Raw genomic sequence first — 72,089 nt, 5'->3', positions numbered from 1 at the left:
TGGGGCGGAGGGGCGAAGGGGGGCGGGCAGGGAGTTGTTTTTGCAGGGCTGGCTGCAAAAGATTCTGGAGGCCCATGGGGGAGCCAGTGGCTCTCCACCCCTTCCTTTCCCTATGCCCCACCATCAGTACACTGAAATCCTCAGCCTGGTGCTGATTCATCCATATCTCCTTCATACTGGGGTCTGAGGTCCAAGAACAATTACGGCTGGAAACATGACCTCCAAGAAAGCCTAGGTTTCTTCAGCATTATTTTATATAATTTTCTTTCTTTATTTTTGACTGTGCTGGGTCTTTGTTGCCACTCGGGCTTCTCCTTGCAGTGGCTTCTTCTGCTGTGGAGCACGGGCTTTAGCATATTGGGGCTCAATAGTTGCAGCTCCCGCGCTCTAGAGCACAGGCTCAGTAGTTGCGGCGCATGGGTTTTGTTGCTCCGCAGCATGTGGGATCTTCCTGGATCAGGGATCAAACCAGTGCTTCCTGCATTAGGCAGGAGGATTCTTTACCACTGAGCCACCAGGGAAGACTTCTTCAGCGTTATTGAAGGGAATGGCCATGTCCAAAAGTTTTCCCCTAACCCTTAGGGTTACCGAACCAAACTTGGATCCACTCTCTGGCACAGTAAAGCCCATCTACTGACACCCGGTTGTAGGGAAAGAAAGCGCACCATCTGTCTCAGGGCTTCCAGCGAGGAGCCTAGGCAGTACTTAAGGGTCAAAAGACCCAACTCTCTGACGGCTTTCGAGGAAGGTTTTTAAAGATGAGAGAGAGGGTTGCTGGGTATGTGATCAGCTGGTGGACATTCTTCTGATGGATTGGTGATGAGATAATCAAAAGTCAACATCATCAACCACCTGGTTCCTCCTGGTCTGGGGCCTATGTGCTTGTGGCCAGCAGACAGTTAACTTCTTCCATCTGGTGGGGGTTTCGGTCTCTGCAAAACAGCTGAAACGGTTTGGCTCAGAATATTATCTCTAGCCTTTGAGGAGGAACTAAAGGTCCCTGACTTTGTTTAAGGGCTAAACTATCAGTATTTTGTCCTGCTTGACTGTTGTCTTTCTGCATTTTCTCACAACTCTGACTACATTCTTTGGAACCCAGGGAAGGGCTAGAAGGCTAAAGTTTTCCTACAGACAAGAGGCAGGTGGAGGACATGGGTCAGGGGAGGTGTCTGTCCTGGGAAGGCCCCCATAGGGTCCTGCTTGGTTACTTTACCAAACAGTGTCCCTCAAACTCTCCAACTTTAAGGAAGCCAGCATCCAAGAGGGTTAGGCTCCTCATCAAAAAAGTCCATTGTCATACTGAGTCAGTGAGCTTTTGCTACAAACCAACCAACCAACCACAAAGCTTGGTGCCTTAAGGCAGTGGTCCTTAGCCTTTATGGTATGAGGGATGGGTTTCATGTAAAATAATTTTTTCATGGACCAGGGGGTGGAGAGGTGGTTTCAGGATGATTCAAGTGCATTACATTTATTGTGCACTTTATTTCTATTATTATTACATCAGCTCCACCTCAGATCATCTGGCATGAGATCCCGGAGGTTGGGGACCCCTACCTTAAAGTACCAACTCTGGATTTAGCAGACTGGCAATCTGGGCTAAGTCCCACTGATGCACTTGGCTCATGCCCACGTCTGTGACATCAACTGCCAGGTTGGCTGGGGACAGGCTGGTCTGAGATAGCCTCAGCTAGTTAGATTGTATTTCTTCCGTGCGGTCTCACATCTCCCAAGGCTAGCCTGGGTTTGTTCACAGGGAGGTAGCTGAGTTGCAAAAGAGTAAGCTGAAACAGCAAAAAAATGCTCACAGCCTTTTGAGATAGGCCTGGACCAGGAATAACACTTTGTATTCAATTGGTCAGAGCAAGTCCCAAGGCCAGCTCAGGTTCAAGGGCTGCAGTTCTTGATAGGAGCAGCTACTCTGCATTGAAAAGGGATGCAAGTACAAAGAAGATAATAATGGCAGCCATTTTTTTCTTTTTCTAAAATTTTTTTAATTGAGGTAACATTCTTTTGTATAAGTTTCATGTGTACAACATTATATTTCTATTTCAGCTTGCAGGATCTTAGTTGCCCTATCAGGGACTGAACCTGGGCCCTTGACAGTGAAAGCGAGGAGTCGTAACCACTGGACCACCAGGGAATTCCCATATTTCTACTTCTTTATACACTAGAACATGCTCACCACCAAAAATTTAGTTTTCATCCATCAACATACAGTTGATCCCCTTTACCCAACTTGTCCCCCTTCCTCTAGTAATATTGGGGGACTGAGGGAACAAAAAGTGCCCATGAAACTGAGAAGTCATCTTGAGACCAAAAGATTAGGCAAGCAGCTCCATATAATCAAGTTGGCAGCTGCACTTTGCACCAGTGAGGGGCATTGGGACAATTTTATAGTTAATCTAGGGTAGGGGTACAGATACTTGAAAACAGGCCGTGCATTCCTAAATTAAGATTTACGAATGGGTAAGCTAGTCATGCAGAGAAGGCAATGGCACCCCACTCTTGCCTGGAAAATCCCATGGGCGGAGGAGCCTGGTAGGCTGCAGTCCATGGGGTTGCTAAGAGTCAGACACGACTGAGCAACTTCACTTTCACTTTTCACTTTCATGCATTGAAGAAGGAAATGGCAACCCACACCAGTGTTCTTGCCTGGACGGGGGAGCCTGGTGGGCTGCCGTCTGTGGGGTCGCACAGAGTCGGACACAACTGAAGCAATTTAGCAGCAGCAGCAGCAGCAGCAAGCTAGTCATGTGGGCACTGGGAATACGTCACAAAGGGTTTTCATCATTGTTTGGGGACTAAGAAAGCATAGAGCCTACCAGATCCTGATGACTATGAAACAACTTCTGTTAACTACAAAACCCTTGATGACAGATAAGTGATTCACTACATAGTACAGACTGGGTAGGGTCAGTGAAAAGATGGGAGAAATTGCAAGAGCCCAAGATGGCGTCAGTTATGCTACCAGCCATACAGATAGCCACTACTCTGCACTCTGTATCTATGTATTTGTTTTTTGTTTCATTTGGTTTGTTCATTTATTTTTTTTAATATTCCACATATGAGTGAAATCATACAATATTTGTCTTCTGACATTTCACTTAGCATAATACCCTCAAGATCCATCCATGTTTTTGTAAATGGCAAGATTTCATCTTTTGTATGGCTGAGATGTAATCTATTATATATAAAGAAGATGTGAGAGATATTTATCTCATATTCATGATCATATGGTTTTTCTCATCATTGATATAGGGAATTACACTGATTAATTTTTGAATATTGAACTAATCTTGCATTCCTAGGATAAAACCCACTCAGATATTATGTATATTTCTTATTATATATTATTGAATTTGATTTGCTCAAATTTTGTTAAGAACTTTTGCATTAGTGTTTCTGAAGTACATTGGTATATAGTTTTCTTATAAAAAATTTTTGTTTGATTTTGGTATAGAGTAATGCTGACCACCTCATGAATGATTTGGAAAATAGTCTCTCCTCTTTAATTTCCTGGAAGAGTTTGTGGAGAATTGACTCATTTTGTCTTTAAATATTTATTGGAGTACTCCCATGAAGCCAGTTGGGCCTGGAATTTTCTTTGTAGAAATATTTTCAATAAATTCAATATCTTTAATCAATGTAAGGCTAAACAGGTTACCTATTTCTTATTGAGCTTCAATAGTTTATGTCTTTCAAGGACTTTTTCCATTTCACCTAAGTTGTCAAATTTGTTGGCATAAATTTCATGATTTTTTCCCAACATATATTAAAAATACTATGAAGCCTTTAGAATGAAAACAATGTAATATTGGTACATGAATAGAAAAGAAACCAGTGGAATAGATTAGAGAAAGTCTAGAAAGAGACTCAAATATATTTGGCAATTTAGTATATGACAAAGTATATGGCATTTCAAATTATTGGGGTAAAGATGTACTTAAAAAATTTATTTTGGTAAAATATCCACAGCATAAAATTGACCATTTGAGCCATTTTGGGGTGTACAGTTCAGTGGCATTAAATACATTCATATTGTGGAACTTCCCTGGTGACCCAGATGGTAAAGAATCTGCCTGCAATGCAGGAGATCTGGGTTCAATCCCTGGGTCTGGAAGACCCCCTGGAAAAGGGAATGGCAGCTCACTCCAATATTCTTGCCTGGGAAATCCCATGGACAGAGGAACCTGGTGTGCTACAGTCCATGGGGGTCAGAGAGAGTCAGACACGACTGAGCAACTAATACTTTCACTTTCAGAGAACTAAACTCTTACATGCTGAATGGTGTGGCAAAAAAAAAAAAAATACATTCATGTTGTACAACCATTACGACATCCATTTTCAGCCCTGTTTCTTAATAGACTTTTTTTTTTAATGCTACCATTTATTCATTTAGTATTTTAGTTATTACAAGACCATTTCTTTTTACTGCCTCAAAAATCCTCTGTGCTCTTCGTATTCATCCCCCTCTCCCCCAGTTCCTGGCAACCACTGACCTTTTTACTGTCTCCATGGTTGTGCCTTTTCCAGAGTGTCATATAGTTGGAATCAAACAGTATGTACCCTTTTCAGATGGGCTTCGGTCACTTACTAATATACATTTAAGCTTCCTCCATGACTTTTTCTGACAGCTCACTTCTTTTCTGTATTGAATCACGTTCCATTGTTGAGATATACCAGAGTTTATCCATTCACCTATTGAAGGACATCTTGGTTGCTTCCAAATTTTGGCAAGTATGAATCAAGCAGCTATAAACATCTGTGTGCATGTTTTTGCGTGGACATAAGTTTTCAATTCCTTTGGGTAAATATCAAGAAGCACAAGTAGTGGATCATATGCTAAGTATATGTTTAGTTTTCTAAGAAACCACCAAATGATTTTCCAAAGTGGCGGTATCATTTTGCATTCCCACAGGTGATGAATGAGAGTGTCAGTGGTGAATTGGAGAAGAACTATATTCAATATCCTGTAATAAACCATAATGGAAAAGGTCATGTATACTTATATACGTGTATATATATACATCTATGGGCTTCTCTGGTGACTCAGTGGTAAAGAAGCCACCTGCCAATGCAGGAGATGCAGGAGACATGGGTTCTATCGCTGGGTCGGGGAAGAAAATTTCCTTCTAGAGGAGGAAATGGCTGCCTACCCCAGGATTCTTGCCTGGAGAATCCCATGGACTGAGGAGCCTGGTGGGTATAGTCCATGGGGTCACAAAGAGTCGGACATGACTTAGTGACTGAGCATGCATGCAGTACAAGCATAAAACCTCATATGTTGATAAAAACTGTGTACTAGACTGGTTAACGGCTACAATCCCTTGCATGCTAGTATTCATTTTGCAGTGTATCCCTGCCCTTCATTCCTTCCATCCAAGGGTGAGTCTATTTCTTCACCGTCCTACCCCAGAGTCTGGACTGGCCTTGTAACCTGCTTTGGCCAATAGCAGTAGATGGAAGTGACTTGTGACTCCCACAGTCAGTTCAGGAAGCTTTCGGCTTCTACCTTGATTCTCTCAGAAAGTTCTGGTTGCCATATAACGGAGTCCACTTAGCCGACTAGAACATAAAAAGCCATGGAGAAGAGACCAGAGGAGCCCTAATCCATAGCCAGATATTTGAGTCAGGCTATCTGGAATCTTCCAGCTCAGCTGATTCTCTCTCTTGAGTGAGTCCAGTCAAAACTGGCAAGAGGAAGTACCCAACCAACCAGCACAATCATAACACATCATAAACTATTACTGTTTTGGGCCACTATCCCTTGGGGTGGCTTGTTACACAGGAAAAGGTAATTAAAACTGGAGTTCAATTTATTATTACAAAATGAAAAACCATAATAGGCAGAGGAAGTGGGTGGGGGTAGAGAGGAAACAAAATTGGCCTTTCCTTGATAATTACTGAAGCTGGGGATTCATTATCTACTCATCTATTTTTGTATATATTTGAAATTTTCCATAGTAAAAAGTAAAAAATAAAAGGGAGGGTTGGAAAGATTTCATTGGAAAAATGTGGCTCTTCTCTGGTGTTCCAGTGGCTAAGATTCCATGCTACCAATGCAGGGGGCCGGGGGTCCATCCCTGGTGAGGGAACTAGACCCCCAATGCCGCAATTAAAGATCCCACATGTTGCAACTAAGACCCAGTGCAGCTAAATAAATATATTTTTTAAATGTATATGTCTATTTTTGTTTTTTAGCTATATCACTGGGCATGTGGGTTATTAGCTCCCAGCACCCCTGCTTTGGAAGAGGTGAGTCTTAATCACTGGATCGCCAGGGAGTTCCCTTAAAATGTATATGCATACTTGATATTCAACACATTTAATTTTTTTTACATGATTACATAATACACAGAACGAAATACACTTTTCCCCCCAGCAGGCCACATTTTGACTCTCCAAATACTCTCCAGTTCACCCCTGAATGTCATAGAGATATTACATAAAATTTCTGGGTGTGTCATGAGATCACCAAGGATGAGAAACCAGCTCCTAAGGCAGCTGGGGCCCCAGCAGGCAGGACTCAGCGGGGCAGGAGCCCCCAACCCTGCAGCCCGGAGTATGAGTAGACGATGAGGAAGTTCGGCTTGCGGCAGCCCGCTCTGCCTTCCTTTCCTCCTTCCTGTCGCATCAGGTCAAGACTGTACCCAGGCCCGCCTGCCCTGCTCGACAGCACGGGCTCGGGCTCCGGGGGAGGGTGAGACTGGGGCTGAAAGCGGCTGGAAAAGGCGGACCAGCCTGAATTTCAGCCCTCCATTCTTGCAAGGGGACAGGCGAGCCACCCTGGAGTTAAAGGTCACTCTGGAGCTCTCCAGGATTCTGCCCCTCTGAGTCACGCTCTCCGGGAACCCCGGCATCCCCGGGCTCAGATTCTAGACTGTAACGCCTGCGGGCAGCCCCGAAGTGAAGGAGCGCAGCTGGGTGCCCGGCAGTCCGGGAGGTGGGGCGGCTTGCGACCGCCCTGTTGATCCCGTCCCTGCTTCCTTAAAGAATGACTGATGGCGATTCTCTAGCCTCGAAACCACTCTCTCAGCAAGCCCTTTCCTTCCAAAGACGCCCGGAACCCGCGGAGGAGGGGGGAGGAAGGTGGAGAGTCGGTGGGGGGAGGGAGGGAGGAAGAGGAATGAATTGCATTGGCCCGTCGCCTCCGCAGCGGAAGATGCTGACACCCTCCGTCCAGCCCCCTCCCCGGGGGCCCTGCGTCCCCCTTCCCCCTGCCAGGCTGCAAACATACAAGCACACAGACCTGCGCACTAGAACATAAACAGGGATATTTAATTTCTTCCTTTTTTTTTTTGCACACTAATAAATAAACTACTGCAACAACAACAGAAAAAGCAAGCGGAATCCAAATATCCTCTCGGTTGCCTTTTGGTTATATAAGAAGGACGAATTAAGGCGAGCTGGCGGTAAAGAGTCGCTCCAAATCCGAGCCCCTGAACCGGCCTTTAATCAAAAGGGAAAAAGTGGGGCAGAGTTCTGCCAGCAGCAAACATGATCTGCTTCTGGGGAGAGGACTGTCACAGGTCACAGAACTCGGCCCAGCTAAAAGTCCGCAGCCCCTGCACACCTCCGGGAACCCTTATTCGTTGTTGTTTTGCAGGGATGGGCTCCAGGCAGCTTCCTTTGTAAGGTGCCCCCCACCCCCAGCCCGCGGGTCGAGCTTCTGGGGCAGGGAGCAAACACCCGCCCCAAGGGACTGGACCACCAGCGTCCCCTTGCCCAGGAATTTAGGATTGGGATGGAGAAAAAGAAAACAGTGTTTATGAAGAGCCAGAAAGCGTTCTGTGTAAGTAGGGGATTGTGGGAGGCTGTGAGCTTGAGGAGGGGAGCTGTGTGAAAGAACAAAAGGCTGAGGCGGGGCGAGAGAAAAAGAGAGAGAATATAAAGACATGCTGGCGAAGAGAGGGACAGGCCACAGGAATTCTGCTTGAACTCCCTGCTGCCTTCCGAGCCCCAACTGCTGCCTTCTCTCATTTTCCAGAACAAAAATATCTTGTCTTCTGTTTCACCAGACACCTATGACCTATCACCTTCGGAGGTTCAGGAAGCTTGAAACTTCCGGTACTTGTATTCAGAATTCTAAATAAAATGCCCTCAAATTCAAGCTTTCTCATTTTACTTAAATTTTTTTTTTTTTTAGAGCCGTTTTAGGTTCTCAGCAAAATTGAGAGGAAGGTGCAGCGATTTCTCATATAACTCCTGCCCTCCCCCCCCACACACAGCCTCCTCCATTATCAACATCTCCCCTAGAGTGCTGTTTGTTCCAGCTGATGAACCTGCACTGACACACCATCGTCACCCGAAGTCCAGAGTTTACATTATGGTTCACTCTTGGTGTTGTGTGGGTTCAGATAAACGTATAATAACCTGTATCCACCATTTTAGGGTTCTAGTGTGTGCTCAGTCATGTCCGACTCTTTACAACCCCAGGGACTGTAGCCGGCCAAGCTCCTTTGTCCGTGGCATTTCCCAAGCAAGAACACTGAAGTGGGTTGCCATTCCTACTCCAAGGGATCAAACCCGAGTCTCCTGTGTCTCCTGCATTGGCAGGCGAGTTCTTTACCGCTTGAGCCATCGGGAAAGCCCTAAAGGATAGTGCCACTGCCCTAAAAATCCTCTGTGCTCCTCCTGCTCATCCCTCCCCCACCTCCAGCAACTGCTAATCCTCTCACTGTGTCCGTAGCTTTGTGTTTTCCAGAATATCATATAGTTGGAATTGTGCAGTATATATGGCTTTTTGGATTGGTTTCTCTCACTTAGTAATTCATCTTACTTTTGTGGTAAAAGTTTGCTGCTTACATTTTACTAACCCTTCTCTCCTTTAGTACACAGTCCATAATACCTTCCGGTTGAGGGAAAAAAGCTTATGTCAGGCTTACAAATAAAATGGAAACAAATGTTTTTCCTTTGGGAAAAGGAAAACTCATACTTCCTGCATACTGGAAACTAGAAATCCCAGTGTTTCCAGTTTCAGCCACAGTCCAAACTTTAAAAAAAAAATTTTTTTATTGGACTATATAACATTGTATTAGTTTCAGGTATACAGCAAAGTGAATCAGTTATGCATATATCCGCTCTTTTTTAGGTTGTTTTCCCATGTAGGTCATTACAGAGTACTGGGGAGAGTTCCCTGTGCTATACAGTAGGTCCTTACTATCTATTTTATATGTGTGTGTGTGTGTGTGCACGCTCAGTAGCGTCTGATTCTTTGTGACCCCATGGACTGTAGCCTGCCAGGCTCCTCTGTCCATGGGATTTTCCAGGCAAGAATACTGGAGTGGTTGCCATTCCCTTCTCCAGGGGATCTTCCCGACCCAGGGATTGAACTCGAGTCTCCTGCATTGGCAGGCAGATTCTTTACCACTGAGCCACGAGGGATGCCCATTTTATATATAATACTGTGTATATGTCAAAGTCCAACCTTTCTAAAGCATTCTCTGACTTCATCTTCCGGAGCAGGGATTTTAAAACCCAAGGATGCGTGCTCAGAATCATGGCCGCTTCACTCAAGAATGGGCATCCATGGAGCCATCCTAAGGGCTGCCTCTCCTCACCTGGGCAGGATGGTCCCACCTGCAATATACAGAGCTTGGCCATGCTCTGCCTGGAGGCAAAACCACAGGGACCTGTTTCAGGAGGACTGGCAAAGACTCATCCCACCCTTACTTCTCTGGAAGTCATGATCGTGGTGCTGTGGTAGTGTTTCCCTCAACTCCTCTTCAGTCTCTGCAACCTTCTCCCATCAGCCAGAATCATAACAGCAGCAGCATTTACCAACTGCTAATTACAAGCCAGGCACCTGGCTAAGCCCTTTTTATGTATGTATTTAATCCTCATGACCCGAGGAAGCAGGTAACAGTAGTGTCCCCCATTTTTATAACTGAGGAAGCTGAGGCACCGAAAGATTAAGTCACGTGCTCAAAGTCACACAGCCTTGAAGTAGCCTAACCAGGAGTTAAGCCCAGACAGCCTAGTTTCAGAGTTCAGCTGTGAACCACGACACTGTGATGGGAGAGATAATGGTTATAAATGGCTGTGTAACAAGTTACTCCCAAACGTGGCGGGTTAAAACAATGAACAGTTCCACACATGTCTTCTGAGGGTCAGGAATCTGGATGCTCAGGGGGGCTTATGGGGAAGGCTACCGTCAAGCTGGCAGCCAGGGCTGTAGTCTCCCAAGACTTGACTGGGCCTACAGGATCTGCTTCTGACCTCATTCATGTGGCTGTTGGCAAGAGGCCTCAGTGCCTTGACACGTGGGCCTCTCTATGGGGCTGCTCCGGACAAGCGTTCCCGTAGCCCGAGGGATGAGGGGAAGAGAAAGAGAGATTGAGAGATGAGCCACCCTGCCTTTTATGACCTACTCTCCTGGTCACCCATCATCATTCCTGCCTTATTCTACTCATTAAGTCCAACCCGCACTCAACAGGAGGGCTTACACAAAGGCATGAACACCAGGAAGCAGCGATCACTGGAGGCCATCTTGGAGGCTGTTACCACAGGTGTGAAGAGGAGCTAAACAAAAGGACCACGCCCACAGAAAAACCTAAAACCTGCTCTAGAGGTGATGGCAAAGAGCTAGCATGCAGAGATTAGAAGCAAAGGATTATATGTACACATAGTACCAGGAACGCTTCTGAAAAACTTAGTGAAAAAAGAAACAGGGTGAATTATAGAACACAATACCATTGATGTAATTTCAAAATATATGCATACAGGTGCCATTCATCTCAATTGCAAAAACAGGAACCCTAATTGATGCTGTTAGAAGTCTGGACAAATTGCCCTTGGAGAGGAGCTTCTGGAACACTCATCATGTTGTCTTTTTTGGGCTGGGAGCTAGTTACACAGCTGTACTCATTTTATGGAAATTCATCCAGCTGTGCACTTATGATGTGTGCGTTTTCCATATGTCTGTTACATGGCTATACAATTTACATTAAAACCAAAAATACATTCATGGAAAACACCAGTACCCATTTTGTGAGAGCCTGTATAAAGGAAAATATATACATTAAAATGATTGTCTATGGGGGATAGAAGTGGGGAAGGAAATACATACATACATACACACACACACACACACACACACACACACACACAACAGGTCTTATGCGATCGTTGTTGATATACCACAGAGGAGTGTTATTAATTTGACCCTCTGCACCTGAGGTTAAAAAAGATAACAAAAAAGCTGTGTTTGTGATCTCACATTCAGGTGGGCCACAGGAGAACTTTATTTTTTTATGGTGCTTATAAGTCTGTCTCCATCTACCCAGTTACCTAAGGTCCCTCACCCATCAATGCTCCCAAATCAAAAAGAGTTGATCCCAGAGGCTCCTACAGCCTCTGCAGAAGCTGCTCAGGTCAACACCCACCCCAGCTGAGTTACTTAGTGGGGAGGAAAGATGCACTCTAATCAAATCCCGGGAAAGACTTAAAAGAGTTTAGCAAGTTCTCACACTCAAGCTGCATCCCATTACCCTGGAGAGCTCATTAAAGCACAGAGTGCTGGGCCCCTCCCTCGGAGTTTCTGAATTTGCATTTCTAACAAGTTCCCAGGTCCTGCTGCTGCCGGTGGGCCCAGAAGCTCACCTTGAAAATCACTGGTGCTACAAAGGAGGACAAGAAGTATGGTTACTGCCATAGCAAGTTTTCCACCCCCAGGGCGATCCCAGGTTCTAGAACAAACCTCAGCCCTGGCTGCTCCCTAACGAGGTGGTGTGGCTTGAGAAGCAGAGCTAATCCCAGAGACAATAGAGGAAGCTTTGTGAAGGGGAGATCTCTGGGCTTGGAGACATCAACACTCACCTTTCGCAGCCAGCCCCACCCTCCATTCTGCATAAGAGGTAATGGTCTGAGCTTTCTGCCGAGAAATCTGGGCCACAGCCATGTTCACTAGAGTGGTAGTCTCAGGGAAAACATTGGTGTAAAACCAAGCAGAACCCTGTAGGGTCCTCCCAGGTACAGAAGCCCCTCCGTATTTCCCATTTCTTGTTTGTAGAGAAAAAGCTTTAATCTCCTAGGCCTTCTGTGAGTTCCAAAGAGCAGACTCAATCACTTACTAATTAGGGAACTGAGGGAACTCAGAAACAAAGGGAAAGCAGTTAAGCAAGAAAAGTAATGATAGCTTAAACAACTGAGCAATGAAACGGAGTCCTGGTTCCTCCTCTCAGAATGGACATAACAATCTGACACATACCTTTTAGTTGTTCTATAGAAACTAAGACCCCCACCCAGATAGAGGATGGCAACCACACGCCAACCATAAGCAGGTAGACTCCAGACTGGTTGGAACTAGAAGGTTGATGATTAAATTTCCTGACACAGTATGCTGCTGCTGCTAAGTCACTTCAGTCGTGTCCGCCTCTGTGCGACCCCATAGAGGCAGCCCACCAGGCTCCCCCGTCCCTGGGATTCTCCAGCCAATAACACTGGAGTGGGTTGCCATTTCCTTCTCCAATGCATGAGAGTGAAAAGTGAAAGTGAAGTCGCTCAGTCGTGTCGGACTCTCAGCGACCCCATGGACTGTAGCCCACCAGGCTCCTCCATCCATGGGATTTTCCAGGCAAGAGTACTGGAGTGGGGTGCCATTGCCTTCTCCTGACACGGTATGGAGGTTCCTTAAAAAACTGAAAATAGAGCTACTATATGGTCCAGCAATCTCACTCCTGGGCATATATCTGGAAAAGATGAAAACTCTAACTCAAAAAGGTGCATGCACCCCCATGTTCATAGCAGCACGATTTACAATAGCCAAGACATGGAAGCAAACTAAATGTCCATCAACAGATGAGTGGATGAAGATGTGGTACATATATACAACTGAGTATTGCTCAGCCATAAAAAAGAATGAAATAATGCCAATTGCGGCAACATGTATGGATCTACAGATTGTCATACTGAGTGAAGTAAGTTAGAAAAAGACAAATATATGGCATCACTTATATGTGGAATCTAAAAAAAGGGTGCAAAAGAACTTATATACAAAACAGAAATAGAGTTACAGATGTAGAAAATAAATTTATGGTTACCTGGGGGAGGGATAAATTGGAAGATTGGGATTGACATATACATGCTACCATATGTGAAATAGATAACTAACGAGGACCTGTATGCTTGTTATTGAACACTACTTGATACTCTGTAATTGCCTGGAATTTCATGGGGAAAGAATCTAAAAAAGAATGGATATATGCATAACTGATTCAGTTTGCTGTACACCTGAAACTAACACAACATTGTAAATCAATTATATCCAATAAAAATGTTTTTAAAGTGTCCTGAAACACCACCCTGTTACCTCACCACCAACCAATTAGAAGGAAGTTCACAAGCTACAACCCTCACCCCAAATGTTACTTTAAAAACCCTTCCCTGAAAGCCATGTGGGAGTTTGAGTTCCTTAAGCATTAGCTGCCAGTGCCCCTTCCTGCCCACTGGGATGAATGCTTCTCCCTCCTATTACTCTCTTGTCAGCCCGAAGGACCTCTTCCATCAACCCAGGTTTTCTCCAAAGACTGTAAAGAGGACTTGCCTTGAACAGCTCAGTGTTGTTTTGTTTTGCTTCATTTTGTTTTGATTGAAGTATAGTTGGATTACAATGTTGTGTTAGTTTCTGGTGTATAACAAAGTGATTCAAAAAAAAAAACCAAAGTGATTCAGTTATACATATACATATTCTTTTTCATATTCTTTTCCATTATGGTTTATCACAGGGTATTTAATATAGTATTATGCACTAGGACCTTGTTGTGTATTTTATATATGCTGCTGCTGCTAAGTCGCTTCAGTCGTGTCTGACTCTGTGCAACCCCATAGACAGCAGCCCACCAGGCTCCCCTGTCCCTGGGATTCTCCAGGCAAGAACACTGGAGTGGGTTGCCATTTCCTTCTCCAATGCATGAAAGTGAGAAGTGAAAGTGAAGTCGCTCAGTCGTGTCCGACTCCTAGCGACCCCATGGACTGCAGCCTACCAGGCTCCTCCATCCATGGGATTTTCCAGGCAAGAGTACTGGAGTGGGGTGCCATTGCCATCTCCGGTATTTTATATATAGCAGTGTGTATATGTTAATCCCAATCTCCTAATTTATCCCTCCCTGTACATTTCCCCTCTGGTTAACCATAAGTTTGTTTTCTATGTCTGTGAGTCTGTTTCTGTTTTGTAAATAAGTTCATTTGTAGCATTTTTTTAGATTCCACATGTATTATATCATATATTTGTCTGACTTAGTTCACTTAGTTAATCTCTAGGTCCATCCATGTTGTTGTAAATAGAATTATCTCAGTATTTTGATGGCTGAGTACTATTCCACTGTATATATATACACCACGTCTTATTTATCCATTCATCAGTCAATGAACATTTAGTTTACTTCCATGTCTTGGCTGTTGTAAACAGTGCGAGCAGCTCAGTTTTGACCCTTCAGAGGCCCTAAGGCAAGGAGCTACACAGGCCTGGCTGGCATGCCCAAGAGCATATAAAAGACTAATTCAGTACTTCATCCTGCTGAGAGGGATCAGTTGGGACAAACCTGGGAATGCTAAGGAACTTAAATTGTAATTTGTAGGCATCAGAGGCTACTGGAGTTTTTTCAAGAAGGAAAGTATCATGACCAGTTGTGTCTTTTAGAAAATAATTCTGGAGGCAGTGAGAAGACGGAACTAGAATGGGAAGATTCGAAAGCAAGGACACTACTTGGGAGGTGCCTGCCAGGTTCTTAAAGAGAAACAGTGAGGCAGTCCAGATGGAACCTTAAGGGAACCTGGTTATAAAACAGATAGAATGTGATGTTGGGAGTGGGAGATAGAAAGAGAGGGAAAAGTGAGTCTGCAGTTTCTTCATTTAGTGGCTGGATAATGATTTCTAGCATTAATTGAGTACATATTATACATCTGACATTATTCTAAGTGCTTTACACACACTAATTCATTTAATCCTCCTGTACTAGGTATGAGTATTACCACCATTCCCGTTTTACAGGTAAGAAAACTGAGGCTCCAAGAAGTTAACTTGCTTAAGGACACATAACCGGGAAGTGGAGGAGCTGGAATGCAAATTGAGGCAGCTTAGCTTCAGACACTGCGCTCTTAATCATTACGCTCTGCCTTGGCACTTGACAGTCCTAGGATGTCAGTTGTGATGTCTGCCAGTCCTCACCATCTTCTGAGTGAGACTGTTCCACGGCCCCCTGGAAGGTGTTTTTCAATGAAACACCTGACTCCACCCACTTTCAAAGGCCAGTCAGATGAGCGTGAGCACTTAACCTGAGACAAATAAACCACAAGCCCAGACAAGATTTCCTCTCACTTGGTGATTAAAACTAGGACATGCTGAGGAACTCATCGGATAATAGTGGGAGCAGAAGCTAAAAGGTCATGATGTGGGTAGGCCCTGAGTCAGCAGAGGTTATGAGGGAACAGAAAGGATGAATGAGTAAGCAGAGAATGTGATCATCAGGGAGAGAAGACAGCAGATTGCCCAAGAGCCTGGGATATGTGATGAGAGGGTGGCCTGGAAGAGTCTCAGGCTTCTGCTGCCCTGGCTCCTTTCTGCCTTTAGTGGCCTGAAGAGGTCCTGTGGCCTGTATCCCTGGTTTCCACACATGGGACCTACAGTTGACCTCCCTGAGGAAAAACTGTTTTCTATAATATAAAAAGTCCTAATTAAACTGGAGATCCTGCCAACAGAGAGGGATGACAGAGGAGGAGGAGCTGAGAAGGAGATGTCCATAGAGGAGGCCTTTGAAAAGTTCCAACATACACCTGGGAATCTGGAAGGCCACCTGTGTGCATAGGGATGTGCACGTGCCTAGGAGAGACCTGAGAAAGTCCTCTTCTCTCAGTTCTGACTGAGCTTGAGGCTCAGTGCCAATAGGAAGTGAAGGCTATGGCAGAGTTGTCAACTGCCTAACTGAGCACTGAACAACATATACACAAAGCCCTCCAGCAGTGACTGAGAGACTTATTGGTTCCAGACACTTAAGGACATCTCTGGCCATTCACTAGCTGACCACTAAGCTGATGAGCAGACTTCAGCGGCCACTCATAAAAAAGAATACATTTTACAGAATTAGTTCAGAAACAATAAGAATAAACAGCAGCAACAATAACTAACATTGGAATGGGGGAGACTATGATTTCCATAGTTGTCATATTATATTATTTATTTAAAGTGTCCAATTTTCAACAAATTTATGAAAATAGAAAGAACTCAGAGGGATCATAGTTACACCTCTCTGTAAACATACTAAAAAGCATTGAATTGTACACTTTAAATGGGTGAGGCAATTCCCTAGTGGCCCAATGGTTAGGATTCCACGCTTCCACTGCCAGGGGCCTGGGTTCAATCCCTGGTTGGGGAACTAAGATCCCGAAAACTGTGTGATGCAGCCAAAAAAAAAAAAGTTAAAAAATAAAAATGAGGGCTTCCCTGGTGGCTCAGTGGTAAAGAATCTGCCTGCCAATGCAGGAGATACACTTCGATTCCTGCTGCAGCAAGATCCCACATGCCTCGGAGCAACTAAGACCGTGTACCACCACTATTGAGCCTGTGCTCCAGAGCCCAGGAGCTGCAAACACTGAGCCCACGTGCCACAACTAGTGAAGCCCACGTGGCCTAGAGCCTGTGCTGCACAACGAGAGAAGTCACCACAGTGAGAAGGCCACACACAACTAGAGTAGCCCCCGTTCTCTGCAACCAGAGAAAAGCCCATGCAGCAATGAAGATTCAGCACAGCCAAAATAAATGAATATAATTATTAAAAATGGTTTTAAAAATTGGTGACTGGTCTGTATGTAAATTAGATCTTAAGGAAGCTGTTTAAAAAGAAGATGCTTCACCACTTCATGCTTTATACACTGAACTTTCTGATTTTAAAAAAAAGTGCTCATTTGGAAAAATTTTTATCAAGATTAAATAATTATTTAAAAACAAGTATTGATATTGATAGTCAATTAAATTTACTGCAATTTGTTGTCAATGGTTGGCTTAATAAAACTATTTATAAGGTCAAAACTAAATTCTCTCCTCAAACATGCTATGCTATGCTAAGTCATTTCAGTCGTGTCCGACTCTGTGTGACCCCATAGACGGCAGCCCACCAGGCTCCCCGTCCCTGGGATTCTCCAGGCAAGAACACTGGAGTGGGTTGCCATTTCCTTCTCCAATGCGTGAAAGTGAAAAGTGAAAGTGAAGTTGCTCAGTCGTGTCCGACTCTTATCGACTCCATGGACTGCAGCCTACCAGGCTCCTCCATCCATCGGATTTTCCAAGCAAAAGTACTGGAGTGGGGTGCCATTGCCTTCTCCGCTCCTCAAACATAATGTAGACCTATGATTGTGCTGTACATGGAATTCTCAGTAGATTCTCTGGATAAAAATAAATTAGATCAGAGGCAATTATGATAAAATGCTAACGTCTGACAAAGCTAGGTGCTGGGTCGATGGTATTCATTATATTAATCTCTCTTAATGTTTCAAATGCTGAAAATACTTCATGATAAAAATCTAAAAGAAAGCAGAGTGCTATCACACAATGGTTAGAATGGCTAAAATTAAAGATTGACAATGCCAAGTGCTGACCAAGATGTAGAGGAACTGGAATTCTCATACACTGCTGGTGGGAATGTCAAATGCTACAGAAACTCTGGAAAATGTTTGATACTTCCTAATCAACATAAGGGGGCCTCCCTGGTGGCTCAGCGGTAAAGAATCCACCTGCAATACAGGAGACACAAGTTCTATCCCTGGGTGGGGAAGATCCCCTAGAAAAAGAAATGGCAACCCGCTCCAGTATTCTTGCCTGGGAAATCCCATGGACAGAGGAGCGTGGCAGGCTATAGTCCACGAGGTCCCAAAAGAGTCGGATACAACTTAGCTACTAAACAACAACTATCAACATAAACATAAAATTACCATATGACTCAGCCATTTTACTCTTTGATATTTACCTAAAATAAATGAAAACAGGGAGGTCCCTGGTGGTCCAGTGGTTAAGGTCCCAAGCCCCAATGCACGGGGCCTGGGTTCCATCCCTGGTCAGGGAACTAGATCCCACATTTCACATGCTGCAACTAAAAAAAAAAAAAAAAGATTTGGATACAAGTTCATGGCAGCTCTATTCATAATATCTTTTAAAAGATTGGAGCTAGCACAAATATCCTTCAACAGGTAAATGGATAAACAAATTATGGTACATCTACATGGATAAACAAATTATGGTACTTCTATGTAATGGAATACTACTCACCAATTAAAAGGAATTCACTGCTGACATGCAACAACATGGATGACTCTCAAAAAACATGCTGAGCAAACACAGCAAGATGCAAAAGGGTACATACTGTATGATTCCGCTTATGTGGAAGTTTATTTTTTTTTCTTTTTTTTGTTTTTTTTTATTTTTTGTTTAAATTTTTTTTTCTTTTTTTTTGTTATTTTTTTTATTATGTGGAAGTTTAGAAACACAAATCTAATCTAGAATGACAGAAAAGAGGACCAGTAGTTGCCTGAGAAGGACACAATTTTCAGGGTAATAAAATCTTTTATACCTTGATTGTGATAGTGGTTACACATGTGTATACATTTGTAAACTCATCAAAATATACACTAAAATTGGTTCTTTGATTATATGTAAAGGATACTTTAATAAAACTGTCTTTTAAAAAAGAATTCAAAACACACAGGAGGTGCCCTGGGCCTAGACAATGGCTTGCAGTGGTTTGGAGGCTGGAAGGAGAGGGGAGAGAGATGTGGTATGGGCTGGGACAGAGGCTGTGCTACAAGCCACAACTGGGTTTTGTTTTTTCAAGGACAAGGGAAATATGAATCACATGAACAGCCTGTGAAGATGAAATCTGGTTCAAGAGAGAATACATAAGAGTAGGGAAATCATGAAAGGTCTCAGACATGGATGAGAAGGATGAGTTCAAGGGCACAAGTGCTCTGTCAGCCGCATGAGGGGGCACGGCCACTCAGCCAGTCTCTGAATTAGGAGGGACCTAATACGCAAATTGATGCTTTTGAACTGTGGTGTTGGAGAAGACTCTTAAGAGTCCCTTGGACCTCAAGGAGATCAAACCAGTCAATTCTAAAGGAAATCAACCCTGAATATTTATTGGAAGGACTGATGTTGAAGCTGAAGCTCCAGTACTTTGGCCGCCTGGTATGAAGAGCTGACTCACTGGGAAAGACCCTGATGCTGGGAAAGATTGAAGGCAGGAGGAGAAGGGGATGACAGATGATGAGATGGTTGGATGGTATCACCAAGTCGATGGACATGAGTTTGAGCAAGCTTTGGGAGTCGGTGATAGACAGGGAAGCCTGGCGTGCTGCAATCCATGGGGTCGCAAAGAGTCGGACACGACTGAGCGACTGAACTGACTGAACTGAATAAGCAAATGAGAGAGGAGTTGAGGGTTTGCGGCCCTCGGTGGAGAAGGAAGGACCAGTTATCCCTTTGGACTATGCTGGGGGAGCATGGGGCTGGGGGAGAAGAACAAGGCTTGGAATTTCTGTTAAAAGGAGCTGGGAGCCACTTGGTTCAAGTCCAAGCATTGTCAGACATAAAGCTGAAGCTCATTAATCAGCAACGAAGCCAGTCAGTGTGTTTATGAATTTCACCCTAGCAACCTGGGAGCAGAGCGGAGGAACAAACATTTCAAGTGCCAGTTCCCTCCCAGCCCCCTGGATCGTGCCAGCTTCTCCCACAGGGCAGGCTGGCCACAGAGAATGTCTGTATGAGCCTGTCTCTGCTGGGTGGAGAGGCTGCTGTGCAGCCCCTGAGGCCTGGCCTAGGCTCTCTAGCCAGATGCCCAGGTCTTGGGGCCTCTGCTTGTGGGTCTCTCAGCTCCTATATACTTAACCACCTCAGACCCCTGGCCAGGGCCCAGGTTGAGGGCATTTGCTCTGCTGACAAGTCCCTTTTGCTCAAGCAGGACTTCCTGGAGGTCAGCTTCCTCCAGAGCCCTAACCTTTTGTCTGTGTGCCTCTTTCCCAGTCATTCACAGGAATTTAAGCAAAAGTGGACCCCTCTTCCAAAAAAGGAAAACCCTCTCCTGAGATGACTTTCAGCCAGAGTCCCATGACATGCTCTTTTCATGGTCATCCATCATATTACGTCCTCCTCTGTTAGAGCTTTTTCATCTTTAATTATCTGGTGATTAAAAATTACATGCTCCTTGGAAGACATTCAAACAATATGAAAATATATTGTGTTAGCCAAAAAGTTCATTTGGGTTTTTCTATAAGATGGCATGACAAAACCCAAATGAACTTTGTGGCCAACCCAATATAATATAGAATATTCTCTGTGCTTCCACCTTCCAGACGGCTTCCCAAGTAGAGCAGTGGTAAAGAATTCACTACATAGGAGATGCAGGAGATGCGTGTTCAATCCCTGGGTCAGGAAGATCCTTTGGCGGAGGAAATGGCAACCCATTCAAGTATTCTTGCTTGGAGAATTCTATGGACAGAGCAGCCTGGCGAATTACAGTCCATGGGATTGCAGAGTCAGACATGACTGAGTAACTGAAAACACATGCCACCCTCCAGAAACAACACCTGCTCACCCTGGTTTATATTCCTCGGGAGATATACATATATTCTCATATATAAGAATCTATGTATTTTGTTTTTATTTAATTTTTATTGTGCTAAAATATATGTTACATTTAAAAAATGTATACGTATGAAATAGCAGGAGGAGAAGGGGACAACAGAGGATGAGATGGTTGGATGGCATCACCGACTCGATGGACATGAGTTTGAGTAAACTCCGGGACTTGGTGATGGACAGGGAGGCCTGGCATGCTGCAGGCCATGGGGTCGCAAAGAGCTGGACATGACTGAGTGACTGAACTGAAATGAACTGATGAAATATTAAAAGTTGAGAGGCATTAAGTACATTCACATTGTCGTGCAACCATCATCACCATCCATTTCCAGAACTTTTTCATCTTCCCAAGCTGAAACTTTATACCATTTAAAACACTAACTCCCCACTTCCTCTTTCCCCTAGCCCCTAGCAACCACCATTTCTAATTTCTGTCTTATAAGTCTGGCTACTCTAGATACCTCATATAATTGGAATCATACAATATTTGTCCTTTTTTGCCTGGCTTATTTCACTTAGTAGGACATCTTCAAGTTTCATGCATGTTGTATGAATGTCCTTCCTTTTTAAGGCTGAATGATATTCTTTTTAAGAATTTTTATTTATTTATTTTATTTGGCTGCACCAGATCTCAGTTGTGGCACATGGGTTCTTTAGTTGCAGCATGTGGGACCTACTTCCCTGACCAGGGATGTAACCCAGGCCCCCTGCATTGGGAGCAGGATGTCTCAGCCACTGGACCATCAGGGAAGTTCCAAGCTAAATGATATTCTATTATATGACTATATCACATTTTTGTTTATCCATTTATCCACTGATGGTATTTGGGTTGTTTCCACAAGAATGTATTCTTATATATAAATATATTCTTACATGAAAGAATATCGTCAATACCATTGATTCTCTCTCTCACCCCAACCTAGTTTGTATACAGAAGCTGTGCCCTCTCTCCTTCTATATCCTTAATCTTTTACCAGGTTCTTTTGCCTGAAACTATCTCTGTGTTCCCCATGCCTAGCTAGTCCCTACTTGGCTTTCCCAACTAGTCCAACTCTCCCCATGTCCAATGGCACCTGCTGTTCTTCTCCACAGCAGCACTTTTACAGATGAGCACATAATATACCTCTTGTTTGTGTTATTATGACTTCCCAACTTTTTCATCAGCAGTGTATAAGATGTTAAAACACATGGCCAAGTGGAGTTATTGCAGGAATGCAAGGATGGTTCAGCATCAGCAAATCTATTATGGAATTTGGTGTTGAAAGAACTCTTGGGGTGGGCATCAGAAGACAGAATTAAGTGCTATCTCTGTTCTGCCATTGACTAGCTGTATAACCTTTTGCATCCCTCCCTCCCACTTTCAACGGGGTTCTCAGGAAGGGCTCTTCACTGAGGAGGGGAGCACAGCTTTGAGAAGCAGCCTATTCCTCTCCCTGTTCTATTTTCTTTACCTGTAAAATGAAGAAATATTCTAATTCCATGATTTTATAAGCTTTGTAAAAGAAACATAATAGAGTTAAGCAAAACAGGAAGGGAAAAACTGCTGTGTAGCTGGGTCCTAGCCAATTGTGTCCATGGTGCTGGTGGGCTCCTCAGAAGAGATCAGACCCACAGTGCCACACTGTGGACTGTTGGGACATGCATAAAAGGCTTAGACACAGCTAGGGTGGACTGACTACAAAAAGAAATAAATTTGTTCTAAATACAGTGGTGGATGATGGAAGTATTTGAAGTAGTTTTGATAATAAAACTGAATCTGATCAAGCCTCTAGATCTGCATTGTCCACTAGAGTAGTCAATAGCCACATGTGGCTACCTATATTTTAATTGGGCTAAAGAAGTGATGCTTTCAAATTGCGGTGCTGAAGAAGACTCTTGAGAGTCCCTTGGATAGCAAGGAGATCAAACCAGTCAATCCTAAGGAAATCAACCCTGAATATTCATTGGAAGGACTGTTACTGAAGCTGAAGCTCCAATATTTTAGTCATATGATGCAAAGAGCTGACTCACTGGAAAAGACCCTGATGCTGAAAAAGATTGAAGGCAAAAGGAGAAAGGGGAGGCAGAGGATAAGATGGTTAGATAGCATCACTGACTCAATAGATATAAATCTGAGCAAACTCTAGGAGATAGTGGAGGACAGGAGCCTGGTATGCTACAGTCCATGAGGTTACAAAGAGTTGGACATGACTTAGCAACTGAAAAACAATAGTTGATTTACAATCTTGTTGGTTTCAGGTGTACAGCAAAGTTAATTAGTTATACATATACATATATCCACTCTTTTTTAGTTTATTTTCCCATGTAGGCCATTACAGAGTACTGAGTGCCCTGTGCTATACAGTCCTTATTAGTTATCTATTTTATATATAGTAATGTATATGTATCAATCTCAATCTTCCAATTCACTGCAACCCCATCTATATTTAAATGAACATAAAACTACATAAAACTACAAATCCAGTTCCTCAGTCACACTGGCCACATCTCAGGAACTCAAAATTTGCATGTGGCTAGTGGCTACCATATTGGATAAAGCAGATATAGAAATTTTCTGTAGCTGCAAAATATTCTATTGGACAGCACTGGCCTAGCTCTAACTACCAATTTACAGGGAATACAGAGGACAGAGGAACACATGAAATCATACCATAAGGATGCACTAAGCAATGTTCAGGTTATGGGAAACTCTTATTTTTTTTTCAACAATGACAAAAAATTACGAGAAAAAAAAAGAATAGAGAGTAAACCTATAGATTAACAGACTTAAGAAACATACTAGCCAAATGAAATGTATGGATTTATTTGCATCTCCATTCAAACAAACTATTAAAATCGTATTAAGACAATTGGGGAAATGTGAATAAGATAATTGATAATAATGGAGTAATTATTGTTATGGGGAGTATTCATTGAATTGTAATTATATTCTTTTATAAAACTGCTTGGGGGGAAATAAAACTGCTTAGATCTTAGAGATACATATTGAGAAATCTGTAGATAAAATGATATGATGTCTGGCATTTGCTTCAAAGTATTCTGGGAGTGGGGAAGTATGCAAAACTATGGAAGATATAAGATTGGCTGTGAACTGATAATTTTTAAAACTGAGTGATTGAGTACAAAGGATTTTATTAGCGTATTTTCTCTGCTTGTGTATATGTTGACATTTTTCATAAAAAAATTTTCAGCCTTTTAAAATGAAAATTAAATCCTGCATTTGCACCAACATGGATGGACCTAGAGAATATTATGCTTCGTGAAATAAGTCATACAGAGAAAGACAAATATTATAGCACTTACACATAGCTTTTAAAAATAATACAAATGAACATAAAACAAAACAGAAACAGACTCATAGATATAAAAAACAAACTTGTGGTTATCAAAGAGGAGAGGAAGGATGGGAGGGACAAATTAGGGATATGGGATTAAGAGATACAAGCTACTGGGAATTTTCTCTGTGGTCCAGTGGCTAAGATTCTGAGTTCCCAATGCAAGGGGCCTGGATTGGATCCCTGGTCAGGGAACTAGATCCCACGTGCTGTGACTAAAACCCTGTGCAGCAAAAGAGAGAGATACAAACTACTATGTATAAAATAGATAAGCAACAAGGATATGTTGTATAGCACAGAGAATGATAAGTTTCAATATTACCTTGTAATAACTTTCAAGGGAGTATAATCTGTGAAAATGCTGAATCGCTATGCTGTACACCTGAAATTAATATATTATAAATCAACTATACCTCAATAAAAATGAATAATGTATTAGCAATAAATAAATAAAATGAAAACATATGCATAGATATGTCCAGCTGGCTTCCTTGTCGCATCACATTTAACATAGAACTGAATCCAGGGAACCCACCAGGAAGAGGAGATGGATCAAGGATGGTCCACAGCAAGTTCCCTGCAGGTAGGCTATCAGCTACTTGGCAAAGGAGAGAAAGAAAAGAGAAGCTGGGATGATGAGGAGTGGAGAGGTTGTAGGAAGAAAATTCTGCAGATTAGAGAAGGAAATGGCAACCCACTCTGGTATTCTTGCCTGGGAAATCCCATGGACAGAGGAGCCTGGCGGGGTACAGTCCATGGGGTTAAAAAGAGTCGGATATGACTGAGCAACTAACACACACTAGAAGGGAGAAGCGAGCCAGCAAGAGGCACAAGGAAGGGTGGGAGTTAGGCTGGCTCTTGGCTGAAGAAGAGCCACTGTTTCTAGGAGGTACAGTAAGTCCCTACATATGAACCTTCAAGTTGCAAACTTTCAAAGATGCCAATGTGTATTTGCATGTCCAATGATGTCAGGCATGAGTGAAACTGCAGCTTGCCCTCCATCTCCTGTTGCTGATGATTCTTCAGCTCTACCATCTCCCACCTCCTCTCCCTACTCCAGTCAGTAACTCTTCTTGCCTGTTCACTCGATGCCAGCACCTATATGCCAGCTGTTGTACCATACTACGGTACTTTTCAAGGTACTGCACTGTAAGAATAAAAAATGTTTTATTTTATGTATTACTTGTGTGAAAAGTATTATAAACCTATTACAGTACAGTCCTATATATAGCTGATTGTGTTAGTTGGGCGCCTAGGCTAACTTTGTTGGACTTAATGAACAAATTGGACTTACGAGCTGGCTCTTGAAACAGAACTCATTCGAAGGTAGGGGATTTACTGTATTGGCCTGTCCCCTCACCCCCAGGGTGGCCTCACCAGCATTCAATCCAATTCATGGCAATAGAGTCAAGACACAATGTGCATTTCTGGGCCATCCCAGGCACGCTCCTCTCAACCCATTCTACTTTGCTTCCATCTGTCATAATGGAGGGGCTTCCCTGGTAGCTCAGCTGGTAAAGAATCCGCCTGCAATGCAAGAGACCCTGGTTCGATTCCTGGGTCAGGAATATCCCCTGGAGAAGGGATAGGCTACCCACTCCAGTATTCTTGGGCTTCCCTGGTGGCTCAGATGGTAAAGAATCCGCCTGCAATGTGGGAGACCTGGGTTCGATCCCTGGGTCGGGAAGATCCCCTGGAGGAGGGCGTGGCAACCCACTCCAGTATTCTTGCCTGGAGAATCCCCATGGACAGAGGAGCCTGGTGGGTTACAGTCCATGGAGTCGCAAAGAGTCAGGCTGAAGCAACTAAGCACACACCACGACTGAGCACTCACGCACAAGACCACATGTAACAGTGAGTTCCTTAGGGTTATAATTATGGGGTGCTGCCTGCAGTTCAGAGGATGGAGCCCAAAACTGAAAGCCAGGAAGCTACTAACAATGTCTCAAGACAGAGGAGGAAGGTTGAAGGGGACAGGGTAGCCAAGGATCAGAGTCAGGTTCAGTAGGCCCCATAGGAAGTCCTGAGCTAGGGTGTAACTGGCATGCTGTCTATGCTTGACTTGCATATAATGAAAACATTACTTTTATTGAGTCACTTAAAAAAACCCATTCAGTGGGGACTTCCCTGCTGACACAGCGGCTAAGACTCCAAACTCCCAATGCAGGGGGCCCGGGTTTGATATCCCTGGTCTGGGAATTAGATCCCACATGCTGCAACTAAGAGTCTACATGCTGCAAAGAAGGTTGAAGATCCTGAGTGCTGCAACTAAGACTCATTGGAGCCAAATAAATACAATTTTAAACTGTATCTACTGAATGTGATGGTTTATTTTATATGTCAACTTGACTGGACCACAGGGGACCAGATATTTGATCAAACATTACTCTGAGTGTGTCTGAGGGTGCTTTGGGATTTTTTGTTTTTTCAGCCATGCTGCACAGCTTCTAGGATCTTTGTTCCCCAACCAGGGATCGAACCTGGGCCCTGTGAGTGAAAGCACCAAATCCTAACCATTGGACCACCAGGGAAATCCCCTGTGAGGGTGTTTTGGAATGAGGTTCACATTTGAATCCGTAGACCAAGCAAATTGCCCTCCTGCATGTGGGTGGGCCTGTTCCAATCAGTTGAAGGCCTGAATGCCTCCCACCTGACTGTCTTTGAACTGGTACATTATTTTTTTCCTGCCTGCAGACTGGAACTGAAACATCGGCTCTTCCTTGGTCTTGAGACTGCTGTCACTTGGCCTGGACTACGTTATCAGCTCTATGGGTCTCCAGCTTGTCGACTCAAGACCTTGGGACTTGTCAGGCTCCACAATAGCATGAGCTGATTCCTTATAATAAATCCCTTTCTCTCTCTATATATACCCACATCCTATCAGTTCTGTTCCTCTGGAGAATCCGGACAAACACACTGAATAAATAAATGCCATTACTAGATAAATATTTCAATGGACCCCATTACTTTTCAGCTCAGTCTCAGGTAACATAGAGCCTTTGAGTCCTTCAAAGTAACAAATACAGCCTCTCTTCTTCCATAATTAGAATATCCAGCCCAAGATACTCTTCATAACTTCTCCCCTCCCCCAGCTCAGGCCTGCTTCCAATTGAAACTGTCCAGCAGCAAGTCTGTGTGACTGACTTCCCTTTCTCTTTCTCCATCTTGCACTTCCCCTTCCCTTCCGCACCTCCAGCTCCTCATGGGGAGGGTGGAGTAGGGGAAGGAGTGGTGTCTCTTGATCTGGTTCTCTCTCTGGGCCTGGCAGGTATCTAGAACTGATTCTCTCTTCCTCAAGAGTGTTCATGGGCATTGCAATGGCAGTACCTCCCAGCTTCTCTCTAAGTAGAGGTCTCCTTACTCCCCACCCCAGAAGTCCTCTTGGGTAGTCTGAGACATCCCGTAAGGACGCTGTCTCCTTTCAGGGCCAAGGAAATACCCAGACAACCTTTCTCCCAACACAGTATAGGCTGATCCAACATGGCAGTGCTCTCCTGTCTTAGTCACTGAAGCAGTGAGCCTGTCATTTGCCCTTTAGATGTCCAGGGTGGGAAGAGACCCCAGTCTCCAGCCTGCTTTAGCTTTCTCAGGTATGGAGCTGACACAGTTCCTGGGGCCCCGGCAGCAGCATGTCCCCCTGCTGAACTAGCACCTCTCACTGGGGCCTGGGCTTCTTTGTGGCTGGGTGGAGGCCGGGGGAACCCAACATTCTACATGTGACATTCTATATGTGTGCAAATACCCTAAGTGCAACCTTCAATCTACTCAGGCTTGGAGCCTGAATAAAAATTTTAGAAATACTGTCTTTTTCCATCACTCAGACAGACGTTCCTGAGGCACTTTTTACGTGGCTCCTCAGGAAGTCCCCAGTGATATGAGACCCCAGTTCCCTTGGGGATGAACTTGGATTGGCGTTCCCTTCTTCCCTGTTTCACTCTTCCCTGTCCTTCATTCCTGTTCCTTGGGGCAGTGGGAAGTGTCAGTGGCTCAGTTGTGTCTGACTCTTTGTGACACCATGGGCTGTAGCCCACCAGGCTCCTCTGTCCATGGGATTCTCCAGGCAAGAACACTGGAGTGGGTTGCCATGCCCTTCTCCAGGGGATTTTCTTGACCCGGGGATCGAACCCAGGTCTCCTACATTGTAGGTAGATTCTTTACCACCTGAGCTACAAAGGAAGCCCTTGGGCCAATTCCACATACACACACACACAAAAAACTACGCAAAGCCCTTTTCTCAGGCTCTGCTTTCAAGAGGGAGTGAGGACACCAGCTCAGAGGGACACCTTATTAGGCTTTGGGTTAAAAGGCATCACCTCCCACATACATCCTTCCCCATATAAACTCTCATTTTTAGGGGGTCGGTGGGGTCTCAGACATGACAACTACTATCTACCTCTACCTCAAATCTCTTCATCTATTTTCTACTTCCCACTCTCAGACCTTTCCTATCCTTGACCCCCAGAGTCCAGGAACCATTTCTTTTGTAAATCTGTATATGATGACATATGCCAATTTGGAACCTCACTCTGTAAGTTCACAGTTACTGTCACTTGGTGTCTCTGTAGAGGGTTCCATTTTCATATCGGTTACCCCACTAAGCATTCAACCTAGAGTTCCTTTTCCGGAAAGCAATGACATCTAGTTTTTCATAGTGTGTATACCACAACTTCCAGTTCTACCATCCTGCTCACCCCCCATCCCCCACCACACCCAGACCTGTTCTGAGCTGGGTTACTAACGTCAGTCTGAAACTATGCCCACTCCCTCCCCACTGCTAGTGATACAATGAGGCGCACTCCACCTAAGATCTGACTGGCAAACAGCCTCTGCCTAAATACTACGCAGCTATAAATGCAGCCTAATACTATGCTTGTTTTAGCAGCCACGTCATCTGGCTACTCAGTGGCTCCCGCTCCCTATTTCCTAATGCCCGCTGGTCATTTCCACTCGGATGCCTGCAGGCTCCTCAGATTAACAAGCCCACAGCAGGGCATCATCATCGTTATGCCCTCCCACTTAGCTCTGCCTCATGTATTTGTGGTCTTGGTGGATGGAATCATTGCAGGCTAGCCACCTCGGAGGCTTTCCGAAGGGCTCTGGCTCCAAGTCTGCAGAAACCAGCCTTAACAGGCTTCCTCAGCCTCAGCCTATGCCTGTGTGTGAGGCCCACGTGTGTGATCTTCCTCTGAAGTCCAGTGAGATTGTGGCTTGAAGCTCTATGTCCCTCTTCACTTCTGACAGAAACCCGGTGACTGTGCTTTTCCAGTGTCATAACTTTCTGCTCTCATCATTTTATTCTTTCATGGAGTCAGGTTTCTCAACGATGACACCTTGCTATTAATTTTCAGAGACTCAGGATCATGCTGGCTGCATGTAAATAGCAGTCATCGGAGTACATAGTCCCCAGTCGCCTAGGACCATCAAGTGACCAGGGCTCATTAGGACGCCACACGAGTGGCCTGCGTGCTGTACTCTTAGCACCCTGGTTTCACAGGCGAGATCCTGAACACTGTGATCTTCTCCACTCACACCTCTCCGTTGTTGATGTTGCCCTGAGAGGCTAGGGCACCTTCAAAGGACCTGCTTGGGTCCATGAATCCACAGAGGCTGATGGGCATGTCCATGCTCTTGGAGTGCCAAAGGAGACCCCGGCACCACTGGAGTGACTAAATCCACAAGGTGGAAGCCACTCAGACTCTGGGTGGACAGTTCTTAACTTGGGACCTATCAACCTGTAGGTGGTAAATCCCCAGAAATGTTTGGTGAAGTCTGATGATGGGTATTTACACTTCTGGGGAGAAAATGTACAATTTTCCTCAGATTTGCAAGGGGGTTTGGGACACAAATGAAAAGTTCAGAGAAGGAGAACAAAGGGGGCTTACAGAACCACTATTTTGTTAGAATATGTTTATTCCTGATTATATTATATATGTAACTCATATGTGCACTGTAAAATTGGAAAATAAGATGGGCACACAGACTCTAAAATTACTTTTGGGAATTCCCTGGCAGTCCAGTGATTGGAGCTCCACGCTCTCACTGCCAAGAGCCCCAGTTTGATCCCTGGTCAGGGAACTAAGATCACACAAGCCACTCAGCACAGCCAAAAAAATGTATACACATCCCTCAAAATCTGGACAAGATGCTCCTTTATGACCTGCTTCTTTCTACTTAAAGTATTATGGACATTAAAGATTTTTCTAGAACTTTAATGACTTAAATGACTTCAGAGTACTCAGTCCTTTGGGTGCCCTATTTTTTCACATTGGTTTCTTTTGCTTGTCTTTGCTGTTATAAATAATATTGTGATAAACATCTTCTTACATACATTTTCAAAATACATTTTTGATTTATTTTAATGCAATTCTAGAAGTGGAATTTCTAAACGAAAGGGTATAAATGCTTTTATTTAAGGACTTTAATATTGACAAAATTGCTGTCCATAAAGGTTGACTGCAATTTATTCTTCCACAGTAAGAGGATATTTGCAATTTGAAATATTACATCTCAGGTCATATTGGCATCTCTTGTGGAAGCTGGTCTGTGCTCTAGCTGTGGATTGCACAGTTAACATTGCCTGAGAAGTCTTTCCAGAGTTTTGGCAACTCTCTGACAGGTGCTATTCAATAGAAGATGACTCTGCTTTTCTTTACCTGTTTACGAGACCTGACATGGTGACAGATTAATTTTCAGGCAGTGATTAGAGTTCATGAGATTGAGTGGTGACAAATAAATATTTGGTGTCTCTTTAAAAAGATTCCCTCCTCTTACTCCCTGGTGCTCCAGGGATTAGGACTCTGAGTTTCCAATGGAGGGTGCACGAGTTCGATCTCTGGTTGGGGAACTAAGATCCCGCATGCCACTTGGTGTGGCCATAAAAGAAAAAGATTCCCTCCTCTCATCCCTGGCTTAAGTCAAAATTTCTATGTCTTGTTAAAGTTTAACAATTATGGCTTATCCAGAAATAAACCCGTACACATATGTTCAGTTCAGTTCAGTTGCTCAGTCGTGTCCGACTCTTTGCGACCCCATGAATCGCAGTACGCCAGGCCGCCCTGTCCATCATGAACTCCCGGAGTTCACTCAGACTCATGTCCATCGAGTTAGTGATGCCATCCAGCCATCTCATCTTCTGTCCTCCCCTTCTCCTCCTGCCCCCAATCCCTCCCAGCGTCAGAGTCTTTTCCAATGACTCAACTCTTCGCATGAGGTGGCCAAAGTATTGGAGTTTCAGCTTTAGCATCACTCCTTCCAAAGAAATCCCAGGGCTGATCTCCTTCAGAATGGACTGGTTGGATCTCCTTGCAGTCCAAGGGACTCTTCAAGAGTCTTCTCCAACACCACACTTCAAAAGCATCAATTCTTCAGTGCTCAGCTTTCTTCACAGTCCAACTCTCACATGCATATATGACCAGTGGAAAAAGCATAGCCTTGACTAGATGGACCTTTGTTGGCAAAGTAATGTCTCTGCTTTTCAATATGCTATCTAGGTTGGTTATAACTATTCTTCCAAGGAGTAAGCGTCTTTTAATTTCATGGCTGCAGTCACCATCTGCAGTGATTTTGGAGCCCAGAAAAATAAAGTCAGCCACTGTTTCCCCATCTATTTCCCATGAAGTGATGGGACCAGATGCCATGATCTTAGTTTTCTGAATGTGGAGCTTTAAGCAAACTTTTTCACTCTCCTCTTTCACTTTCATCAAGAGGTTCTTTAGTTCTTCTTCGATTTCTGCCATAAGGGTGGTGTCATCTGCATATCTAAGGTTACTGATATTTCTCCTGGCACTCTTAATTCCAGCTTGTGCTTCATCCAGCCCAGCATTTTGCACGATGTACTCTGCATAGAAGTTAAAATAAGCAGGGTGACAATATACAGCCTTGACGTACTCCTTTTCCTATTTGGAACCAGTCTGTTGTTCCATGTCCAGTTCTAACTGTTGCTTCCTGACCTGCATACAGATTTCTCAGGAGGCAGGTAAGGTGGTCTGATATTCCCATCTCTTTCAGAATTTTCCACAGTTTATTGTGATCCACACAGTCAAAGGCTCTGTCATAGTCAATAAAGCAGAAATAGATGTTTTTCTGGAACTCTCTTGCTTTTTCGATGATCCAGCAGATGTTGGCAATTTGATCTCTGGTTCCTCTGCCTCTTCTAAAACCATCTTGAACATCTGGGAGTTCACGGTTCAAGTATTGCTGAAGCCTGGCTTGGAGAATTTTGAGCATTACTTTACTAGCGTGTGAGATGAGTGCAATTGTGCAGTAGTTTGAGCATTCTTTGGCATTGCCTTTCTTTGGGATTGGAATGAAAACTGACCTTTTCCAGTCCTGTGGCCACTGATGAGTTTTCCAAATGTGCTGGCATATTGAGTGCAGCACTTTCACAGCATCATCTTTCAGGATTTGAAATAGCTCACCTGGAATTCCATCACTTCCACTAGCTTTGTTCGCAGTGATGTTTTCTAAGGCCCACTTGACTTCACATTCCAGGATGTCTGGCTCTAGGTGAGTGATCACACCATCGTGATTATCTGGGTCGTGAAGGTCTTTTTTGTATAGTTCTGTGTATTTGCTGTATACCTGAATCTAATACAATATTGTAAGTCAACAATACTTAAATTATAAACAAATTATGGCTTATCCCAAAGTCCCTCTGGCATGCCCCGATAATTTAATAATTCAAGGGAAAAAATGAGCATGTCTAAATAAAAAACCATCCATAATTAACAAACATCTGCATAAAGGCATTTCTTATTTTATGGAACAGACATGCTGGGATTCCAGAAAATTGTGGCTAGCTGAAATCCTATTTCTAATTTCTCTTGGATTGCCCAGGGTGATTCTCTTTGTGAAATAATAACATTTGTTGAAAATCCACATTTTTGTCTAGCTAGAGGGCTGTAAGTCATTAGTCTGTTTACCAGAATACTAATGTATGAAGAACTTTGTGTTAGGACCCGTTGGAAGGATTTTGCTTTTAGTTCTGCTGTTACAACTGTTCCCACTGTCTTCTCAATCTTTCGGTACCAGCAGCTTGAAAGGCACAGCTGAGGGAAAGCAGATAAATGTGGAAAGTGACCCCAGAGTCACCAGCTCAGACAGTACTGTTGTAAAACTGGCCAGCAATGTCAACCATCAGGTTTTTGGTGGTGTTTTTTGGCCGCCTTGTGGGGCATGTGGGATGTGGAATGGAACCCGCACTCCCTGCAGTGGAAGCGCAGAGTCTTAACCACTGGATTCCAGCAGTTTGTTTAAATGGAAAATTGTTCCTAAAGGGAAATGCCTGCATTTCTCTGGTTTTACAGTAAGGCTAAAGATTTCCACAGATGGTTACAGCATGGCATGAAGACACAGAATATTTTGAAACTTCCCCCATCGACTTTGCTTTTCAGTTTCTTAATGTAATACAACCAAATCCAAGTTCATGATATATCTCCATGGAAAGAAGAGGATGAATAGGCAGAAGTCAGAAACAAATGGGGCGTGTCCACAAAATGCCATGCCGAAGTTTGTGGTTTCAAGCTTGGAATGCTTTTTCCCAGAGGAAAACAGTAATGTTTAAAATGGTCGTCAGATTTCTAGGCTAGACCTCAAAATTCTATATATGTTATATTATGGCTGAAATACCCGTATCTTATAATTAAAACTTAGTAAGAAACAAACTGTCATTTTACAAAAATAATTTTTAAAGAAACAAAGGAAAAACAATTTCAGAACAGAAAATAAGACAGGTTTTATTCATCCACATCACTAGTACTTAAAAAAAAAAAAACACCAAAACACACTTAATAGAAAGTAGAAAAGAAGCCATTAACTTTTAGGAAGATTTAAATAGGTACTTTTGAATACTTTCAAAGAGTTTAAGGACTTGAAGTCATTGGTACTTTTGGTCTAATTTTAGTTCACAATGTATGGCCTTTTTTCAATACAACCACAGCCCTAAAAGCTCCCTGGTTTAACATCAGCCATGGTTAGGCGGGGCTTGGGCTAGTACACGGAATTAAAAGAGGGAGAGAGATTATTGAACTAACTATGTACTAGTTGGAAAGAAGCTCTGGGGAAAAGGTGAAGGAGGACAAAAGTGAAAAAAGATAGTCTGAGGTGGAATTACCTTGCTTGGCATGGTGACAGACAGTGGTGAGCAAAAAGAATGGTGAAGGTAAAGAAAGCTTGGGTCTGCCAGTGTCCTGGCCTGCAGAATGGCCTGGGAGCTTGGGTTCTGTACCTGGTGTTGAGAAAGGCATGCAAGGCACCATGTGTATCCCACCACTCACATACTCACATATAAGTCCTGCTTTAATACTGGTGTTTGAAACCTCCTCATGCCTGCTCCATGGTTCTACAAAGGACTGGTATTCATGCTCCTGGACCCTGACTGACTCTGGAACTTGTTTTTTGGCTAACAGAAGAGTGAGGAATGACACTGTGTGACTTCTGAGGCTAGGTTCTAAGGAGTCTTGCGGCTACCACCTGGGTCTCTTGGAACACGTGCTTTGGCTGCCATGCTTGCTTCAAGAAGCCCAAGTCCTTGGAGACTGCCATGCTGTAAGGAAGCCCACAGTTGCTTTCCAGCCACTCCAACCCAGGGGCCAGACAAGAGTGAAGAAGATTCAGATAAGTCCAGCTTTATGCACCATTTGACTTCAACCAAACTCAGAACCTCAAAGAAGCACCGCACAGCTGAGCCTTTTTTATCATCCCTCAGAACTGTGTGGCTAGTGGTAAAGAACCCGCCTGCCAAAGCAGGAGATGCCTGAGACTAGGGTTTGATCCCCGGGTTGGGAAGATCCCCTGAAGGAGGGCATGGCAACTCACCCTGGTATTCTTGCCTGGAGAATCCCATGGACAGAGGAGCCCGGCAGACTATGGTCCATAGGGTTATTTTATTTATTTATTTTTGGCCACACTGAGTGGCATGCAGGATCTTAATCTCCCAACCAGATATTGAACCCATGCCTCCTGCACTGGAAGAATAGAGTCTTAACCACTGGACTGCCAGGGAAGTCCCTGGGGTGTCTTTTATATAACAGTACATAACTAGCACCCAGATTAAGCCCCAGTTTCCTAAGTGCACCAAAATTTCAGTTCCAAACTACTGTCTACTCCCATGAGGATGTGCTGACTCATCCTTCTGCATGCTCAGCACAAGGGAACATCAAGAATCTCCCCAGCATTTATACTTCAGCTTTTATTTAAAAAAATTTTTTTTAAGATATGCATTTTTCTTTTCTTTTTTTAAAAAATATTTATTTGGCAGCACTGGGTCTTAGTTTCAGAATGTGGGATCTTTAGTTAAGAGCATGTGGGAAAAAAAAAAAAAAAGAGCATGTGGGATCTAGTTCCCTAACCAGGGATTGAACCCAGGCCCCCTGCATTGGGAATGCAAAGTCTTAGCCACTGGACCACCAGGGAAGTCCCTATACCTCAGCTTCTAGACCTCAATTAGTTTCTTCTTGGATCTTACTTGTGGGCCCCCTTTGCTAGATTGGAAGTTTTGTGATTACAATTAAGGAAAATAAGTAATAACAATCATGAGCCTCTTGAATGAATAAAGGTAACATTAGCTACTGGTAGCATTCTGGTGGAACCCGGGAAGTAACTCTGGGCCAATGTTCCAGAACTGATTGGAAAAACAGCTTCCGGTTGCTATCAATTCACTGCTCTTAGTTAAAATCATGTTTCTCCAGGATCTCTTTCTAAGAACTGGGTCCTTCTGGAGACATAGAACACAGTACAGGTGTTTTTCAGAGACTGGCTTAAAGAACTCAGTAAAGAAAGACAATCTGGGCACTCTGCCTGCGAAACGACTTTAGCAGAGCAGTCGTTTTCTTGCTGAGTTTTCACAGGATTGTTGTTGTTGATGATGACGAGGCTGGTAGACTCAACGCTGAACAATTACACACATGAAGGCAGTCAGAACAACACAGTCATTGAGCTGACAGAGAGATTCCAGTTTCACCAATTCCCTCCTCTCAGAAGAAGGAACATGTTAATTATGTTGATGGAGCTGATAAGACACAAAGAATTTGTCCAGGGGTCAGTGTCCCCCACAGGGTAGATAATCAACGGGAATTGCTTTCTTCCTTCTCCCTGGAATGCTGTCAGGAAACACAGATGGTACTCAAAAATGTCTGCCTAATGAATGAATCTATGAGTTAGAAGTCCTGAAACTGAGTAGCTTGGAGTCAGGTAACCCACAGAGATACTATAAATAGCCGGACTGAAAACAGCTCCATTCATGGTGTAACTGAGTCACACCCTAGCTAACTATACAGGGTAGTCATCCAGAATGGACAGGGGCAAAAATATAGAATGTCATCAGGACATCACCAGGTAAAAAAAAGCATCTTTGTTTCCAGAGTTTATGGACGCCCTGTATATTAAGACCAAATATTTCTGATCTTTTACTGGTTTGATCTCAGAGGATGTAACACATCTTTGTTGTGTGTTGGAAGGCTTTGTTCAAAATCCTGTGCGAGGACTTCCCTGGTGGTCCGGTAGTAAAGCCTTCTGATGCAGAAGGTACAGGTTGGATCCTTGGTCAGGGAACTAAGATCCCACCTGCCTCATGGCCAAAAAAACCAAAACATAAAACAGAAGCATTATTATAACAAATTCAATAAAGACTTAAAAAATGGTCCATGTCAAAAAAAATCTTTAACAGGAATCAAACCAACACTGTAAAGCAATTATCCTTCAATTAAAAATAAATAAATTAAAAAAAAAACTTTTAAAAATATTAAAAAAAAAAAAAAACCTGTGTGGCATAAACCCTATGGTCAGCACCACCAAGGAGTCTTGCACAGAAGAGGGACTCAGAAGTGACAAAGGTACTTGTTAACTGGACTGTGATAGCTGGTTTCTCTTGGGTCCCCAAGGGCATGGCGAAGATATAAGCAGTGCAGACCCAAGGCCCAACGGCCAACGGCAGGGAACGTGGAAGCAGAACAAGAAGAGGCCTGACACCACCCCTATAGACACAGACTCCCAGATCTTTCTCAAGAAATAGTTTCCCTGAGGGGACTTGCCTTTCTTTTCTCTCTGCTTCACCATCCAACCCCTGTGGAGTCCCTGGAGGACCTGGGAGAAATGTTCTTCCTAATATTGAAATCCCAATTCCCAAGGTGATGAAATTAGGAGGTGTGGCCTTTGGGAGGTGATGAGGTCATGAGGGCAGAGCCACAGTGAATGGGATTAGTGTCCTTATAATAAAGGAGAGCCCAGAGAGCTCCCAAGCCCCTCATGTCAAATGAGGCCACAGAAGCAGATGATCATCTAGGAACTGGGAAATGGGTTCTCACCAAACACTGAATCTGCCAGCGTCTTGATCTTGGACTTCCAGCCCCCAGAACTGTGAGAAATCAATGTCTGTTGTTTCTGAGTCACCCAGTCTCAGATATTCAGTCTGAGTATTTTGTTACAGCGGCCTGAATGGACAAGACAGTTCTCCAGTTGTCCTTGTGATGAGGTCAAGAAATAACAGAAGTTTGTGATGGTTAATTAACCACCAAGTAAGGAGCCCAGCCTGCTATTAAAGTTAAGCTAATTGAAGAATATGATTGTCCAATAAACCTTTGGGGGAAGTGACAAAAGGAAAGTTCAGCATGTATGTCACTGACTAATTTACATCTCTGGACACTCTCTAATCATCTTCCAGGATCATCAGAAAACACTTCGGCCAACATTTTTCAGAAGAGCTTACCAAGAAGGAAGGCGATAATGATTTCACAAACCAGCAAGAAAGGAAAGGAGGGGATTGGCGTTGGGCCTCTAAAAGAAATAAAAAAAGAAAGAAATCGACTTCCACTGTTACCACCACGAAACAATAACAAAAGGATTACAACTTTAAAGGCACCTTTGAAGCCTCTGGGTTTCCCTGGTGGCTCAGAGGTTAAAGCGCCTGCCTGCATTGCAGGAGACCTGGGTTTGATCCCTGGGTCAGGAAGATCCCCTGGAGAAGGAAATGGCAACCCACTCCAGTATTCTTGCCTGGAGAATCCCATGGACGGAGGAGCCTGGTGGACTACAGTCCACAGGGTCGCAAAGAGTCGGACATGACTGATCGACTTCACTTTCACTTTGAAGCCTCTAGATATATTTTAATTGCCTCAAAGTTCTCACAAATCATGGTGCAAGAAGCAGTATTTAAAAGAGAGGGAGTACATAAAGAAAAAAAACAAAGTTGCAAGTCAGAAATGCTAACTGGTGTTTTTAGAAAACAATCTTTTTTTTAACTAGAAAAAAATTCTTTTAGTTGAAGAATTTTGTGATTCACAATATTATGTTAGTATATAAAAACTTTAAATTCTGAAATAATTATAGATTCACAGGAAGTTGTACAACTTAGGACAAAATTAAAATCAGGAAATGTACAATACGTAGACTGTATTCAGATTTCATCAGTTTTACATGCACTCATTTGTGTGTGTGTCGGGGGGCGGGGGGAGCTCTGTGCAAAGCTATCACATGTGCAGCTTTGTGTAACCACCACTGCAATCAAGACACTGAGTTCTACCATCTCCAAAAGTTTCCCTCAGGTTATTCCTTTATTGCTACCCCCATTCCGCTCACCTCCCCCATCTGAACCCCTGGCAATACGAAGCTATTCTCCATCTGTAGAATTATGTTATTCCATTAAAGTCATATAAACAGAGTCGTACAGTATGTACTCTTTTGCAACTGGATTTTTTTTTTCCACTCAACATAATTCCCTGAAGATATGTCCATCTTGTTGTGATATGTACAATATGTCTTAGGCAGCTCAGGTGGCTGTAACAGAGTACTACAGACTGAGCGGCTTAAACAACAGAAATGTATTTCTCATAGTAGTGGAGGCTGGAAGTCAAAGATCAAGGTATGGCAGATTGGGTTCTTGGGGAAGGCCCTCTTTCTGGCTTCAGACAGCTGCCTTCTTGCAGTGTCCTCACCTGACCTTTCCTCTGTGTGTAGGATGGTGACGGGGAGGGAGAGGGAGGAAGACCGAATGCAAGCACACTCTGGCATCTCTTCCTCTTTTTTATAAGAGCACCAATCCCACAATGAGGGTCTCATCCTCCAAACCTCATCTAAACCTAATAACCTCCCAAAGGCACCACCTCCAAACACCATCACACTGGAGCAGGGAGGGATTAGGGTTTCAGCATATCAACTTTGCGAGTCCATAAACATTGAGCCCATAATACAATAGTTTGTTCTATGGTATACTCTGTTCATGGTATGGATGTACCATAGTTGAACCAGTCATCCACTGAAGGACATTTGGGTAGCTTTCAGTCTTTGGCTATTACAAATAAAGCTTCTATGAACCTTTTATACAAGTTTCTGTGTGAAAATAAGTTTTTTTTTTTTTTCTGGGAAAAATGCCTGAGTGCAAGGGCTGGGTTGTATGGTAAATCCATTTTTAGTTTTAAAAGGACCTGCCCAACTGTTTTCCAGAGTGGCTGCATCATTTTACATTCCCAGCAGCAACATAGGAGAAATTCTGTTTCTTTACATCCTTTCCAGCATCTGGTGTTGTCAGAATTTTAAAAATTTTAGCCATTCTGATAAGTGTGTGGTACTATCTCATTGTGGTTTTAACGTGTATTTCTGTAATGGCTAATGATATTGAATAACTTTTCATGTGCTCATTTGCCATCTGTATACTCTCTTCAGTGAAATATCTGTTCATGTCTTTTGCCAATTTTCTAATTGTATTATTTATTATCATTAAAATTATATATTACAGATACAAGTACTTTGTAAGATGTATGATTTGCAAATATTTTCTTCCAGTTGTTAACTTGTCTTTTCTTCTTCTTACCAGGGTCTTTGGCAGAGTAAAGTTTGAAATTTTGACATGGTTTCATTTTAAAGTTAAAAAAAAGATATACAATGATCTCCCAGCCTATCCTGTATTCCATGCCAAATAAGGGCATGTACATATTTCGTCCATCTGTCTGCCCATTCATCCATCCAATGTTTTTATTAAACACTTACTATGTTTCAGGTACATAGTCAGGTCCTCGTGATGTGAAAAGGAATAAAGTACAGTTGCCTTTAGGTGTCCATAATCTAGCACGGACAGGGACATGGAGCACGTGCCTTCTATGGAATGTGGTAAGGGATGGAAAGCAGGTTGTGGGAGCCCAAGATAGAGCACTTACTCTGACCGGGGAAGGTGGGAACGCTGATCCTTGCTTGCCTCTTTTCACACAGCTTCTCAAGGACTGTCAGTTATGGGTGAGTTGAAACTCTAGTATTATTCTAGCTATACATAGCTCATGGTATATTTTGTAAAAACATTTCCACCTATTCTTCTCATGAAAATTACCACTCATTCATTTTCTAGAATATTCTTTCCACATCCCCCACTGACTAATACTCCAACTGAGATCCTATGAGATTAATGGAGAATTCACCCCCTGGATGTGATTATTTTTCAAAAATAAAATGACACCTGTTAGTTCAACAGGTGGTCTTCACTAAGAAGTTCCGGCATCAAGGAAAGGTGTAGCTGGGTCTTGTTGCATAACAGTCCTTGGTCTTAATATAGCAACGTCACCCAAGAAGCTTAAAGGACTGGACTCACATGACAAGCTGCCTCATTTTGCACTGACTCTTCAAAGAAGGCAAGACAAGATTTATTATGCAGTGGCCTATATTCCTAGTAAAGTATGATGTTCCCTCCCCAGGGACCTAGAAGAGTATGTCCAGCGACACATTTGGGAGGAACCTAGGGATTCTTAGGGGCTTCCCTGGTGGCTCAGACAGTAAACAATCTGCCTGCAATGCGGGAGACCAGGGTTCGATCCCTGGGTTGGGAAGATCTCCTGGAGAAGGGAATGGCAACCCACTCTAGTATTCTTGCCTGGAGAATCCCACGGACAGAGGAGCTTGGCGGACTACAGTCCATGGGGTCACAAAGAGTTGGACATGACTGAGCGACTAACGCTAACACTTTAGGGATTCTTAAGTGAGAGAAGAGGATCAAATTTGGAATTCCCTGGTGGTCCAGTGGTGAAGACTCAGCTTCCAGTGCTTCCACTGCAGGGGGCAAGGGTTTGATCCCTGGTCCCTGTGCATAGCTGCTGCTGCTGCTAAGTCGCTTCAGTTGTGTCCGACTCTGTGCGACCCCATTGATGGCTGTGCATAGCAGGCAAGGCCAAAAACACAAAACAAAAGAAAAATCTTATGGAAAAAAAAAAAAAGGATGGAACCAGTGGTTTAGGTCAAGAATCTTTTAAGTAGAAAGCTTGATCAAATTATCATTATAACAAATACTTGAGGCTGAAAACGTGAGAATGCTTTCTGTTCTTATGTCTAATCAGGACTTCATTCTGTAAATTCTCCCTTGGTGACGTTGCTCCCTTATATTCTCCCTTTCTTCCTATTCCTACTTCAGTTTGGTGTGGGGACACTTGACATATCCAGCTTCAGTTTCTCTGCCCCCTCCCCCAACCCATCCTGTACACTCTAGACTGAAAGTTTGTGTCCTCCCAAATTCATGTGTTGAAGCCTAATCCCCAATGTGATGGCATTAGGAGGTGGTTAGGTCTTAAGGGTGGAGCCCTCAAGAATGGGATCAGTGCCCTTATAAAAGAGACCTGAGAGCTCCCTAGTCTCTTCTACCTTGTGAAGACATGGTAAGAAGGTCTCTCCCATGAAGCAGAAAGCAGAACATTGCAGTACCCCAAATCTGCTGGTGTCTTTATCTTGAACTTTCAGCTTCCAGCCGCATGAGAAGTAAACGTCTGTTGTTCATAAGCCACCCAGTCTTGCGGCATTCTGTGATGGCAGCACAAGCTAAGAAAGCAACAATAGATTTACATCCCAAATGCAACAGTTCCTCCTGTCACTCCCTGCTTAGAAATTTTTAGTTTCTCCCCACTACTTACAAAATAAAGTCCAAATACTTCATTTTCCATAATCAGCTTCAACCTACCTTTCTTTTTTTCTTCTTACCTTTTAGTCTCCCCCATTTGTCTAAACTTAAACACCTTAGTCAATGGATGGCCAACTCCATGACGTCAAGGACTGGAGTCTTGCTTATTCACCGCTGTATTCCTGCTTTGTTTTGTTGATAAACTATCAAATTGTCCCCTCCAACCATTGTTTCTAAAACTCACTGTTACAAAAAATTCCCTGGCCATTTCTACCCCACCCTGCCCACAAGTTTCCATATACTAGGTTTTTTCTTCTCCCTCATCCCCACAGCTACCCCCACCAGAAACGCCTTTCCCCTCCCCTCTGATCCTAACCATATCTGAATCCTAACCACATCTCCAGGTTTGACTCAAGCTGCAACTTTGAAGGCTTCTGGAACTTTCTAGCCCACCAAGGTGTCTTCCTTCTTAGAAGAGCTATTGTACTGTTGGTGGCTCAGAGGTTAAAGCGTCTGCCTGCAATGCAGGAGACCTGGGTTCGATCCCTGGGTCAGGAAGATCCCTTGGAGAAGGAAATGGCAACCCACTTCAGTACTCTTGCATGGAGAATTCTATGGACGGAGGAGCCTGGTGGGTTACAGTCCACGGGGTCGCAAAGAGTAGGACACGACTAAGCGACTTCACTTTCATTTTCACTGTTGGCACCAGTCATTCATTTGAAAGAAAGTGTTAGTCACTCAGTCTCATCCAACCCCTTACGACCTCATGGACTATAGCCCGCCAGTTTGCCCTGGACTCATTCATTTGGTCCACATTTAACAAGACAAACAGCACGCAGGCCCAGCAGTAGAGGAGCTCACAGTCTAGAAGGCATTTACCACATATTGCCTCATGTTGGGTTAATCACTTTTTGTGTATATGTCTTGTCTCCCCAGTTCTGTGATTGCAGAGGCCATTTTCGAATCTAGCATTCTTTCTTTCTTTTTTAAAAAACTTTTTATTTTGTATTGGGGTGTAGCTGATTAACAATGTTGTGATAGTTTCAGGTGAACAGCAAAGGGACTCAGTCATACACAGGCAGAGGCCATGTTTTAAACTTGCCACCCCTCACATCCAGCTCTTATCATGGTGTTCAATAAACATCTTTTGAATCGTAACCAACAGGACCTTATGGGGCATTCCTGGGGTAGGCCCCTCCCCTGCATCCTTAGCTTTAGGCTCCTCTCCTGAGGAGGAGATGGGGCCTTTGGAAGGTGATACCCAGATAACAGTATCTGAGTTGTTTTACAGATGTGAAAACTCTCCACCACATGGAATTATGTTATCTACTGACCCTGAGCACATAGCCTACTGGAGCCTAAGGATTGATAATGTTAACCCCTGTGACATCCCCCTGCTACCTCACCATCAGCCAATCAGAGAGCCGTGCATAAGATGATTACAGACCTTGCAACCCGCCCCCCTTACCTGTCCTTTAAAAATACTTTCCTGTTACAAACTGAGTGAAGTAAGACAGAAAAAGAGAAATACCTTATGATATCGCTTATATGGGGAATCTAAGAAGAAAAAAAAACAGCGATACAAATGAACTTATTTACAAAACAAAACAGAGTCATAGACAACTAATTTATAGTTACCTGGTGGGGAGGGATAATTAGAATTTGGGATTGACATGCACACACAGCTATTTAAAATAAATAACAAACAAAAGGACCTACTGTTAAAAAACAATAGATATGGCAGAAACCAATAAAATATTGTAAAGCAACTATCCTCCAATTGAAAATAAATACATGAAGAAGGGACAAGAGAATAAGATAGATGAGATCAGATTGGCCATGTGTTGATAATTCTCAAGGCTAATCCCCCATGGGGATTTATTACACTAGTCCTTCCACTTTTGTGTATGTTTGAAATTTTCCATAATAAAAAAAAAGTTAAAAAAGAAAGTTTCTGAAACCCAGTTGGGGTTTTTTCAGCACTAGCTGGCCCAGATGACTTGTATAAAGCCTTATAATAAATACCACACTTTTCCTTCATGACAACCTGGTTGTCAGTAGATTTGCTTTACTGTACTCAGGGGAGTAGACCCAAGTTTGGCTTGGTAACAGAATGATTAAAATGACAATTTGATTTGATATTTTTCCCTCTCTGTAGTTTTCTTCCTCCAGCCAGATAAAATAATTTCCTATCACCCATACATGATACTTAGGAGATGGCTCTCATTATTCTTATTTTATCAATGAGGAAACTGAGGCGAAGAATGGTGAAGTAACTTGTTCCCAGCTGCAAGGGAGTCATAGTTGCTTCATTCAAAATACAGGCTGAACATTTTTGGAAGCAAAGACAGAGCTATCTCCATGGTGCTAGTATTTAGATCTCTCTCTCAGACACTGAGTACAAATTGTGCCCTGTTACACACACATACAGACTTCATCAAAGCTGCAAAGAGGGACATGTATATGCTTGGAGTCAGAGTTTGGTTTGTGCAGTATAATTAATATCCTTCTATTCAAGATCAAGTTGTGCAAAAGGTAACATATGAAAGATACAAAAAAAAAAAAAAAAGAAAGATACAAAAACATTCCAGAGAGGAAGGAGTGGGTGGCAGTCAGTGAGCTGCGACATTTTTCCTTTCATAGAGCAATTCTTGTGGAAGAAACAGCATTGCTGCCTTTTTTCTATTTTCGGCCCAAAGTAACGCTTAACTAATCCAATTATTATTCAAGAGAAGGTATATAGCCACAAAGCTTCATTTAATCTGTGAGTTTTGCAAAACAACAAACTAACCTGCAGCAGAGGACACAGATGGGTGGTCTGCTGGCACGACTGAATTCATATAAACGGTTTACAGATTTTTCAGTTTAATTTGCAATGCACAGAAATGGGTATTTCGAACATCTGTGAGGCAAGAAGAATCAGGAAAAACAAACCCTCACATACCCGTCAACCCCGCTTAACAAATAGAACAGTACCAATAGCCTGAAACCTTCTAGGCACACACTGTAAGATTGGGGCATTTCACACAGAAGTCTGGATGGTTAGCCTTTCTGGAATAACCTGGCACCCCTGGGCCTGCATTCCTCTAGGGAAATATTAGTAGGCCCCGCATGGAGTCGCCCCTCCAGTTTCACCATGTCCCCCACTATGTCTGGCTGTCTTCCTTCATCCACTGGGCCTGTCTGGCCCTGAGGAGTCTTGAGGTTATAACCTTCGGACCCTGTGTTTCCTTTCGGGGTTGGTTATTTCCCCTTTGCCCTATCCAAGCCCTTCATTTCCCCAGTTCTTCTGTCTTTGCTTTGGGACATCTCTTTTCTGGGTGAAGCAAGATCTTTAAGAGGCACTGAGTTCTATGGAGATCTGCAGAAAAGAAAGTGTCTCTGCCCTCAGTGGACATGTACCCATGGAGGTACTGACCTGCGTACACATGTATGTATGTTACGCAAAACAGGAAGCAATGGAAACAGAGAAAGGGCCGCGGGAGCACAGAGCAGGCAGAAACTGTGTCAGGCAGAGTTCTCAAAGAAACAGAACCAATAAGGTTCTGTGTATGTGTCTTTTTTATTGATACGTCTTTCTATCTATCAAGAGAGAGATTTTAAGGAATTGGCTCATGTGATGTGGGTGCTCAGAAGTTTGAAATATGCAGGGTGGGCTGAGAGGCTGGAGACCCAGGGAGGGGCTGCTGTTGCAAAAGCCTTTTTCTTCTGGCAGGCTTCAGTCCATAGGGTCGCAAAGAGTCAGACACGACCAAAGCAGGCACGCATGCATGTACATTATGGACTATGATTATCTGCTTTATTCAAAGTCTACCGACTTAAAAGTTATTCTCACCTGAAAAGTATCTTCCCAGCAATGCCTAGATTGCTGCTAAGTCACTTCAGTCATGTCCGACTCTGTGCGACCCCATAGACAGCAGGGGTTCTCCAGGCAAGAACACTGGAGTGGGTTGCCATTTCCTTCTCCAATGCATGAAAGTGAAAAGTGAAAGTGAAGTCGCTCAGTCGTGTCCGACCCTCAGCGACCCCATGGACTGCAGCCTACCAGGCTCCTCCATCCATGGGATTTTCCAGGCAAGAGTACTGGAGTGGGGTGCCATTGCCTTCTCCGATGCCTAGATTGGATCTGACCAAATATCTGGGTACCATGGCTGAGCCAAAGTGGACACATCGCAGGCTGCATTGGAGCGTGCAGGTGTGCTTGTGTCTGTGTGTAGGTTCAGGTAGGGATCTGAGAGGTGGGAACACAGAGGAGGAACATTTCGTGGGGAGGAAACACTGTGAACAGAAGGAACAGAGGTGGAGAAAAACGGAGTCTGAGTCTGTTCAGAGTACTGCGCAGTGCAACGGAGAGGCGAAAAGTGCCAGGAAGGAGCTGGAGACACTCGGCAGGGTGCAAGGCGCACAAGCGGGGTGGGGAATAGTGGGGAGCAGCAAGCTAGGTCAGGAAGGACCTTGGAAGCAATGGGAGGTGTTAGAGGTTTCTGAGCAGGGAAGTGGCACACTAGGACTCTGAAGAAGAAAACTCTGGCAGATCTGTAAAGGGTTGGGTAGAGCGGGGAGAAGGGAGGGAGCAGAGGCAGTGAGGAAGCTCCTGGGATAATCAAGAGCAGGCTTGAGCCATGTTCCAACCATCTGGGAGAAGATAGTGTTGTTTTTTTTTTTTTCCTCTTGTGGGAAAAGACAGCTTATAAACATGTATATTGTTCTTAAATTGACACTAATGCAAAAAAAAAAATGCTCACTACTAATGTGGAAGTTAAAAAAAAAAGGCTTGAACTTGGCAGTGAGAAAAGGAGACCAATTTGAAAGGCATAAGGTAGAAAAGAGAAAGGGACTGTTTATGGTTAGCAGGGAGGAGAGAAGAGACACAGTGGTTTTAAGTCTAAATCTTAAGAGATGATGATGCTCTTATCTGAGATAAAGACCGTAGGAGGAAGTCATTTTGTCCGCTATAGGACTGTCTGAGTTTGAGGGGTCTGAGATGCTCTGGTATCTCACTAGCCTTACTAGCCTTATGAACTAGTCCTGCTAGAACCACAGGAAGTCCTGGGGCCTCTCATATGTACACCAGGGGTTGGGGTGGAGTACCGTACCTTCCTTGAGGGCTGCTGTGAGAATTCGACAAGCTAATTACGCTTGAAGCACTTAGAACAGTGCTTCTAAATAGACCCAGAAAACCGTTGAACCTGCAGCTCTTTAGCTTCCCAGAGAACACAGAGTTCCAAAGCACCTTCTCCGGACTCCACATCCCAGGAGGAATCACCTGCCCTGTGTATGTGGTGACACTCACAGACTGTCTGTAATTAAACTGTATTTCCAGGATGAATCTTCCCTGCCTTTTTGCTTTATAATATTAGAATGGCCAGTGTGAAGGGAAAATTCACAGAAGCTCCACGGTTCTATCTAGGAACAAGATTTGGTAGTTCTTAATAGAGCAATGGGAGAAGGCAATGGCACCCCACTCCAGTACTCTTGCCTGGAAAATCCCATGGACGGAGGAGCCTGGTAGGCTGCAGTCCATGGGGTCTCGAAGAGTCGGACATGACTGAGCGACTTCACTTTCACTTTTCTCTTTTCATGCACTGGAGAAGGCAATGGCACCCCACTCCAGTATTCTTGCCTGGAGAATCCCAGGGACGGGGAGCCTGGTTGGCTGCCGTCTATGGGGTCCCACAGAGTCGGACACGACTGAAGCGACTTAGCATAGCATAGCAATAGAGCAATGGGCTGGACAGTACAATTCTGGCTCCAATCACAATGTATGTTTGTTTTCCCACATCACCCTGCAATTCTCTGTCACCAGCTGATCCTACAATTCAACTCAGTTCTGACACCATCTACCTGCAGAAGCAGGCCCCACAGGCCAAGGGCTCAGTCTCAGGAGACTGTGGCTCCCCCAATTTAAGAAAACAATTGTAAATCCGGGTGTCACCTGCGCTTCTGACCACACGACTATAGAATGGAGGCTCCAATACCCCTGCCTGTCCCCCACCCCCGCCTAGGGTTCAATTAATTTGCCAGAGTGGCTCCCAAAACTCAAAAAGAACATTTTACTTACTAGATTACCAACTTATTATAAAAGGATGTAACTTAGAGATAGCCAAATGAAAGAGAGAGCGTAGGGTAAGCTATGGGAAAAGGTCACAAGCTTCCACGCCAACCTGGAAACTCTCAGAAACCAGTCTTTTTGGGTGTTTATGGAGGTTTCCGGAGAAAGCAATGGCAACCCACCCCAGTACTCTTGCCTGGAAAATCCCATGGGCGGAGGAGCCTGGTAGGTTGCAGTCCATGGGATTGATAAGAGTCGGACACGATTGAGCAACTTCACTTTCGCTTTTCACTTTCATACATTGGAGAAGGAAATGGCAACCCACTCCAGTGTTTTTGCCTGGAGAATCCCAGGGACAGGGGAGCCTGGTGGGCTGCCATCTATGGGGTCGCACAGAGTCGGACATGACTGAAGTGACTTAGCAGCAGCAGCAGCAGCATGGAGGTTTCATTATGTAGGCATGATGGATTAAATCATTGGCCACTGGTAATTGAATTCACTCTCCAGCCTCTCTCCCCTCCCCAGAGGGCCCCAAAATCACTGCGTACAGTGACTGGAACCACAAAATTAAAAGATGCTTGTTCCTTGGAAGAAAAGCTATGACAAACCCAGACAGCGTATTAAAAAGCAGAGACATCACTTTGCCAACAAAAGTCCATACAGTCAAAGCTATGGTTTTTCCAGTAGTCACGTAGATGTGAGTTGGACCATAAAGAAGGCTGAGCGCTGAGGAATTGATGCTTTCTAACTGTTGTGCTGGAGAAGACTCTTTAGAGTCCCTTGGACTGCAAAGAGATCAAGCCAGTCCATCCTAAAGGAAATCAGCCCTGAATATTCATTGGAAGGACTGATGCTGAAGCTGAAGCTCCAATACTTTGGCCACTTGATTCGAAGAGCCGACTCACCGGGAAAAATCCTGACGCTGGGAAAGATTGAGGGCAGGAGGAGAAGGGGGTGACAGAGGATGGCATCACCAACTCAATAGACGTGAGTTTGAGCAAACTCCGGGAGATAGCAAAGGACAGGGAAGCCCGGCATGCTGCAGTGGGGCTGCAAAGAGTCGGACAAGACTGAGCAACAGAACAATTGAACTCTCCAGCCTCTCTCCTCTCCCCAGAGATGAGGGCGTGGGATTGAATGTTCCCACCCTCTAATCACGTGATTGCCTTCTCTGGCAACCAGCCCCCATCTTTAGCAGCCTTCACAAAGCCACCTCATTAACATAACAAAAGACCTTTAATCTCTCCCTTCACAGGAAATTCCTAGGGTTTTAGGAGCTCTGTGCCAGGAACAAGGTCAAAGACCAAATGCTGTATGTATTTCTTATTATTAATCTCAAAATTACAGTCAAAACAAGACGTCTTTGAAAGAATAAAAATTAAAACATTGAAAAGATTTTATTTATTTTTTTGAAAAGATTTTAAAAACTTTAAAAATGATTAAACCTACTAGCTATCAAGGTCTATAGGGCAATGAGAGTAATAATCACTAAATCGGAAGGAGTAGGGAAAAGTGAATTAATTTCAGGAAGCTCAGAGTACGTACAGTTGGCCCTTCATATCTTCAAGTTCTATATCCGAGGAAGGAAAATATTCACGGAAAAAAATTCCATAAAGGTTCCTAAAGCAAAACTTGAATGTACCCTGTGACAAGGACTTCCCTGGTGGCTCAGACAGTTAAGCATTTGTCTACAATGAGGGAGATCCGGGTTCGGTCCCCGGGTAGGGAAGATACCCTGGAGAAGGAAATGGCAACCCACTGCAGTACTTTTGCCTGGAAAATCCCATGGACGGAGGAGCCTGATAAACTACAGTCCATGGGGTAGCAAAGAGTCGGACACGACTGCTTCACTTTTCATTTACATTGTATTTACAACCATTTTTGCGTGTGTGCATGCTAAGTCGCTTCAATCGTGTCCGACTCTTTGGACCTCACGGACCTGCACTGTAGCCTGCCAGGCTCCTCTGTCCATGGGATTCTCCAGGCAAGAATACTGGAGTGGGTTGCCATGCCCTCCTCCAGGGATCCAGAGTTCGAACTCAAGTCTCTTATGTCTCCTGCAATGGCAGGCGGGCTCTTTACCACTATTGCCACCTGGGAAGCCCTATTTACAACTATTTACATAGTCTTTATATTGTATTAGGTTTTATAAGTAATCAAGAGATGGTGTCAAGTACAGGCACATCTCTTTCTCCTTGCTTCCAAGATAATTTGTTTTTTACAAATTGAAGGTCTGTGGCAAGCCCTCATGGAGCAAGTTTCTGGGCATCGTTTTACCAACAGCATTTGCTCACTTCATCTCTCTGCGTCATATTTTCGTAATTCTCACAATATTTTAAGCTTTTTCGTTATTACATTTGTTATGGTGATCTGTGATCAATGATCTTTGATATTACTATTGCAAAAAGAGTACGACTCTGAAAGCTCAGATGACGGTTAACATTTTTAGCAATGAAGTATTTTTAAATTAAGGTATGTCCATTTTTTTAGACATGCTATTGCACACTTAATACACTACAGTACAGTGTAAACATAATTAATTTCCTTTTGGAGCTGTGCCGCGCAGCTTGTGGGATTAAGGATTGAACCTAAGCCTTCAGCAGTGCCAGTGTGGAGTCCTAACCACTGGACTGTCAGAGAATTCCCAACATAACTTCTATACACACTGAGAAAGCAAAAAAAAAAAGTGTATGACTCGAGTTATTGCAATATTCGATTTATTGTGGTGCCCTGGAACTGAACCTGAAATCTCCGAAGTCTGCCTGTATATGGGAGGATACGCATAGGTTATACTATGCCATTTTTTATAAGGGACTTGAGCATCTGAGGATTTGAGTATTTGAGTGGGATCCTGGAACCAATTCCCCGTGGATACAGAGGAATGACTGTAATTCCAACACAAGGACTGCTATTCAGCCATATCTGTGAGGTCATGGCCAAGTTCTTTATCATCTGAGAGAGAAACTGCTAAAAATGCCCCTATTACTTAAGACACAGCAAGGAATTTTGAAGGTCTGTGATCCCGTTGCTGTATTTCCAAGACCTCTTGTCTTTTCTCTCAAAGCAAGGCAGCTCTACCCAAGGTTTCTTTGTTATTTAGTCCTATTACTGCCCAATCACTTCGCATGAATGAAGGCAGAAGGACACTGGATTCTTCTGTTTGAAAATATTTTTAGCAATGTTAGTTGTAGAGAAGATGCCCTCCAATATAATTTTGTTTTTAATCTTGCCATCTCTGTGAAAGGAAAGCAGATTTCAGGCCAGATCTGCTATTTGGTAGTACGCTGTTGTTTAGTCGCTAAGTCGTGTCTGACTCTCTGCGACCCTGTGGACTGTAGACTGCCAGGATCCTCTGTCCACTCGATTTCCCAGGCAAGAATACTGAAGAGAGTTGCCATTTCCCTCGCCAGGGGATCTTCCCGACCCAGGGATCGAACCCATGTCTCCGTCTCCTGCATTTAAAGGCGGGTTCTTTACCACTGAGGGAAGCCCTTTGGGGAGTATAATAATTGCCTAAAACAAAGCTGGTTTTGTATGTACCAGCTCTCATCCTTGGAGAATAAAAGTGTACAACAATATCCTAGAGCCTAGGATTCCTCTTTTCCCTTTAGAACTTTTATCTGCCTTCATAGTAACATCTTCTTAATTACTGTAAATCATCTGGCATTAGAAGCTTAACCAGTTGTATCTGAGGCCACAAACAAACAAACAAACAAACACTCAAAAAGGCAATTACACTTTAAAACATAAAAGGAGACTCACTAGGCAACAGCTTTAACTCTACACCTATAATTATCGTTCTGATTACAGGGGAGTTCTGCCCTCCGTGAATTTTATTCACTATCCACACTAAAGTGAAGTGTGGGTCAACTGGACCCAAAAGGCCTCCTGGACCTTGCAGAAAAATGACTGGCAATCATGAGGTTGATTAAAGGCTCTGAGGTTTCTGTCTCCTGGAATTCCTCTTATTACTGCTTTTCTTCGAGTTGCAGACTACTGTAATTATCTTTCTGTGAGGTTTTAGGCAACTTGGACATTTTATTTTATTTGCATCACGATAATGTGATTTCAGTCTATCTTAGTCTCAGAGTGGTGATGAAATTTTCCTAAAGCCATGTGTGGAAGCAATATAATGGATGTAACATGTCCCATATGTTGCTGAGGCCGGATATCTGCACTGTTCATTCATCTTTAACATCTATTGGGCCTCTGTGTGTACCGCACCTTGTGCAGTCCTGGGGTGGGACAAGTTCCCTTCCCTCCGTGGGCTCACACCCAACTGCAGTACAACACAGTGAGTGTTACAGTGGAGACTTGAACAGCGAGTGCTCTTGGAGCCCAGCAACCTACTCTTCTGGGGTAGTTGAGACAACGGAGAGATAGATACAGAAATATCCTCACTCCTTTTATGCGTGAGCCCTTGAATCCCAACCACGTTTTGAGGCAGAAACTAAACTATTTTTATTCTAACTTTATAGACAACGAACCTGAGGCTCTAAGATGTCAAGTAAGTTACCCCGAGTCACACAGCTTGTAAGCAGTAGAAGGGCAGGAGATCTGCTCCCGATGGAGGGGTGAGGAGGGGACAAGAGTCGGAGTGGTGCAAATAGTATATTTGTTTCAGTATGGGTGCTCAGCTTAACAATGCCTGGGAATGTAAGAAAAGGAACATGTGAAAAAAGTTTCTTTGGTTTCAGCTTTTCCTAACTATTTTTGAAGTGAAGTGAAGTCGCTCAGTCGTGTCCGACTCTGCGACCCCATGGACTGTAGCCCAGCAGGCTCCTCCGTCCATGGGGTTCTCCAGGCAAGAATACTGGAGTGGGTTGCCATTTCCTTCTCCAGGGAATCTTCCCGACCCAGGTCCCTTCAAATAAAATTCACAAAGAAGGGCCTTGTGATGGGACTTCCTTGGCCGTCCAGGTCCAGTGGTTAAGACTCCTCACTTTCACTGCAGAGGGTACAAGTTCCATCCCTGGTTGGGGAATTAAGATCCAGTGAGCCACACAGTGTGGCCAAACAAAAATAAAACCTACAAAAAGGGCCTAATGGAAAAGATATGCAAATATCTGCTTAGAGGTAAAGTCATTCGGGGTGTTGTGAAAGTTGGCTCATTTAGCTACCTGAAATGCACCCATCCTTTTTCAGAATGAATGCGTTTGAAAACAAAGCTTTATGTTTATTTTGCTTCCTTTCCAAATTGATATTCCAATGATAACAAATTGATTAACAAAACATGCCAGTGGTTTGAACTGAGAATGCCCGTGAGCAGGGGTTAATTGAAAGCGGGAAACGGCTATATATTTTAATTCTTTTAGATACTCCCATGGCAGTATCCTTTAATTGGCTCTACTTAAAAGCAAAATAAAGCCCAGAACCTGGGTACTCAGAACATCCCATCGTTGCTATATGCAGTTTGAACTGTCGGAACTCTGGGCTTTCAAATGTTTACTCTGGTCCATACGAAAAGGAAGCAAAACCAAGTGAAAACTCACCTCACCCGTGCTCATAGGGCTGAAAGGGACCTTAATGATCATTATTAAGCTTAATAGTTCTCAAGGGGGCATTGTGAAAATATATATATATATTTTTTTTGGCTGTTGCAATGATTGGCAAGGGCTACTAAAGGTAGTGAGCAGAGACCAGGTTTCCTAGATATTCTAGCAATATCTGAATAGTTCCATATCTGACAGTTCAAATCTGAACTGTCCCATACAGCGAAAAATTGACCCAACGGAAAAAACAGTTCATCATGATATAAGCTTAGAACTAACACTATATTTTACCTATAAACAAAAATATTTTTACCCAGTTTCGATATACACTGAATTCTAGGAATAAAACTCACTTGAGGGAAGACTATCGTGTTTTTGTTTCAAACATTATCAAGAGTTTGCCATTTTGGAAAATAAGGTCACCAATGTAACATTCTTTATGGTACTTGAATTGTGAAAACACTTTTTTCAGTTTGCATTTGTGACTGCGCTAGGCAGGTATCTATCATCATTTAGTGCCCCTGTGTGGGAGCATTCATATATTAAAATATATTGCATTATTATAATTATTTTGCTTTTATTCTCCAGTTAGGTCGTGTTTTTTGAAATTGTGTGTTGTTAAGTTAGGTTATATTATCTGTGGTGTACTATTTGGTTAAAGGGGACATTACCAAATAGTTGTTATAAAAAGGAATTTGGTCTTTCACGGGGTCATGTCATAAAAGTCCAACTCCTTTTATAGAGGAAATCGAAACCTAAAGCAGTTAAGCAACTTGCCCAGGACAGAAGTGTTATTTTATCTCCCTATCTCGTTAGAATTTGTTTAAATTTTAAAAATTGGAAGAGAAAAGCAAAAGTACGTGATGTGAACGAGCTGTTTGAATTCTGGCAGCAGATCCTTTGGGGGATGGTTGGAAACCCTGTATATTATTTAATTCTGTCAGGCTGAGGGTCAGAAAAGAGAAAAACGTTTCTAAGAACCATGTATGTGCCGCCGCTCGCTTAAAGCCAGGGTTTCACTAGTCAACACATTTTCTTCTATTTAAGGTTCTGTGGCACTGAGGTTGGGACCGGAGGTCGCCTGCTTAGGAGTGGGGAGCATAAGGGGTGCCTCCGACCCATTCCGGCCATTCCCCATCCACCGCAGTGGCCCGGGGTCACCCTGAACCCAGACCGATGATGCGGTAGACTTTCTTCGGGAGGCCCAGATTGCGTCCAACCACAAACGCCTCCGACTCCCTAGGAGAACGGCTCTCCATCCCCAGAGTCCTCTGGCTTTGAGGGAAGCAGCACCGCGCCGGTGGTGGCCATCGGCCCTGAGCCATTGGACGCCCCGCAGTAGGAAACCTACGGCCTAATGGAGCCGTGGTGCCGGCGGAGGGCGGGGGTCCCAAGAGGGTGCGCTACCACCCGCTCGTGTTCACAGCGATTGTCTCATTGTTTCTTAACTGCGGGGGGCGGGGACGCGCGCGCCAGAGCGCGCTCTCTTGGTGGGGGAGTCGGAGGTGTGTGTGGGAACCAAGGGGCTATGGCATTCCTAGGCGGCGCACCCGCTGCCTAGGCAACTAGTGTCCCACCACCCGTGCGCGCCGCCAGCGCCCCTCCACTTCTCCCTCCCCCCCACGCCCCGTCACCATCACGCCCTCTTCCCTCCTCCTTCCTCTTTCCCCCTCCCCCCTTCTCCTCTCCCCTGCTCCTCTTCCCGTCTCCTCCCTCCCTCTTTCCCCTCTTCTCCCCCCGATTCCGAGCACTCTATTTTAAAACCACGGTTTCCTGCTCCACAAAATGGCCTCCGCATTTGGCACCTGCGGTCACGTGACCCCCTGTCCCCCTGGGCTTCGGGCCCCTCATTGCCAAACTTGGATCTCGGGGCTTCTGCCCGGGAAAATACGTGGGCTGATTAGTTTGGAGAAATCGCACAACCTTTCAAAGTCTAGGGGACTGAGAGAGAAGGAAAGAGTGCTCCCTAGAAAGAAAGGAACAGTGAAAACTGAGGACGTTGGGAAAAAAAGGGGAAAAAGGTCTAGGTTATATTTTAAGGTCTCCTAGCTGGCGGAAAATGGGAGGGGATGAGGTCTCGCGAGATCTCGAGACCTCCCAGGCTTGAGAAAAGGTAATAGCGGAGGACAGGGGAAGTTGCACTCAAGCGATCTAGGACAGCATTTAGCGCTGAGTTCCAAGGTAGGACGACGAGCCGCAGACGCGACCGACTAGGAAATCCCGCGAGGTTAGGACTAAACGAGCGCGCAGTAGCTAGGCAAAAGTCGTAGCGGCGGGAGGAGTGCGGGTGTGAGAGGGCGGGCACACGTCGTACGTGCTGACGTAGCAGTCACTCGAGCGGGTATATTAGATCCGTGGCCGCGCCGTGCATTTCAGAGCCGCAGTTCTCCCGTGAGAGGGCCTTCGCGGTGAACCCAACACATTAGCTCAGCAGCGGAAGACTCCGAGTTCTCGGTACTCTTCAGGGATGAGTCATGTGGCGGTGGAAAATGCGCTCGGGCTGGACCAGCAGGTGAGCCGCAAGGAGCCTACCGGGATTGTTGCTGCAGGAATATCTCCCCCGATCTAACCTGGTTTGTGGCGCAGTGCTACCTGGTACCCTAAGTTCCAATTTTCTGGGTCCCTTAGGCTAACGAGTGTCAGTGCCCCGGGGCTGTGGGGGAACGGGAAGGTGACGGGAATGCTGATTGTGGCTGTCGCAGGGGCCCCAGCTTGGCCGGCGGTATTGTCCCCGGGCAGAGCACAATGGCGGCTTTTGTGTGTGCGTGCGCAGGCGGGCGGAGGGGGAGGGGGCGCGCGTTCTCGCGGAGGCGCGCACGCGCGAACCTCGACTTGACTTGTGACCCATGGGTGTTGCGGGCGGGGGAGGGGCGCGGCGCGGAGGTTCGCGAAAGGGGACCTTTATGGCCCTGAGAGTTCGGGCGTGCGCGGCTCGGATTCTTGTCGGAGATCCAGGCGGCGTTGGCGTGTCTGTGTTGTGTGCACGCGCGTGTGAGCGGGAGGTGGAACGCGGCCCTGGAATGTGGGAGGGGGCGGTGCGGGGGGTGGCCTTCGCTCGGGGTAATGGCGGCGGCCTCCTTTGTGTGGTGTCGGGTGGCTGGGCGGCGCTGCGCCCCCCGAGCGGGGAAAGACGGGCCGCCGAGGGCCCGGAAACGGGGATGGATGGGCATCTTGTTCTTCCAGGGCTTCCTTCCCCGGGGCTTTTTTTTTCGCTCCAGCCCGGTTTCCGCAGCCTCGGCTCCGTGGCCCGCGAGGCCGCGTTTCCGGAGTGGAAAGTTTTGTGACGCAGAAGATTCGAGGAGGAGTGGGGGGGGGGGGCGGAGGATGGAGAGGAGGGAGGAATGGGCCGCTGCGCGGTGGCGCCGGGCTCTGGAGATCGAGGTGGAACGCGGCGAGGAGGTTAGCGACCCGGCACGGCCGGCTCCGCCTCACGTGTTCGCAATAGTCGGTATGGAGATTTTGCTCCGAGCCACGCGTCGTTTTGGGAGATAACCACGGAGTGTACCAGTGTCCTCAGGTTGGGGACGTTTGGTGCGGGGCTCGGCCTGGGAAAAAACGCCTGGAATGTAGCTTGGGAAGAAATAAGGAATTTTGTTGGTGACTTGTTGCTGCTTGTGAAAATTTTGAAATCGGTCAGAGGCCCCGGATTTGTCGTCTAATTGGAACCCCTCTTGTAAGGGTTTAGAGGTAGAGGACGGGAGGGCGCGTGATCGCAGAGGAGGGGTTCTGGGCGGAGATGGCAGAAGTCTGCATCCCTCAGCAACAGTGGCACCACGCTTCAGAAAAGCTCTTCAATTGATGTTTTGTTGCTTTTTAAGTAAACTTCTGCGTACCGCGAGCTCCAGAATTCTGAAACGAACTTGAGTGACACAAATGAATTGTTAATAGATTTTCAGTCGTGTGTGGTATTTTTTAGGGACTCGGCTATCTGGGGGAGAGCATTTTTTCCATTAACGAATCAGAATAAATCTTCCAAATGCTGACATGTTCCGTGTTAAATGGAGCAGAGACATGAAGAAAAAATCTGGTTATCAAGAACATGGCCAATCCCCAGTTTTAAAATTTAACATATATGTGGTGCCGGCACCTATTTAAGATTATAAGCAGAAGTAAAATTTGAAATCGAAATAATTGGAAAAAAATACACGCAGTCGTTAGAATTAAGCAGCAAGCAAATTCACAACTGAGAAAATTGCATTAATGTCACCTTAGCAATTTACAGTAGCATTTAAAGTGCTCTACGTAGTTCATTTTGCCAAGTGTAAAATTAATAACAAAACGTACTGCAATAAGTACAAAAAGGAAGGTTTTGTGCCTTAAAGTATTAGTCTGTTGCTGAGAACAATCGTGCAGAGAAAACACCGCAGTGTTAATAGAAGTTAGGAAACGAGCTGCCTCCAAAGTGTTACCGTATTCATTTTCTTCTTTAAGATTTAGCATCTTCCAGTTTTCAATGATTACATTGATGCTTGCAACTTGACAGTATATAATTTTAAGCTTTTAACAGAGGACTTAAACGTTGTGCTTTATTGGAAACACGTGGCAATAGTGCCGTGTGGCTGGTTACATTTTTTTTTTTAATGAAATACTGCTTTTGGCACATAGTTCCCTCCTCGTTGCTTGTAAATAGTTTGTTTAGTCATTACAGAATTCGATGAAGCGCTACAGAATTCGATGAAGCGCTTTTTTTAGAATGTTGAGGCTTTAAGTTACCAGTGTAAAGGGATGGGTAGAAATGGAGATAAAAGGCAGTAAAACGTGCCATTTATGTCCGAAGTGTTCTCAGCTTAACTGTGAAAATGGAAAAATACATTGGTACCTACTTAATATGGTTGTGTAGTGGTTATATTGTAAATTTTTGTTCTGAAGAGTGGTACTCTAGTTGCAGTATTTAGAAATGAAAGCTAAGAAATGGTCGATACAAGCTTTGTTCTGAATATTTTTCAGGTGTGCTCTGTAGGTTTAGAATAATTCCAAGTAGAAAACATCTCCAAATGTTTGGAGCTAAAATAAATCCACTGACTACTTGACATTTTAAAATAATTTAAATTTTTTGAACTTTTACAATGGAAAAAGTTACAGGGAAAATTCATTTTGATTATGAATTTGGACCCGGTTTCTCCTGGATAGCGCCACCATCTTGGTTAGGTACCTTCTGCAGTGTATCCTGTAGTACTGTAGTATTTTGCGTTTGCTCACATTCTTAGTCACATTCTCCTTAAGAGTTCCAGTAAGTTTTCCTTTAGTGTAATGTTTCTGCGCATGGGCTGCTAACCAAAATTTAACTCTCTTCTAGTTTGCTGGCCTAGACCTGAACTCTTCAGATAATCAGAGTGGAGGAAGTACAGCCAGCAGTAAGTAAAATATTTTATGCATTTACTGAATATTAGAGCTTTTTAAAAAAATTGTCAGAATATAGTTGATTTACAGTGTTGTTACTTGAGTATTAAAACCATAATAACTTAATGTTTCATTGGATTTATTTAAAATTTAGAAATTTCCTTTCCAGTTTTTACTGTGTAAAGAATGTGGGTAGCGTTGGCTCTTTTGATGAGGAGTTTTCTTGAGTGAAAAAAATCGTTAAGGACCTTATACAACACACAAATTATAGAGTTTGATTATGTCCATTATGAATCCTGAACACAGCTAAAAGGTGGTGGGAATGTACATTTCACTATTAAGAGTGAATTTACTGGAATTAAACTGAATACAGAGAATATTCACATTGATCAGGTACAGCCACTCCTTTCCCATGAAAAACATGAGAATTACTAATAGAACAAAGCTATAATGAATCTTGAAGTGGTGGTTAGGATTTTAAATTCAGAGTTGTTTTTTTTTTTTTGAAAAGTTTTTTTCTCTTGAAAGGGTTTTTTTTTGAGGCATGGTAAAGATTAAGGTGTAGGGGCTCTTGGTGGTTTATTATTGGCAGTAGACCTGCTTCAGCTCAGATCTCTTCCTATTGAATTAACCGAAAGAAAAAATGTAATATGTATATTGAGTGTGTTAATGTCTGAAAGCACTGTTTCTTCAAGCTCTGTTTATTGCATAGTTAAGGGATGTTTATTTTTAGGCAGGACGGGCCTCACTGGGCACAGTTACTTGGTATTTGTTTTAAATTTCACTTTGTCAGGCTAAGAATCTTTTAGTAATTGACCATTCTAATGGAGATCTTTAATATTTAATTCAACCCAGAAGTGAAGAGGTTAAATTGCAGATTAACTAGTAATAAAGCAAGTTGATGTTACTTAGTTGTATATATATTACTTGCTTTTGTTCTCACCTATAGTCTAGGCTGTGTTTTTATTTGCATACAGAACAACAGTTGACTGTCGTTAAACAGTCCAAGTCTCAAAACCCACAATTAGTTGAAATCATTTCACTCTGCAGCTTTTCCCATATTACGTACGTACATATGTTTTGGATTTAACCAGAGCAGGAACAAAAAAGCTTAGTGACTAGATACACGATTTAGGTTGTTACAGTAATAACTTATGCTCTATAAGAGACTTGTTAATATTTTTGTTATGTGTTTGCTAGATTATTGTAGTAACAATGCTGCAACTCTTGTTATTTATGACAATTCTCTGAAATCCTAGCAGACGTTGTAAAAATAGTGTGTTAAATTGACCACTAGTGGCAAATTAAATTTATTTGTAGATTTCACCTACTAGGTTCCAATTCAATTCAAATCTGTTCTCCTTCCCCTTTTAAAATTCATCTTATTAAAGCAGTAACTTATTTAAAATAGAAGTAGACCAGACTAGAAGACTAGAGATTCAAATTTTTTCTTTCCAGGACTTTTTTAGCATCACAAATATTGGTAAAAAGCTTTTAAGTTTTTTGGAATGTGAAATTTAACTTTGTCATTTCTTTTAGAAGGGCGCTATATTCCTCCTCACTTAAGGAACAGAGAAGCTACTAAAGGTAAGTTTTTTGAGCAACTTGGTATACTTAATTATTGCTGCATTTAAAAATTGGAGCTTAGGGAAAGTGAGACACCTCAGGGTCTGAACACTGTGCTCTTCTCTCCTACTGTCAAAATAATTTCAGATACTAGGGCTTACTTGCTTGGAAAAACTCATCTAATATCAGATAGAGGAAATCTCTGCATTTCCTGTGTCACACTCTTCTGAGGCCAAGGGCATGGTTTTGTACAATTTCACTAGTCTTGTGTTTAACCTCTGTGCATGTAATCATTAACAGCACGAGTTCAATTTGAAAAAGGTGAGTGGGGATCCTACTGTGTAAACAAAAACTGCTGCACAGTGATAACAATCCAGTTATTTCTGTCTTGCCGAGGTGCCAAAATGAAATGGGATTATTGGGGAATAGTTAACAAACATCAGGCATGCTCCTGATAGAGGGGGGTGGTTCTCTGGCTTCAACTGTTTCATTTAAATAGGTGATCTGAGATTTTGGAGGAAAAGGGAAGGTCAGGAAAACTAAAAGTCATGAAGAGGGAAGATACTGGATAAAGAAAGCAGGATTGGAAGGGTTGGAGGGTCCACAGGAGCACATGATTTGCTGTCATTTGTCTATATTCATAGGTAGTCTGTATTAGGTTCACTATCCAAGGCAATACATGGAATATAAAATCTAGGGAACGGAACTAAAATCCTGCCATGGAACGGAACGGAACTAAAAACATGCCATGGGGCCAAAAACATTAAAAGAACTCCTATATTATTTCTTAGGTGTCACATCATTGTTTTTAGTTACTGTAGAGTCAGATTCTCATTCCTTAGAATGTACTAGCTGAAATTGACCCCCATGTGTATTTAGTGCTTTTCCTGCCTTATTGCAATGATAGGAATCAATGCAGGGAAAGAGACAGTATCGTACAGAAGTTAGAGCTGAAATAGGTCTTAGAAATCTAACTCAGCTCTTTATTGGTGGCTAAGGCTGTTAAATTACTGGGCTAGTAGAGGCGTAAGGGAGAAGGAAAGTAACCTAATTAACTTGTAAACTATCTCTGACTATTTAATAAAATGTCACTGAAGCTAGTTAAATCCTCTGCTTGTCTTTAAACCATATACCTGTTGGGCTAATTTACCTTGCTGAATGTCTATAGCTATACCCTAGGAACCTATCTACGCTGAGTGTATCAGGATTTTCCTTTTCTAGGTATTCCTAATTCTCATCTGATAACTATGTATTGCATGTAAACAGAGCACTGTTTTTAAAAACTTTACTATTGAAACCAAGAAATACTATATTAAACCAAGTAAATTTCTTAATGTTTTAAATGAATATCACTTCAAAGAAACTAGAGATAATGATTGCTCTTTCCTAATAAACTCATTCATGCCTATTAAATGAAATTAAATTGTGGTGGTCATGTAACAAGACCATAGTCATTGTGTTAAAGGCAAACCTACTGACCTTTTAGAAGTTGTATTCATTCAGAACATTTTCAGACTTGATTGTTTTGTTCAGCGTATAGTGTGTTCTAGTACCATGGTAGGAATATTTCCATTGTCCCTCTGGTCCAGAGATGTGATTAGTCATTAGAGGGCTTCAAACTCAGAAACATAGAAATCATGTTTTAAAGTAGTGTCATTTTCTAATTACTACAATAAAATGAGTTTGCTTTTGTTTTTAATTGAAGGATTCTATGATAAAGACAGTTCAGGGTGGAGTTCTAGTAAAGATAAGGATGCATACAGCAGTTTTGGTTCCCGTAGTGATTCAAGAGGAAAGTCTAGTTTCTTCAGTGATCGTGGAAGTGGATCAAGGGGAAGGTAAGTGATTTATTATCTTCTTGCCTTTCTTGCATGTGTACAATAAAGCAATTTAGAAATTGGTCTGTACCCTGCCCATTAAGCAAGATTATCTTTCCCCCTTAGTGGACCACCCGTTTGGATGTTAAGTATGTCTTTTTAATCATAGTTTTTTTATTACACCGAAATTAAATGAGGATAAGAATATGCCCTTTGGTATAATGAAATCAATTATTTTTACATTTCTCTAATTTTATGTATTCTACTTAAAAGAGTAAGTTTAGTGAATGGCCTAATTTGGTTGACATTTTTGTGGATATTCTATGACAATTTTTAAACCTTATATTTTTGATTACACAAGTGTGATGAACTGACCTCATGCGCCTAATAGCTGTGGTTAGTCCTGTGTGTCCTGCTTTTTCGAAAACAGGCCTAAAACTAAAAACATCTTAATTCAGGTAAGGATTATTTTCTACCTTTTATCCAGTCTGTCACACAGGTGAGTTGTCCTTTAAGTAGCATCCTAATGTAACCAGGACAATTGATATTTGGTGTGATACTTTTTTTCTCTAACACTAAAAATATTTGGATGAAAACATTTAAAGGTGTAAGTTAATGTGCTGGTTTCACATATAAGACTGATTGCCCCAAGGGTTTTTATTTATATATTTATTGAAGTGTAGTTGCTTTACAATATTATGTTTCAGGTACAAAGATTTGATTCTTGATTTCAACATGTATGAGGACTGTATCGGCTATATAATAATAAAGGAGGATACTGAATTTAGAAAATAAAGCTATATAAATGGTATAGTCTGGTTAGAGGGCCTTATTTGTCAAGTAAAAGTAAGCCGGAATTGGACTGGTGACATCCTTGAAGTTAGCCATAATGAACCTTTCTCCAGGTACAGTTCTAGTGGTAGGAATCTAATAATGGTTAAATAAGATTTTGATTAATTGCTTGTGCTGTTCAGGTTTGATGATCGTGGACGAGGTGACTATGATGGCATTGGCGGCCGTGGTGACAGAGGTGGTTTTGGCAAATACGAACGTGGAAATAGCCGCTGGTGTGACAAATCAGATGAAGATGATTGGTCAAAACCACTCCCACCAAGTGAACGCTTGGAACAGTAAGTTTCTGAAATGTATGTTAATTGTGATGAAGCCTTATCAGCTCTGTGTAACAAACTTCACAATCTTCTGATTTCAGAGAACTCTTTTCTGGAGGCAACACTGGGATTAACTTTGAAAAATATGATGACATTCCAGTTGAGGCAACAGGCAACAACTGTCCTCCACACATTGAAAGTGTAGGTATTTTTTCATGACCTTTAAGACAGGGAAGTGTAGATCTTTTCACAGCACATCAAGATGAGATGGGCTTCCTAAAGACATACGTAGACGGCCTGCTTTATCTTGACAGTTTTTTAAAGTTAATTTAAAAACCTGCCTCGTTGGTTTGTGGAAAGGGGGACAGTGAATTCAGTGTTACCATTACTAATAATTTGAAATAGAAAATGGGTTGGGTGTTGACCTAAATGGGAAGGAAATTCAAAAGGGGGATGTGTATACGTATAGCTGATTTAACTTTGCCGTACAGTAGAAACTAACACATCATTGTAAAGTAATTGTATGCCTATAAAAACTAACTTAAAAAGTAAATAGTCAAGAAGCTGAGAATTGAAATAAACAAGGCAAAAGATTGGGGATAAAAAGAAACAGTAAGTGGGTCAAACATAGGAAGAACCCAAAACTTTTCCATTGTAGGTTAAGCTTAGGGAGTGGTTTGGTTTTGTTTTTCCTCAAAATGTGTAAGATGATGACTTTTACTATAAAGCAAATAGAAAGTTCAAATTGGTTGATAGTTGTCCCCCCCTCATTGTATTTGTATGAAACAAAATGCTCCAAATAGCATTTCTGCTTGTTTACCCTGATGAATTTCTTGACAGTTCAGTGATGTTGAGATGGGGGAAATTATTATGGGAAACATTGAGCTTACTCGTTACACTCGCCCAACTCCAGTGCAAAAGCATGCTATTCCTATTATCAAAGAGAAGAGAGACTTGATGGCCTGTGCCCAAACAGGTAAGCAGACTTGATGAAAGTAAAAAGTTGTCAAGAATACCTTGACTTGGCTTGCTCTAATAAAAACCAATACCAGGAAAATATGCATGGAGCATTTTAAGTTTCATGAGGAAGCTTGAGTCCTGTATGTAGCCTGACTGGTACACCTTGGTAAGGAGTAGCTGGATGGATCTCTTTTGTCTTAGTCTTTTGGTTATATTACTTCTAGTGCTTTCATTAGGGTATCTTAGGGATGGCCTATAGAAAGTCATGAACCTGATACTACTGTAACAAGTGGATAGGTTTTTGTGATTGTAGTGGTGGGGAAGTGAGGACTATAGAAAATTAGAAAAAGAGAATAGCCTGTGATCCATGGAAATGTGGCCAAAAGAAGGTTCATTGATGGGTAAAGTAGTACCTCCCTATTAGTATATACAGTACCTACAAGGAAGTGTTAGAAATTGACACCAGTTTTGAGACAGAATTCCTACTCTGTCTACACAAGTGCTTCCTAGTGGCTGCCTGCAATGCAGGAGACCTAGGGTTCAATCCCTGGGTTGGGAAGATCCCCTGGATGTGGGCATTACAACTCCAGTATTCTTGTCTGGAGAATCCTCATGGACAGAGGTGCCTGGTGGGCTACAGTCCATGGGGTTGCAAAGAATCGGACATGACTGTGTGACACATACGTTACACAAGTGAAGCAAAGAAGTCAAAACTACTACAATGTTTGTGACCAAAATTTGGTGTGTGTGTGTGTGTGTGTATGTATATATATATATTTTTTTTTTTTTTTGGTAAATGAACAAAAATTTTTTTTTGGCTGATGGACCGTGTGGTCTCTGCAACTGTTGTATGAAAAAAGCAGCCATAGATGATATGTAAATTACTGGTCACAGCTATATTCCAGTAAAGATTTATTTATAAAGATAAATAGTTTGCTAACTCCTATTACAGGTTGATCAAAGTCATCACTTGATGGTATTTTAAAATTAGCCTATTTATAGAAATTTAATTTGGGAATTAAAGTGAGATTACTAATTGGGCAGTTAAAACACCATCATCTACCAATATATGTTCAAAAGTAATAAGCCAGTTTTTCTGTGGTTAAATGAATATGCTTTTTTTAAAATAGGGTCTGGAAAAACTGCAGCATTTCTCTTGCCCATCTTGAGTCAGATTTATTCTGATGGTCCCGGTGAGGCTCTGAGGGCCATGAAGGTAAATATTTCTGTATAAAATGGGAAAGCTTTCTAAATGACAGTAAGACTTGCATTCTAATCTGTATAATTAGTAACAGCATTTACATGTAATCTGTAAATTGCAGAAGGGGATTATGTTGTAATGAACCTATAAGAGAGGATGTTAACAAGTTTAATAAATTACTTCTTAGGAAAATGGAAGATATGGGCGCCGCAAACAATACCCAATCTCTTTGGTGTTAGCACCAACTAGAGAATTGGCCGTACAGATCTATGAGGAAGCCAGGAAAGTAAGTATGCCTTTCAGGTTATTGGCCTTCTCATTGATTCTGATGAAGTGTTTTATGACCATGTAAAAATCTTGGTCTTAAATTTAATAAATTTTTCTTTGCTTATAGTTTTCATACCGATCTAGAGTTCGTCCTTGTGTGGTTTATGGTGGTGCTGATATTGGTCAGCAAATTCGAGACTTAGAACGTGGATGCCATTTATTAGTTGCGACTCCAGGACGTCTAGTGGATATGATGGAAAGAGGAAAAATTGGATTAGACTTCTGCAAGTATGTTAATTTTTAAATGTGTGAAATGCATTTTTTAGTCTTCCAACTTTTATAAAAAGTTAGCTCATTGTAATTTTAGTTTAAGTGATTTTAGTAGAGGCTAAGAATTACCAGACCTTGAGACCAGAGTCAAGTATAAGAGCTAATTTGGCTGTGCGATTTAGTGGGGGAGATCCTGTGCTGTGTCTTATGTATGTGGGTCAGATTGTATGGTGTGAGGAACTAAACTACCTGAATGAATAATTAACTGTGCTTATAGAAATGGAAACTACCTTTTCTTTTCAAATTCTAAGCTGGATTTTTTTTCATGGCAGGTACTTGGTGTTAGATGAAGCTGATCGGATGTTGGATATGGGGTTTGAACCTCAGATACGTAGAATCGTTGAACAAGATACTATGCCACCAAAGGGAGTTCGCCACACTATGATGTTTAGTGCTACTTTCCCTAAGGAAATACAGGTATTGTTTGCTGCAGATCTTTCTTACTTAGGAATTTGTTTCTCTCAATAGATGATAAAACAATAATTTTTTTCTTTCAGATGCTTGCTCGTGACTTCTTGGATGAATATATCTTTTTGGCCGTAGGAAGAGTTGGCTCTACCTCTGAGAACATAACACAGAAAGTAGTTTGGGTTGAAGAGTCAGACAAACGGTCATTTCTGCTTGATCTTCTAAATGCAACAGGTATAATTTTAGCATCAGTCTGGTGGCTTAGGTTATCTATTTGGGTCACCTTTAGTGCTTTTCCTTCTCATCCAATACATTCTGTTGAGACAGCCTATTTGCCTCTATTCGCAAGTTTACTAAGTGCAAAGAGAACCAAGCCACTATTAGTGACAGAAACCTTGTGATATTTTAACTTCAGGCAAAGATTCACTGACCTTAGTGTTTGTGGAGACCAAAAAGGGTGCAGATTCTCTGGAGGATTTCTTATACCATGAAGGATATGCTTGTACCAGTATCCATGGAGACCGATCTCAGAGAGATAGAGAAGAGGCCCTTCACCAGTTCCGCTCAGGAAAAAGCCCAATTCTCGTGGCTACAGCAGTATGTAAAATTTAATCTTATTTTCTAGGTCAGCATGTTCAACTATTTACTTTGTTTTAAATGGACCATAGGTAACAAAAATTATTTTCTAGGTAGCAGCAAGAGGACTGGACATATCAAATGTGAAACATGTTATCAATTTTGACTTGCCAAGTGATATTGAAGAATATGTACATCGCATTGGCCGTACAGGACGTGTGGGAAACCTTGGTAAGTGTGTGGTTACTTAGGATGATCTGGTGGTTTCTGATCTTCAGTGTGATTCTTACAGCAAAGAACTTTTCAGGGTCTTAGATGAACTCTGATTTTCAAGGAATGCTATTAAAATATCAGAAGTGGCAGGGGGAGGAAGTCAAGGTTTGTTCAAAGAACAAATAGCAAATTATCTTTTTTAAAAATTATTATTCTACTTAATATTCTAATATGAAAGAATATTGTGCTGCTCTGTGGAAGACCTTAATTTATGTACTTTTTGGAACTGTTTTAGGCCTTGCCACCTCATTCTTTAATGAGAGGAACATAAATATTACCAAGGATTTGTTGGATCTTCTTGTTGAAGCTAAACAGGAAGTGCCATCTTGGTTAGAAAACATGGCTTATGAACACCACTACAAGGGTAGCAGTCGTGGACGATCCAAAAGGTGAGTTAGAAATAATGTGTATTACTAAATAATGTGTATAATGGAGAGGGGTGTGATTTTTAAGGTTATTTAAGTGACCTTCAGTGTCAGCTTTTCACAGCTAAGGCCTTATAAAATTCCTATTACAGAAAAGAAGGGCTGGGTGGAATTGCTTGAACTGGAAAATCGGAAATTGGTCCTTGGGAATTTTTAACAAGAATTGTGTTATCTTTATGTAAACTAACATTTTGTCCTTATAGTAGTAGATTCAGTGGAGGATTTGGTGCCAGAGACTATCGACAGAGTAGTGGTGGCAGCAGTTCCAGCTTCAGCAGCAGCCGCGCCAGCAGCAGCCGCAGTGGTGGAGGTGGCCATGGAAGCAGCAGAGGGTTTGGTGGAGGTAATGTTAAATTTTAACCTCATGCCTTTGGGGAGGTTTTTGCCCTTTTTCATCTTTTTCAAAGCGTAATTTAAAATATTGGGCCCTGTAGATTGCTTTTTGTAATTTTACATCAAAATATTTAAAGAAGGGAAAGATTGTATTACACAATGGATGACTTAATACTTTTTTTTTTTTTTAATCTCTCATTAGGTGGCTATGGAAGCTTTTACAACAGTGATGGATATGGAGGAAATTATAACTCCCAGGGGGTTGACTGGTGGGGTAACTGAACCTGCTTTGCAGTAGGTCACCCTGCCAAACAAGCTAATATGGAAACCACATGTAACTTAGCCAGACTATACCTTGTGTAGCTTCAAGAACTCGCAGTACATTACCAGCTGTGATTCTCCACTGAAATTTTTTTTTTAAGGGAGCTCAAGGTCACATGAAGAGTCGAAAGGAACAATCAGCAGCCCTGTTCAGAAGGTGGTTTGAAGATTTCATTGCTGTAGTTTGGATTAACTCCCCTCCCAACCCCCATCCCAAACTGCATTTATAATTTGTGACTGAGGATCATTTGTTTGTTAATGTACTGTGCCTTTAACTTTAGACAACTTTTTATTTTGATGTCCTGTTGGCTCAGTAATGCTCAAGATACCAATTGTTTTTGACAAAATAAATTTACTGAACTTGGGCTAAAATCAAACCTTGGCACACAGGTGTGATACAACTTAACAGGAATCATCGATTCATCCATAAATATTATAAGGAAAAAACTTATGCAGTAGCCTGCATTAGGGCTTTTTGATACTTGCAGATTGGGGGAAAACAACAAATGTCTTTGAAGCGTATTAATGGAATTAGTTTCTAATGTGGCAAACTGTATTAAGTTAAAGTTCTGATTTGCTCACTCTATCCTGGATAGGTATTTAGAACCTGATAGTCTTTAAACAAGCCATTCCAGTCATGATGAGGTGATGTATGAATACATGCATACATTCAAAGCACTGTTTTCAAAGTTAATGCAAGTAAATACAGCAATTCCTCTTTCAGTGTTTAGGCAGATCATTAATTATGAGCTAGCCAAATGTGGGCATACTATTACAGGGAAAGTTTAAAGGTCTGATAACTTGAGATAGGGTTTTAGGAGAATTCATCTACTTAGACTTTTTAAATGCCTGCCATAAGTGAAATTGAAATGGTAGAATGGCTGACCACAGCAATGACCAGCCCTCATTAGGGCCCTGGATGATTTTTGGTCTAATAACGCATGCTAGTGTTGATGTTTTTTGGTCAAGAGGGTATGAACAGGAAGAATTAAATGCAGCAGGCTTTCTTTTAAATGCCGATTCATATTACTCTGTTCAAGCTGCGTTGAGATGTTAAACTGGCTTACTATAGACTTTGTAAAAACGGCTCCAGAAGAGTAACAAACTGAAATCTTTGAGATCACACAGGTTGGAAATATGTACATAACTGCACAAGGTGTCAATTCTGCTACACAGTGCAGTTTTAGTCAGTTTTAGTTGCATAGGTTTCCATTGTATTTATAGTCTGTTTATGCTAAATCTGGCCAAAGATGAGCATTGTCCACCACTAAAATGCCTCTGCCACTTTTGAATTCTGTGCTAATTTTGTGGCCAGAATGCGGTGATCAAAATGCTCAATCTTTTTACAGTGGCATAGGAAGATGGCAAAAATTTCCTAAAGTGCAATAGATTTTCAAGTGTATTGTGCCTTGTTCTAAAACTTTTATTAAGTAGGTGCACTTGACAGTATTGAGGTCATTTGTTATGGTGCTATTTCAATTAGTCTAGGTTTAGGCCCTTGTACATTTTGCCCATAACTTTTTACAAAGTACTTCTTTTATTGCACATTCAGAGAATTTTATATATATGTCTTGTGTGCGTGTCCTTAAACTTCCAATCTTATTTTGTCTCTTGGAGATTGTTGAACGCAGCTTGTCTAGGAAGGGGATGGGACTAGATTCTAAAATTTATTTGGGACCATGGGAATGATAGTTGGGAAGAAAACTATTTGCACACGACAGATTTCTAGATACTTTTTGCTGCTAGTTTTATGTAATATTTATTGAACATTTTGACAAATATTTATTTTTGTAAGCCTAAAAGTGATTCTTTGAAAGTTTAAAGAAACTTGACCAAAAGACAGTACAAAAACACTGGCACTTGAATGTTGAATGTCACCGTATGCGTGAAATTATATATTTCGGGGTAGTGTGAGCTTTTAATGTTAAGTCATATTAAACTCTTAAGTCAAATTAAGCAGACCCGGCATTGGCAGTGTAGCCATAACTTTCTGATGTTAGTAAAAACAAAATTGGCGACTTTAAATTAAATCATGCCAAGGTTTTGATACACTCGTCTTAAGATATTAATGAAACACTTCAAAACACTGATACGAAGTGTCCATATTCAAATATTGTGTGTTTTTGTTTCGTTGTGTGTATTTTTTTTTTTCCAGTGAATGTCTGGCTCATTGCAATCCTGAAACATGTGGTTATCTTTGTTGTATTGGCATAATCAGTGACTTGTACATTCAGCGATAGCATTTGAGCAAGTTTTATCAGCAAGCAATATTTTCAGTTAATAAATAAGGTTTCAAAAATCATGTAAGAATGACGTTAAACTTGCTGAATGTAAAGATTGAACCTCAAGTCACTGTAGCTTTAGTAATTGCTTATTGTATTAGTTTAGATGCTAGCACTGCATGTGCTGTGCATATTCTGATTTTATTAAAATAAAAGTTGAACTGCACAGTCTCTTTTGTTGTTGTCAATTGTGGTTTATTATTAGGTGAAAATAAAGTTGTGGTCTTGCCTGAAGAGTTGTAAGATGTAATTTTTTGGGGTTGCCATCCAGTGCTGATTTTGAAATAACTCTTGGATACAGAATTACCCTGCTTTGTTAATAAAAGATGAAGATGGTGTTAGTTTGGAATACAGTGAAAAAATGGATTTTTGTAATAGATGGAAATCCAAAAAATCCTTGTTGATGTATAGTTTATGATTATAGTTTGAAATTTATGGATGGAGGGGTGGAAACTATTCTTGGAAGCACTTGATACATAGGATGATTGAACAGTGCAGTAATGAATTGGTTTTAAAAATGCATTAGTAATATGTGCAATAAATACTTACAGATCAAGAATGTTATTTGGGGTTGGGGTCATCAGTTCAGTCGCTCAGTTGTGTCCGACTCTGCGACCCCATGGACTGTAGCACGCCAGTCCTCCCTGTCCATCACCAACCCCCGGAGTTTACTCGGACTCATGTCCACTGAGTCAGTGATGCCATCCAACCGTCATCCTCCTACAATCTTTCCCAACATCGGTATTTGCCAATAAGTCAGTTCTTCGTATCAGGTGGCCAAAGTATTGGGAGTTTCAGCTTCACCGTCAGTCCTTCCAATGAATATTCAGGACTGATTTCTTTTAGGATGGACTGGTTGGATCTCCTTGCAGTCTAATGGACTCTGACTCTTCCCCAACGCCACAGTTCAAAAGCATCAATTCTTTGGTGGTCAGCTTTCTTTATAGTCCAACTCACATCCATACATGACCACTGGAAAAACCATAGCTCCGACTAGACAGACTTTTGTTGGCAAAGTAATGTCTCTGCTTTTTAATATGCTGTCTAGGTTGGTCATAGCTTTTCTTCCAAGGAGCAAATGTCTTTTAATTTTATGGCTGCAGTCACCATCTGCAGTGGTTTTGGAGCCCAAGAAAATAAAGTCTGTCACTCTTCCCACTGTTTCTCGTCTATTTGCCATGAAATGATGGGACCAGATGCCATGATCTTAGTTTTCTGAATGTTGAGTTTTAAGCCAACTTTTTCACTCTCATCAAGAGGCTCTTTGGTTCTTCGCTTTCTGCCATAAGGGTGATGTCACCTGCATGACTTGAGGTTATTGATATTTCTCCTGGCCATCTTGATTCCTCTTAGTGACTTCCATTTCTTGTTTTCATTGTTGATTCTTTTCTCCTCCATTTCCCTTACCTATATCTGACTAGGTTGTCTTTAGAGTAATTCCAGAAGATTATTTTGACATAGCAGTATGTTTGATTGTGTTGTGGAAGAATATTTCTCGTGGAAATGTTTTTTTAGAGAA

General features: G+C 42.7%; 1 protein-coding gene and 1 non-coding gene across 3 annotated transcripts; one reads left to right on the top strand and one right to left on the bottom strand.

The window, feature by feature from the left end:
* Nucleotides 1-35,294: 35,294 nt before the first annotated feature.
* Nucleotides 35,295-35,367, bottom strand: TRNAG-CCC (transfer RNA glycine (anticodon CCC)). Its single transcript has one exon. It is a non-coding gene; the product is annotated as a tRNA-Gly (tRNA).
* A 20,319-nt stretch (nt 35,368-55,686) lies between these two features.
* DDX3X (DEAD-box helicase 3 X-linked) lies at nt 55,687-70,741 on the top strand. 2 transcript variants are annotated; one of them, XM_061410404.1, is made up of 17 exons: nt 55,687-55,874; nt 58,659-58,716; nt 60,242-60,289; nt 61,974-62,106; nt 63,060-63,215; nt 63,296-63,395; nt 64,035-64,170; nt 65,285-65,370; nt 65,543-65,641; nt 65,750-65,910; nt 66,225-66,369; nt 66,450-66,594; nt 66,776-66,957; nt 67,050-67,167; nt 67,445-67,598; nt 67,838-67,977; nt 68,170-70,741. In XM_061410404.1, the coding sequence occupies exons 1-17, from the start codon at nt 55,830-55,832 to the stop codon at nt 68,247-68,249; spliced, it is 1,986 nt and encodes a 661-aa protein (XP_061266388.1). In that variant the 5' UTR covers nt 55,687-55,829; the 3' UTR covers nt 68,250-70,741. The 2 variants fall into 2 exon arrangements, with proteins under 2 accessions (XP_061266388.1, XP_061266389.1); XM_061410405.1 differs by having other exon boundaries at nt 55,717-55,874; nt 67,841-67,977.
* The last annotated feature ends 1,348 nt before the right edge of the window (nt 70,742-72,089 follow it).

The sequence above is a fragment of the Bos javanicus genome, chromosome X (genome assembly GCF_032452875.1).
Source record: "Bos javanicus breed banteng chromosome X, ARS-OSU_banteng_1.0, whole genome shotgun sequence".
Classification (NCBI taxonomy): domain Eukaryota; kingdom Metazoa; phylum Chordata; class Mammalia; order Artiodactyla; family Bovidae; genus Bos; species Bos javanicus.
This window is presented reverse-complemented; position numbering and strand designations above follow the sequence as displayed.

Excerpts from the sequence above, each read along its gene's own strand:
- DDX3X (XM_061410404.1), top strand. The coding sequence starts at position 55,830 with ATGAGTCATGTGGCGGTGGAAAATGCGCTCGGGCTGGACCAGCAG. Across the intron at positions 64,171-65,284 it reads GATGGCCTGTGCCCAAACAG|GGTCTGGAAAAACTGCAGCA; the intron begins GTAAGCAGACTT and ends TTTTTAAAATAG. Across the intron at positions 65,911-66,224 it reads ATTGGATTAGACTTCTGCAA|GTACTTGGTGTTAGATGAAG; the intron begins GTATGTTAATTT and ends TTTTCATGGCAG.